Genomic DNA, 72,089 nt, shown 5'->3' on the forward strand with positions numbered 1-72,089 from the left:
CATACCATGTCATGTTTCAATCGATAATAAATGCAGTTCATTTAATCTTTGTTGAAATATTGTTGATCTTAAATAAGATTTTATTAATTTTAATTTTAAAAAATATTTTTATGCTGAAGTAACATTTACAGGAATCGTTGACATTATTCTATAAGCAATAAATGCATTTGAGAATGAGTTTAGTCTGATTATATAGTTAAGTATATCAGTTGATGTATCATTTTCAACATGTCTGATTTTTCTTAATATTTTCAATTCTAAAAATAATTCTAATCCATCAAAATCATAGTTGTCGTTATGTTTTAATGAACATTCGAGGTTAAGACAATATTCTTTTAAAAAAATCAATTTTCAAAGACCTTAATTTTCTTATACTAAATAGAAAATCAAGAATATCTTGATATATTTTAAATTGTTCAAATCTACTTCGAAATGATGTAATTGAATGATCTAATATGTATAAAAATAGTCATATTTAAATGATTCTTTATGAATTTTTAAAACTTCGTTGTCAATAATCTCATCAAATTGTCTCTTTCTACGAATAATACGTTTTTCATAAAACTTAGGTTTTATATCCATTTCGATACCAATTTCTTTAGACGAAATTATGGCATTTTCAAAACCATCTTGCCTAAATTTTTCGGAAAAAAAAGTCCTTTCAATTGCTCTATAACAACATCGATGCTCATATCCTTTGATTGAAAGTGTTTACTAATTGAGTTTACGGCGAATAATATTTTGTACAAAATAGGCATGCCTAGCAAAAATTCAAAATTTTCAAGCTCATAAGTTGTCAAATATTTAGCTTCATTTTTTATTTTAAATTCATCATTCACTTCACCTAATTTCAATAAAGCATGTATCTCTTATTGTGAAGTTTGAAATCTTATAGCTTTTACATTTTCAATACGACTTTTCCAACGTATTTGTGATAATGATTTCAAAGTAAGACTAGGTATATGATCTAGTATAATTTTCCATCTTTTAGTAGAAGAAGAAAATATTGTATAAATACGTTGCCCACTCCAAAAAATGACGTAGCTTTGGAACAACAATTTCCCATATCACAAAGTACCAAGTTTAGACTATGACAACCACATAATATATAAAATGATACAAGATTAACATCTAAAAATCTTTTTTTAACACCTTCATTTTTTCCTTTCATATTAGAACCATTATCATAACATCCTCCTCTTAAGTTAGTAATATCAAGACCAAGTATTTTTAGTTCATTCATAATAACATCAAAAAGACTTTTTCCAGTTGTATCATCTGCTATTAAAAATTCTAAAAAATACTCAACTACTTGTATTGGTGTAATACCCCGTATTTCCTTAAATACCCAAATTCCTATTAATTGAGATCAATTAAGTTCATATGTGCTCTAAAAGTTATCAATTGGGATAAATAGAGTAAATAGTGAGTTCAAATTGACTTAATATTAATTAGGACTGACCTTTTATTAATTGAGACATTTTGGTAACACTAATAATGGGTCAATTGCTCTGGTAGAACAAATATTATGGTTAGTACCACTTAAGATATTTGTTTCTACCACTTGTTAACCACACAAATGTTCATGGCCACTTGCTAGTAACCTTTGACTCACTCATCGCCACATGTTATTATCTCCTACCAACTATCCACATGTACCATTTCATTTGCTCTATGTATCAGACAGGTGAATAGAGAGAAAGAGAAGCTCAAGAGAAGAAGAGAAAACAAGGCTAGTGAAGAAGAAGAAGAAGAACATGGAGGAATCAAGAGCTTGGAACCAACACCATCATCTTCATCCTCATCTCATCTTCAACAACTTCTCCTCTTCTATTTCTTGAGGTGGGTTCCAGTTAGAAACCCTAGAATTTCTAGAAGATTAAGGTTGTAGAATCATAGATAAATCATGAAAATCCATGCTATATGATGAATATTTCTCTTGATGTTGTTGTTTTTATGAATATGTGCTTTGATGTGTTCTTATGATTGTTGTGATTACATGATTTGTTGTGGTTGTGGATAAGTGATTGGTTGTGGTTATGAACATGTAATCCTTGATATATATGTGTATATGAGAATGTAGTATGATGGGTTTGTTGGAAGAAGGAGTGGGTGTTGTGTTGGAAATGGATTAACAGAGGATATGGTGTTCTGTGAATTGGAAATGTGGAAATGTGTGTGGACCAATCGATTGGTCTCTGTCATCAATCGATTGCACAATTTTCAATTCTAAAAAAATTCTAATTCGAGAGTCTTGCATTTTTTCTTGACCACATAAAAAAATTGCAGGAAAAAAGAAAATACTTCAAATAAAGATTTCATGTTCGACATTCCTCTTAAAGAATGTCATTGACTACACAATATCAATAGTACTTTGTCTGCTTCAATATAATTTTGAATATCTTTGTTTACCATTTTCAAAGTGTAATAATATTATTTTTAATGCAACGTACAATAGAAATCTCATAAAAAATAAACTTTTAATGCGACGTACAATAGAAATCTCATAAAAAAAATAGACATTTATTTTTCTCTGTTGTGCACGTTAAAAAAAGCGGGCAGACCGTCTGAACGCTAGTGAAGAATAATGATTGTATATAAAATCTTGAATTTAATTGCAAACACTTCACATTATCGAAATGAAAAAAAAAATATACGGAAGAGAATGATTGTTTAGTTTGTGTGTCTCTTTCTTGAAGTTGGAAAATCTTAAACTAATTTTTTTTATTAAGTGGGAAAGTGTGAGACATAAGTTGGATGGGTGAATATTTATAGGGTTAGAAGTTGAAAAGAGAGAATTACAAGAGGGACACGTGTTATACAAATGAATGACTTTTGATTGTAAGAGAATGTGTATAGCTCCACTTATTAGATTAATTTACCCCCACTCACTACCCCATTTTAAGGACCATAATTTATCAAATTTGTTCTTTTATTTTCCATTTGTGAATGTTTTCACGTTCCATACTTCCCCATAGTTACCATTCCTGTTTATTTTATTTATTATTATTATTATTAGCATCATGCACTATTTTGCTTCTCACAAACATGATAGAATATAGCTTATAGAATAATAATAACAACAAGACCCAACATTCTTAAGTTCGTTATTAGTTTATAATGTTCATTCACACTTAAAGTACACTTAATGTAGTAATAATAACATCACACAAAATCTTACATTTTAGTTTTATTCAATATATTCATTCTAACTTAATTAATAAATAATAAAAATATCAAGACACATATTCTTAAATTTTTAAATTATTTAATTTATTCATTAAAACTTTAAGTTTATATTGTTTAATATATTCATTCGAATTAAATTAATAAAATAATAACAACAAAACACATTTTTTAAAATACTTTATTATTTAATTTATTTTCTATCTTTGTCGCACTAAATTAACCACTTTAACTAGTTAAATTAAGGTTTGTGGTTTTAATTAAATAATTGTTTAAATATAAGATATTACAATTTACAAAATTTATCATTTAAATAATTAAATTAAAATAGACTATTTTAACTAATTAATAAAAATAGAGGCTGTTATAATTTTGACTAAATCTCTCAATTTTTCTCAAATATATTTAGTCATAGTGCTACAAGAATATTTATGTATTTAAGTGAGAATCATTATTCTGGGTAAAGACTGAATTGTAATTTATCAAATCTTTATTATCTTTTGAGTAAATAATTTCTCTATAAAGATTGTCTAGATGTGACCTAAACGAGTAAAAGCTCTTGTCTGTTCGGAGGGTTGTATTAGGAAGCCTCTGTTTGGTTCGTGAGTTTCGCCAAGAAGAAAAACTTTATTTTGGTTCGTGAAGATCATCCATCAAAATCTCCACAATAATTCTTGAGCTCATCCCATTTAAAAGCTATATCGATTTGATATTAGCATGTGTAAAATCTCATTTGATTCATGGGTTCAACTTGTTGTAAAAGTTCAGTTAGTTCGAAATTTGCGAGTATAAAATTTAAACTCGACTCGTGGCCAGCCCATGTAAAACCCCGACTTGGTTCAGAGGATAGTCAACTCAAAACTCCATTTTGATTTGAAAGATATCCAATTCAAAAATCCATTTTGGTTTGGAGGATATTCAACTCAAAACTCCATCTTGATTCAAGATCAGTTTGTGGAAAATCTCTATTTGATTTAAGGATAACCACTCTAAACCTTGTTCATTGTTTGGTTGGAAGTTAACCTCAAAACTTCATTTCCTTATATAAGAAGGTTTGTGGACAAATTCTTCTAAAAATTCTCAAGTTTATGAATAGTTCTTGGGGACATAAGTATGTCAATTTAGGCTGAACATGTATAAATATTTAGTGTATCTCTATATCCTTCATCTTTTAATTTTATTGTATTTCTATTGGTTTTCCGTTGCTTGTTTACTCGTTTGGTTTTAAAATGTTTTCAAAATATAATTTTTCAAATGATTTTGTTTTCAATCAAAGAATCTCAAACCTCCACAATTCAACCCCTCCTTTTGTGTATGGAGTCACATGTCCAATAGATAACCCTTTCAAGAATAAGCTAGCATGTTGACCTATAATATTCTCCTCAATCCAGGCCAGAGCATAATGTTGGATGTTGAACTGGGTATTGGTAAATCCTAAAAATTTCCATATCATGGTAGTTGCAATAGAATCTTTAAGATAAGGAGTCAAAGTTTCTACTTGATCAGAACTTCGGTACCCTGATTATGGAGGGACATGTCTTTGTGATGTAAAAGGCTAAGTGTATGAAGAGACTCATGTACAATTTCAATTTCCAAATCTATGACTAAGAAGTAGCTTAATTGTCGATGTCTTTCTTATCTGTCATCCACTCATAGCATGCAGAAGCAATATATTTTACCTTCAATCCTATTTTTCAAATGTAGTTGTCTTGGTATGATATTTTCAGGCTAAAATGTTGAATCTTCACATGGTTAATTAACTCAGTAGGAAAATGGTATAAAGTTTATACAAGTTTCAATTTCCATCTTTCTAAGATATCATGGATTTTAAGACGAGTTTCTTGAATAGAAACATAATCTACTTTATGGCAAAGATGTTCATGTGTAATTCATGTTGGAGGAGTTTTTCACTCGGGAGCATTGAACATTGTGGAACTTCTTCTTTTTGGAGCAACACGTTTATGAGAGGCACACCACATATTCACCTAAAATCTTAAGGTGATAGGTGAGTGAGCTCCCTCACTTCTAAATATTCAAGTCTCTATATTTCCAACCAATATGGGACTATTACCCATACTACTCACACTTGATACATTCTCAACACTCCCCTTCAAGTGTGAGTCCATAATGCTCCCCCTCAAGTGAAAGTTATTCTTACTTCCACAAACTCTTGTACTGCACGAAACATTTCTCATTCACCATACCGGCATCATTGACACTCTTCAACATAATGTTTCTTATTCACCACACTGACGTCATTGACTTTTGATACAAGTAAGTCGGTCCTTTTTTCGAACCAGGCTCTGATACCATTTGTTGGGGGATTTTTTCACTATGGAGCATTGAATATTGTAGAACTTTTTTTTTCAGCAACACCTTTGTGAGAGACACACCACATATTCACTTAAAACCTTAAGGTGATAGGTGGGTGGATTCTCTCACTTATAAATACTCAAGTCTCCATATTTCCAACCAATGTAATACTATTACCCACGATACTCACACTTGATATATTCTCAACAATTTAGAGGGCATACTAGAAAAGATAATTACCATCCCCATCTAACGAGTATAGTGTGCCTTTTGAACTTCCTTAGCTTTAAAAATGAAATTTCATATAGTTGAGATGACTTTCATGTTAATAGTTAGCACATTTTTATGATTGCCAATGTATTTGTCTATCATCATGTGATCCAAGATTTTTCTAAATATCCCAAACAAGTTTGTCAAGCATAATTGTGTTAGTTTCTTAGGCCGACTAACTTTATTCCAGTTGACCAAATGAATATCTTTTTCATTATTATATTTTCATATAAACTTCTTTATAAATTTATAGTGAAAGCTTGACGAACAAATGCATTCTCTTAACTTTTACAACCTAAAAGATTGCTTAGAATTTTCCATTTATTTTGATTGTTTTTTTGTTTAAATGAGATTCATTTTTCTAATACAGTCTTTGCAATCAATATTGAATGCATAGCAGTATCTCCAACATAGAAAAATTAGTAACAAAAGTTTTATTGTATTATAATTCTTCTGATAAATCTATCTATCTATCTATCTATTTGTGTATGTGTATGTGTGTGTGTGTGTGTGTGTGTGAGAGAGAGAGAGAGAGAGAGAGAGAGAGAGAGAGAGATAGTTTTGGTGGATAATGTATCGATGGGCAAACATACACTTATATTCTGAAGATTGTTGATTTCAGCAAGACTTGGAATTTCAGCTTTCCACAAAAACTTATCAATGTCTGAATATTATAAGATTTGAGTCATGTCAAGTTACAAGCTTGACGCAGATAATAAAGGAAACTTCCCTTGAAGGTTGGGATTTAAAAAGATAAACACGAAGGTCAGACAGAAATCAATATTTAATATTAATATAACATATAAGATAATAAATATATGAAAATGCAACCATTTTTCTTTTAACTTCTTAATCTCAACTATGTTAAAATCATTGATTGTTAACTTTGTATCATTTCATACATTGGATACATTCAAGGGAAAACCTCATATATATATATATATATATATATATATATATATATATATATATATATATATATATATATATATATATATATATATATATATATATATATATATATATATATATATATATATATATGTACATTAGAATACAAAAGTTAATGTATATTGGAAAATCAATGAAGAAAACTATTTACTATAGTGTTTTACAAATAGTCAACGTCAATACCTTGATCTCACTTGACTCTTGCATTTTGTAATAGTACAATAACATTATCAAGATCCTTGTTACTGTTGTAGTAATTGTAGAGTTGTGATGTAAGAATACCCCAAATAGTACATTGAACCAAAGACTTACTGCAGTAAAAGAATTGAGCAAACATATAATAAGGTCAATATATAGACAAATTGTTTTCAATTGAGAATAATAAGGAAATACCTCATATCATTTATGGCAAAGACAACTTTGTACTTATGGTTCTTAACATTCATTTGGATCTGAATGATTTCAATAACTCCTCCAATAAGCAATGTCCATGCTAATGACATAAGCACTAAAACTATAATAATAATAGTCATGTTGAATTCCAAGGACATTGTTTTGACAAAACAAAATTAGATAAACATTTGGCTCATAGGTAAGGCATGCATGTCTTGTGACAGCAAATGCAGAATTTCAAAGTAACCATTATATTGGAGTTTATAGATGTTCTATATAAACCACACGTAGTATGTAGAGATGACACATTTTCCTTTTTTTTAACACATACATCAGTAGACTAACATATGTTTATATCAGATATTGGAGATATTGCAATAAATGACAATAAAGAAATGTAGTCATGAAAATTCCAATAGTATGTACAAATGACACATTTTCCTTTTTTAACACATACATCAGTAGACTAACATATGTTTATATCATATTTGGAGATATTGCAACAAATAATAATAAAGAAATGTAGTCATGAAAATTCTAGTATAACTTAATTTAGCTCAAAAATGATTCATTAAAGGACATAATGATGTTCATTGTAAAACACGAAAGATAGTTATAAAGTTACAAACCTAGAATTTTTTATCGTCGTTCATGGTAATAATATAACTAAATAACTAAGAAAAACTGATAAAGAATTTAGTAGGATAAGTGAGTTATTTTTCCTTTTTATCATCTTTTATTAACTTTGTGGATGATAATTGAACATTCTCCAGGCCTTCTATCATATCACTCAAAGACCGTTTTGATGGAGTCAGACCTGAATTCTCACCAGTAGGATCATAATCTGCAGATGCAAATATAAATTCTTGCATGAAAATTTATAAATAACATCCATTAGAGCATGTCACAATAACCCCCAATATGAACTTAATGTGTATTGGAAATGAAAATAGAAAATAAAGGGTAGAATTGTAAAGTAAATATGATAGATAGAGGAATAGTATTACAGAATAACTTGAAAGTTCATCCTGCAACGAAGGCTCAGAGATCTGAAGTTTCAATGTATGTTGCAAAGAGAAGAAAAAATAAAAATCGACTATAAGGATTGGTTTGGTTTCACAATTTGATGATTTATATGTTTCACCTAAGGATTTGTTATAAGATTACCTCTTCTGACTTGAAATTATCCCTTATTTTCTTATGCAATTATTTGTTATCTCTGAATCCAACAAGATACAATCTCTCATACTCTGGTTTAAAAATAGCTCTAATTGACAACTCTTTCTTCAATATTGCATCAAGTGGATAAGGAAATTCAAGGGGATTATCTTCACCAGCCATAAATCATAAAAAACTTTACTAACAATTCATATATAATTAATATGTTTTGAACTAAGAGATGTAACTACCTCAATCAACTCCCTCTTCAGCTCAAGGGAAAATTTTCCCATCAATTTGACACAATCGTTGTCCCAAAAGACAAACCTTGCCCTGAATTTTCCATCCATACCCAGAACTTCAAGTTTGTATCTATAACAAATTTGGTTTATGAAATCAGTTTTCAAACATGGAATAACACTTCATACTATGAACAGTAATAATCAATGAGTTTAAAAATACACCTTGGGATGGGTTTATCAGTTTCATGATTCGTAAAACACTTCAACTTTTCATATTTAAGTGCAGCACTTCTAGTAAACTCACTACATCCATCATAATAACACTCAGATTGACCAACCTCAAAATTTTCTAATATGGCAACAATGGCATTGGTTGTCTCCTAGTATGATGTAATAGAACATATTGTGAAAAAATGAAACTAGTGGATAATGTATCGATGGGCAAACATACACTTATATTCTGAAGATTGTTGATTTCAGCAAGACTTAGAATTTCAGCTTTCCACAAAAACTTATCAATGCTGAATATTATAAGATTTGAGTCATGTCAAGTTGCAAGCTTGACGCAGATAATAAAGGAAACTTCCCTTGAAGGTTGACATTTAAAAAGATAAACACGAAGGTCAAACAAAAATCAATATTTAATATTAATATAACATATAAGATAATAAATATATGAAAATGCAACCACTTTTCTTTTAACTTCTTAATCTCAACTATGTTAAAATCATTGATTGTTAACTTTGTATCATTTCATACGTTGGATACATTCAAGGGAAAACCTCATATGTATGTGTACATTAGAATACAAAAGTTAATGTATATTGGAAAATCAATGAAGAAAACTATTTACTGTAGTGTTTTACAAATAGTCAACATCAATACCTTGATCTCACTTGACTCTTGCATTTTGTAATAGTACAATAACATTATCAAGATCCTTGTTATTGTTGTAGTAATTGTAGAGTTGTGATGTAAGAATATCCCAACTAGTACATTGAACCAAAGACTTACTACCCCAAATTATTTAGCATATAATCAGAGTAAATAAGCACGCATATAAACAAAAGGGTGTCACATCGACGTTTTCAAAACTTAAAACTTTCGAAAACCAACAATACACCTAGTCATTTAAAATAACACATTTCACTCATCATGAATATTCAAGCAATATGCGTTCGCAGCGGAAAATAAAGAATACTCGTGTATTTCATAAGATGATCCATGTCCCATACCATGATCAAGTAAAATAAAACAATTAATGACATAAAGCATATCCAAATAAGATACGAGTTCAATACCACTAATCTACCCAGTGTTACATGACCAGAGCATTGACTCAGTACCTAATTGCAAACTAAATACGGAACTCTCCAGCTATTCTTGAGCGAGCTACCGTCCACCTACTCCAGCAATACTACTTTGTAGTATCTGCACGATACCCATGTAAAGGTAACATTCAAACAAAAAGGGTGAGAATTCCAAATCATTTTGAATATAGCATAATAAGGCATAATGAATTAAAACACAATTTAAGAATTCATCACACTTGGTATAATCACATCAATAATATTAATCAACAATCATCTCACATATTTCAAACGTACATCACACTCACATCAATACATGCATTCAATGATCACATAACTATAGACGACTCAATGCAAGACAATGTGACTCTATGCATGTGGTACCGCAATGTGAACTCAAAGTTTCACCGCTTTCCGATTCAATATCTAGAATCCAAGCCACGCTTCCGATCCGGACAAGACCAAAGCCCTACGTCTGTTTTCAATGAAGGATCACCGCTTAAAACTACGCCTAATCCCAATTAAGGATTAACGTCTGCTACGTCTGTTTCCAATGAAGGATCACCGCTTAATACTACGCCTGATTCTAATCAAGAATCAACGTCTGCTCATGTGAACCCACAGTTTCACCACTTCCACAAAGAAGTCAACCATGCTATGATGAATGCACACATACCAACACATATGCAATTAAGATCTATATCATCTTAACATACCACATACCACCATAACTCACAATTGGTACATATACACATTCATCACCACACACATCATCTATGATTACATATACACATCCATAACCAGAAATCATTCACAATCCAATAATGGTATACATACACATTCATACAATATTTTATTTTCAACATGATAAAATTCATGGCATTTATAAATCACATAATATTTTATAACATGGAACAATAATAATAATCCTTTACGTTATCTTTAGTCATGTTATTTCACAATCAAACATATCAACCATGTTTAACACCCATCAAAATAAAATTCATAGAATTTGTAAGACGCATAATACACTATAATATGATATCATAATAATAGCCTTTTTCATTATCTTACCAATGCATTCGTCCGCATTCAAAACGGAGCTATAATACCCAATTAATTCATTAATCTATCTTAATCAAGATTTAGATTAATATTTATTCATTGCATAAGTATTCAACAACAACCTCTCTAGCCTAGTGGTAAGGCATGTACAGTTAACGCAAGACAGAACGCAATTTTTCATAAATCGTAACAGTGTTAACCGGTTAACCGTTAACTTCTATTTCTTGGATTTCAACCTAAATCATGTTTCTACCCATTGACCCAATCATACTAACCCATAATAATAAGAATTTCCCCCCTTACCTTGTCAATTTGATGGGATACTAACCCATAATAATAAGAATTTCCCCCCTTACCTTGTCAATTTGATGGAAACCTTGACTTCTCTCGCTTCTATTTCTTGGATTTCAACCTAAATCATGTTTCTACCCATTGACCCAATCATACTAACCCATAATAATAAGAATTCCCCCCTTACCTTGTCAATTTGATGGAAACTTTGACTTCTCTCGCTTTTCCTCTCCTCTTTCTCTATTGCTTCTAGTGCTCAAGTGAATTCTAATTCTCACTTCCTTCACTCTTACTATTTATAATAGTATTCTAGTTGGGCTTAAATCATCTAATTTAATCACTGGCCCAATAATACCTAATATTTAAATACCTCTATTTAAATTTAAATAATTAACCACTCACTATGCAACCAAGTTAATTAATAATTCAATTATGTCTCATAACAGTGTTAACCGGTTAACGCCCTAGGTTAACCGGTTAACGCAAGACAGAACGCAATTTTTCATAAATCGTAACAGTGTTAACCGGTTAACCGTTAACCGGTTAACGCAAAACAGAAAGTTGTTCCTGCCCTATTTCTTGGATTTCAACCTAAATCATGTTTCTACCCATTGACCCAATCATACTAACCCATAATAATAAGAATTTCCCCCCTTACCTTGTCAATTTGATGGGATACTAACCCATAATAATAAGAATTTCCCCCCTTACCTTGTCAATTTGATGGAAACCTTGACTTCTCTCGCTTCTATTTCTTGGATTTCAACCTAAATCATGTTTCTACCCATTGACCCAATCATACTAACCCATAATAATAAGAATTTCCCCCCTTACCTTGTCAATTTGATGGAAACCTTGACTTCTCTCGCTTTTCCTCTCCTCTTTCTCTATTGCTTCCAGTGCTCAAGTGAATTCTAATTCTCACTTCCTTCACTCTTACTATTTATAATAGTATTCTAGTTGGGCTTAAATCATCTAATTTAATCACTGGCCCAATAATACCTAATATTTAAATACCTCTATTTAAATTTAAATAATTAACCACTCACTATGCAACCAAGTTAATTAATAATTCAATTATGTCTCATAACAGTGTTAACCGGTTAACGCCCTGGGTTAACCGGTTAACGCAAGACAGAACGTAATTTTTCATAAATCGTAACAGTGTTAACCGGTTAACGCCCTGGGTTAACCGGTTAACGCAAAACAGAAAGTTGTTCCTGCGCTAACAACGAAACAGAATGCAGATTTCTCCGTATTTTTCATCGTTGGAGGACTTCCGGACCTCCGATTTCGATTCCGTAAAAAGCTACACGTTCAGAAAATTATGACTCATCCAAATATATATTCATTCACAGTTTTAGCATAATTTAATCATCACAATTCAAGAGTATTTATCAAGACCTAATAATTCCAAACCATGTCAATTAAGGATTTCAACCTAAATCATGTTTCTACCCATTGACCCAATCATACTAACCCATAATGATAAGAATTTCCCCCCTTACCTTGTCAATTTGATGGAAACCTTGACTCCTCTCGCTTTTCCTCTCCTCTTTCTCTATTGCTTCCAGTGCTCAAGTGAATTCTAATTCTCACTTCCTTCACTCTTACTATTTATAATAGTATTCTAGTTGGGCTTAAATCATTTAATTTAATCACTGGCCCAATAATATCTAATATTTAAATACCTCTATTTAAATTTAAATAATTAACCACTCACTATGCAACCAAGTTAATTAATAATTCAATTATGTCTCATATCAACTAAATAATTAATTATCACACTAATCCATTATTATACTACCTCACAACCGCTTAATTACTTAACACTCCAAATAATTAAATATAATATAATAAAATAATATAATAATCACTGACCCAATAATACCTAATATTTAAATGCCTCTATTTAAATTTAAATAATTAACCACTCACTATGCAACCAAGTTAATTAATAATTCAATTATGTCTCATAACAGTGTTAACCGGTTAACGCCCTGGGTTAACCGGTTAACGCAAGACAGAACGCAATTTTTCATAAATCGTAACAGTGTTAACCGGTTAACGCCCTGGGTTAACCGGTTAACGTAAAACAGAAAGTTGTTCCTGCGTTAACAACGAAACAGAATGCAGATTTCTCCGCATTTTTCATCGTTGGAGGACTTCCGGACCTCCGATTTCGATTCCGTAAAAAGCTACACGTTCAGAAAATTATGACTCATCCAAATATATATTCATTCACAATTTTAGCATAATTTAATCATCACGATTCAAGAGTATTTTTCAAGACCTAATAATTCCAAACCATGCCAATTAAGGATTTCAACCTAAATCATGTTTCTACCCATTGACCCAATCATACTAACCCATAATGATAAGAATTTCCCCCCTTACCTTGTCAATTTGATGGAAACCTTGACTCCTCTCGCTTTTCCTCTCCTCTTTCTCTATTGCTTCCAGTGCTCAAGTGAATTCTAATTCTCACTTCCTTCACTCTTACTATTTATAATAGTATTCTAGTTGGGCTTAAATCATCTAATTTAATCACTGGCCCAATAATACCTAATATTTAAATACCTCTATTTAAATTTAAATAATTAACCACTCACTATGCAACCAAGTTAATTAATAATTCAATTGTGTCTCATATCAACTAAATAATTAATTATCACACTAATCCATTATTATACTACCTCACAACCGCTTAATTACTTAACACTCCAAATAATTAAATATAATATAATAATTAATTCCTAAAAATTGGGTTGTTACAACTCTCCCCCACTTAAAAGATTTTCGTCCTCGAAAATTCCTCAAACGAACAACTCCGGATACGATTCCCTCATCTTATCCTCGAGTTCCCAACCTGCCAATGGAAAATAAAACAAGCACCGACAGTGTTCTCACACATATGTCACATACTAGGGAACAAACATAACTAAACAACCTGGCCGGACGGACTAACCTGCTACTAATGTAACACATTAGTGACTATTGACCAACTGGTCGACCATGCTCTGATACCACTAATGTAACACCCCTTTTTCTACCCCAAATTATTTAGCATATAATCAGAGTAAATAAGCACGCATATAAACAAAAGGGTGTCACATCGACGTTTTCAAAACTTAATTCGTGTTCTTTGGCAATAAATATTTGTCATCGTTTGTCGAATTGACAGTAATTCGTGTGCTTCCAGCATACATTCTCCCGATTGTCCATCATAAGCAGAACTAGCTGGTTATTGGATTCTTTCCTGATCTGGGTCTGATCGACCCGGTATATATTTTTTTTTTATTTCTTCAATGAAAGGTCAAAAAAATGAAAAATTGAAAGTAGAGTCGTATGCTATATAACAAATCGCTTGCCTGTACGGCTTTAAATTGAAGTTCTTTTGGATGCAGTAAAAGAATTGAGCAAACATACAATAAGGTCAATATATAGACAAAACTGTTTTCGATTGAGAATAATAAGGAAATACCTCATATCAGTTATAGCAAAGACAACTTTGTACTTATGGTTCTCAGCATTCATTTGGATATGAATGATTTCAGTAACTCCTCCAATAATACCTAAAAAAATAAAATTACTAACGTAAGAAAGCTAAAATAATTACATATCAAAACAACAAAGTTATATTAAATTACCAACTAAAAAATCAGATTGAAACCTCCCCGCAATAATGGATGTCAAACTAATTAATTTCAAAAATTTTAGCGAATTGTCGGGAAAGTCTATAACTTTTGCAAAAGTTGTACCATAAAATAGCAACTTAAAACTATAAGTGGTTTCTTTGAAGGAAAAATCATTATTGGAAACCTTGAAATTATGCATGATGTAGGTATTTCCAACTATAAATGTAGGCTTGTGCTTCAAAATCAAATGTGATTGTATAATTACTTGGGTCATGTCGCACTAAAAAATCAAATATAAATAACACTCGTGAGATACAAACACGGTTTTCAGTTAATAATCAACTACATATATGTTGTTTGTAAAGTGAGATATCATCATACCTTTGCATCAACTAAAACCATTTTCAAATGCTCTTTGTTAGAGACACTTTTGACAAACCACAAATCTCTAATCCTAACAGCAATCTTCCACAAATCTTTGAAGTCATTGGTATCCCTAACATCTTCAATTGGACGTGCCATTTGCTTGATATAATAACCTGAAACAACAATAAAGATTGAACAACATTCAACAAAATTCAGTGAATTTTCCAAATAGTAAAGTACTTATGAAATTCTTAATGTGGTTTATGAACATAGATTTTTCAACAACAATGAAGGAAGGCATACTTCCATTGAAAAAAATTCAAATATGCATCATGTTTTCCAAACAATAATATGAACTCATATGATGTGATCTTCTAGATACCAACAGTTATATGAGCTATATAAAATATTTTCATTGAAGTTTATAAACATGGAAAAACTTTCAAGCACATATCACATTTTGCAAACCCAAAAGTTTATGAACATCAATGGCAGCTTCGAACTTTTTTGTATCCAAAAACAAAGATTCAACAACATTCAACAAATAGAACGTATATTTCACAATATAAATCTATATGAAATTCAGCCTTGAGCAAGTCAAAAAGGAAGGCAAACATAATCGTGTAATCCAAACAGTAAAATGTTTATGAACAACCATTGCAACTTTGAACATGGGTTTTCTAAAAACAAAGATTAAACGACATTCAACATAATGAAAACGCAAACATTGAACAACAACAAAGAGTAAAAATCAAAGATTGAACATAAATTGCGATCGGTTGAACAGAGATATAAAAAAACCGATGGAACAGTGAATAAAAATCATCTTGTTGGCGCTCTCCAACGACGGTGGAGAATTTTTTCCTGTGTTTTATAGAAATAGAGGGAAACTGCAACGGCGCTGACTCGGGTATGAAGGTGGCGAAATGGAGAATGGGAGTTTCAAATCTTTGGAACCAATTTTTTTTAATATTTCAACGATCAATGTGTGTCATTCAAAGCTAAAAACATGTTATTTGAGTACTTTATGCATGGAGCAGATTGAGAATTAAATATGATATTGAAAGTTTGGAATGAAGTTTTTTAGTTTTACATAGAAATTGAAAAATTAAGTTAAATGTGTTTAGATAAAAATAAACATATAATTAAAGAAAAATAAATTTGGATTAAGAATGGTTTAGTGGCCATTTCCAAAGAATATTGATAGATAGTAGAGGTAAAATTGCAAATTTCATTTTCTCTTTTAATTTTATATTTTAAATGTTCTTTGTTTATATATTTAAGAACATGTTTCCTTTTTCTTGGCCACGGAAAGAGTATCTTTTCATTTGGCAAGTCAAACTCGAGGTTATTACTATTTGATGGGTTGGGAAGCATGAAAAACTATTTATCCAATAGTTTTGGGGTCTGTTGTTGTGATTTTCCTGTTGCTATTGAATTGCAAGAGTAATAATAATGTAAATTATCACATAGCAATGCTTTCACCAAGCTTCATTGCTTAGATGAAACTCTTCAATCACACTGAATATGGCTGTGACATTGCATCCCCTTCGAATGTTCCTTCAAAATTCACTAATCAATACAAAAAGTACACAACTTTCATGCAGATTCACCTCTTCCCTCGCTTTTGTTCCAAACCCATATGTGATATTGCGTGATTACAAGTTTTCAGGGAAGTATAGCGGTAGAAACACAAAAATCCTGCATGCCCATTTTCTAAAAACTCATTTTTTACAATCTGGTATCTTCTTCATGAACTCTTTGATTGATTTATACTGTAAGTCTGCTGACATGGTCGCTGCTCACAAGCTGTTTGATACAATTCCTCTTCCAAATGTTGTTTCTTGGAATGTCGTGATATCTGGTTACAATCGTAGTTCCATGTTTGTGAAGTCGTTGGAGATGTTTTGTTGGATGCATTTGTTTGATTTTGAGCCTGATGAGTTTAGTTTTGGGAGTGTTCTTTCTGCCTGTGTTGCTTTGCAGGCTCCACTATTTGGTATGCAAGTTTTTTCACTTCTTATGAAAAAGGGTTTTCTCTCAAGTGGTTATGTTCAGACTCAAATGGTGGACATGTTTTGCGAGAATTCCGACTTTAAGGAGGCTTTGAGGTTTTTTAATGATGTTTCATGTGATAATGTGGCGAGTTGGAATGCTATTATTTCTTTGGCAGTTAAAAATGGAGAAAACCAGGTTGCTTTGAGTCTGTTTCGTGAAATGTGTTGTGCATCTTTAATGCCAAACAGTTATACATTTCCAAGCATCTTAATAGCATGTTGTGCGCTTAAAGAGATGCAGATAGGGAAAGGAGTTCATGGATTGGCGATCAAATGTGGTGCGATGGATGTCTTTGTGGAGACTGCTATCGTTGACTTGTACGCCAAATTTGGATGTATGAGCGAAGCTTATAGACAATTCTCTCAGATGCAAGTCCAAAATGTGGTGTCTTGGACTGCTTTAATTTCTGGGTTTGTGCAAGAGGATGACACTGCTTTTGCACTACAGCTTTTCAAAGATATGAGGAAAATCGGTCAGGAGGTAAATACCTATACCATTACTAGCTTACTTTCTGCATGTGCTAAACCTGAGATGATCGAGGAGGCAGGAGAACTTCATTCCTTGGTAATAAAATTAGGGTTTGTTTTGGATGATAAGGTTGCAGCTACTTTAGTCAACATGTATGCAAAAATAGGAGAAGTTGGATTATCCGAATTAGCCTTCAGCGAGACGAAAAATACGAAGGATCCAAGTGTATGGGCGTCAATGTTGTCTTCTTTTGCTCAGAACCAAAATTATGGAAGGGCAATTGAGTTATTCACTGTAATGTTCAGAGAAGGAGTGAAACCTGATGAGTATTGTATTTGTAGTTTGTTAAGTATTATGAGCTGCTTAAATCTAGGGTCTCAGGTGCATGGTTATATTTTAAAGTCTGGGTTAGTTACCGATGCTTCTGTAGGTTGTTCGCTTTTTACAATGTACTCAAAATGTGGTTGTTTAGTAGAATCCTATAGAGTTTTTCAACAGGTACATGTGAAAGATAATGTTTCGTGGGCGTCCATGATTTCTGGTTTTGCAGAGCATGGATATCCTGATCAAGCTCTTCGACTATTTAAAGAAATGCTATATCAAGAAATTGTGCCTGATCACATTACATTAATCTCAATTCTAACTGCATGTGCTGATCTTCGTTTCTTGCGGACAGGTAGAGAAATTCACGGTTATGCTTTTAGTTTAGGACTGGGAGAAAATACAGTTGTTGGTGGTGCACTTGTAAACATGTATTCTAAGTGTGGAAGCTTGAGTTTGGCAAGAAAGATGTTTGATATGCTTCCTTCTAAGGATGCATTTGCTTGCTCTTCATTGATCTCAGGATATGCCCAAAAGGGTTTAATCGAAGATTTGTTTTTGTTATTCCATGATATGCTTCAAAATGACGTACCAGTCGATGCCTACACAGTTTCATCCATTCTCGGGGCTGCTTCACTTTTGTGCCAATCGGAAATTGGAACTCAATTGCATGCCTGCATTGAAAAGTTGGGCTTACAAGCCAATGTCTCCGTTGGAAGTTCGCTAGTAACAATGTACTCAAAATGTGGAAGTATCGAAGACTGCAGGAAATCTTTTGACGATGTAGAGAAGCCTGACCTTATAGGTTGGACTTCGATCATAGTGAGCTATGCTCAACACGGTAAAGGTGCAGACGCCTTAGCTGCATATGAACTTATGAAAAGAGAAGGAGTTCAACCTGATGCAGTAACTTTCGTTGGGATTCTATCGGCTTGTAGCCATAGTGGGCTAGTTGAAGAAGCCTTATTCTATCTTAATTCAATGTTTGATGACTACAACATTGCGCCAAGTCATCGTCATTATGCTTGTATTGTTGATCTTCTTGGTCGATCAGGTAGACTAAGAGAAGCTGAAAGCTTCATCAACAATATGCCTGTTGAGGCGGATGCTTTAATATGGGGAACTTTGCTTGCTGCTTGTAAGGTTCATGGTGATTTTGAGCTCGGGAAGTTAGCTGCCAAAAAGGTAATTGAGTTGGAACCAAGTGATGTCGGTGCTTATGTGTCGTTTTCAAACATTTGTGCAGATGGAGGACAGTGGGAAGAAGTCACAAAGATTAGAAATTCATTTAACAAAACTGGGATGAAGAAAGAAGCTGGTTGGAGCCTTGTGTGAAAAGCAATGATGTCCTGATTGCTGACCTTGTAAAAAGCAATTCACGATATCGACAACCTTCCTCGATCAAAGCATACTTGTTGGTAATTTAGATCTTAATGTCTCGGATTGAGCTGAATCAAAACTTTCAACTGTTGCGAGAAATTGTCTCTGCCAAAATCCATGCTAGCAAGGGATGTTGCTTTGTTCAATTTGAGACTAGTTAGTTACATTTTGCCTTGGAAAGATGATTGTTCCATCCAATTTTGTTCTGCTTTGGTCTTACCATGCTTGTTGTATAAAATTTGTATGGTTAACTCAGTAAAATTATGTAGTTAACACAGTTTAGTTGATAGTTAATAAATAGTATAAAAATGTGTTTCAGGTTATTTATCATATTAAGATATACAATTAACTATGATTTTGAACATCATTAACCACAATTTTCAAGTATATATATTTGAATACAAATTGTGGTTAGTAAATACTATGGGAATAATGTATTTATCTATGAATGATAGAGTATCATAAGCGAGAGAAAGAATAATATTCTATTTCATGATAAGAATGAATACAGTGGCTTTTTATATAGAGAGCAGCTAGCACTAACCGAATACAGCTGGCACAGTATAGCTGGCACAGTATACACCACTAACTACTATATACTCTATTAGTCCCCCTTAGAAACTGAGGGTACAACAAGCAGACTATGTTTGTTGAACACTCTCAGTTTGTCCCTTAGAGGAAGAAACTTGGCTGCTGAAAGTGACTTGGTTAAAGCATCTACCCATTGATCCATAGCTGGCACATGTTTAACAATGAGGCTTTTGGACAATACCTTTTCCCTCACAAAAAATATATCAAGCTCCATATGTTTTGTCCTATTATGCAGAACAGGATTATGTGCAAGAGTGACTGTGTCGAGATTGTCACAGAGAAGTTTGGGAATGGAGATTTTGCAGTGAAGCTCAAGAAGAAGGGACTGCACCCATAGGATTTCTACAGCAAACTGGGCCATACTCCTGTATTCAGCTTCAGCACTAGACCTAGCCACCAATTGTTGCTTCTTAGACCACCATGAAATCAAATTAGGGCCTAGGAACACACAGGCTCCTGAAGTAGAGTGCCTGTCATCAGGGTCTGATGCCCAATCAGCATCACAGAACCCAAGCAAAGATAGAGGTTGATGAGCAGGAGCAGGCTGAATGAGTAATCTATGACGTAGAGTACCACTTAGGTATCTCAAGATCCTTTTAACTGCCTTCCAATGTTCTTCCAAAGGATGAGATAAAAACTGGCAAACCTTATTTACAGAAAATGAGATTTCAGGTCTGGTAATAGTGGCATACTGAAGTGCCCCCACAACGGACCTGAACTGAGTTGGATCTGGAATAGCAGCAGAGCCAACTTTTGACAGTTTACTTGTAGATACCATAGGAGTAGGCATACTATTTACATTGAGCATGTTAACCTTAGCAAACAAATCAGTTAAGTATTTAGCTTGAGAAAGAAAGAGTGAACCATTAGCCAAATGAGTAACTTCTATGCCAAGAAAATACTCCAATTTTCCCAACTGTTTCAGAGAAAAATCAGTATTTAATTTGCTGATCAGCTTGATAATGAAAGGGGCAGAATTACTAGTGATGATAATATCATCAACATAGACCAATACCATTATAGTTAAGTTTGCAGTATGAAGCAGGAATAGGCTAGGATCACATTTGCTGGCATGAAAACCATGTTGCAGTAAAGAGCTCTTAAGCTTGTCAAACCAGGCTCTAGGAGCCTGCTTTATCCCATAAATAGCCCTGTTCAGCTTGCATACAAGAGTCTTGTCAGGAGCTTCAAAATCAGGAGGTTGTTACATATATACCTCTTCCTCAAGGGTGCCATTCAGGAAGGCATTGTTCACATCAATTTGCTGGATAGGCCACTTGTGTGTCACTGCAAGAGATAAGACAGTTCTGACAGTAACCTGTTTAACCACAGGTGAAAAAGTTTCTGTAAAATCAGTACCAACCTGCTGATGGAAGCCTTTAGCCACCAACCTGGCCTTATACTTATTGATGGAACCATCAGGGTTCTCCTTAACCCTGAATACCCACTTGCAGCCAATTGGCTTCCTAGAAACAGATGGTGACACCAAGGTCCAAGTCTGATTCTTCAACAGGGCCTGATATTCATCTTTCATGGCCTGAAACCAATGGGGAGAGGCCAAAGCCTGACCAACAGTAGTAGGTTCCACATGAGTGAGTAAAAGGGTGGGGTGAAGTCTAGGTTTTATAATGCCACTTTTGGCTCTAGTTTGCATGGAATGAGTATTATGGGGATGAATAAAGGTTGGATGAGGGGCTGGTTCAGGGCTGGAATGAGCAACAGATTCAGGACTAGAAGAAGGAGAGATAGTACTAGCCTCTGCAATATCAGAGGTGAGAGGAGTGAGAGATGCAGGAGTGATAGGTGAGGTGATGGGATTAGGGGAGGCCAAAGATGTATTGCTGGGAGCAGGAGAGGTAATGCTGAAAGGTGGTCTGATAGGAGAATTGAGAGCATGCCCAGGAGTAGACATAGAACTGCTGCCAGAAGCAGTAGTGGTAGCAGGGATAGAAATAACTTGATGGAGAGGAGCTACAGAAAGAGGACCTGCTGGTATAGACCAGGCAGAAGTGGGAGGAGAAGAAGATGTGGTAGCAGCAGGAGAAGTTGAAGGAAATAGAGAAGAATAAGGGAATCGTGTCTCATGAAACAAAACATCCTTAGAGATGTAGATACGACCAGTGGCTGCAAGACACTTATAGCCCTTATGGTTGGTGGAGTAGCCAAGAAATATGCACTCTTGGGATCTATAGTCCAATTTATGAGTGTTATAGGGGCGAAGAAAAGGAAAACAGGCACAACCAAAGACTCTAAGATGAGAGTAATATGGAGTTTTGTGAAGAAGCTTGAAATAAGGAGATTGGTGGGCAAGAGATACACTAGGCCGCCTATTGATTCAATAAGCAGTTGTAACAAAGGCATGGTCCCAAAATTTGAGTGGTAAATGAGAGTGAGCTAATAGAGCCATGCCTGTTTCTACAATGTGACGATGTTTTCTTTCAACTAAATCGTTCTGGTGATGAGCATGAGGGCATGTAAACCTATGAGAAATACCAAGATCAGTGAGGAATTTGGTGAGAGGTCTAAACTCACCACCTCCATCACTCTGCACAACCTTAATTTTACAGTTAAACTGAAGCTCAACCATGGTTTTAAAGTGAACAAACTGAGTAAAGGTATCAGACTTGAGTCTCAAGGGAAAAACCCAAACAAACCTAGAAAAGGTATCTACACATGTAAAAAAATAGGGGTAACCCCCTGATGACTTTATGGGAGCTGGTCCCCATAAGTCACACACAACTAACTCAAAGGGTTGTGTATAAACAGTGGTGGATAGAGAGGTAGGCAGTCTATGGGATTTCCCTAGACAATATGCAGTACATAGTTCAGTTAGGGACCTGGAAGGGAGAGGAATGTGACAAGTTTTAAGCACTTCAGCAAGAGCTTGATAATGAGGATGACCAAGTCTTGTGTGCCATAAAGCATACTTGTTGTTAGACATAATATTAGGAGTAGGAGCAGAACTAGCACAAGTAGTAGAATAAACAAGAGGTGAAGTAACACAAGAAGAGTCAATTTTATTGATTGGAATAGCAGTAGTACAAGTAGGAATAGCAGCACTGTTGGTTGTATAATGCAGTAAAGTATTACAAGATGTACTAGGACTATAAGAATTTGATCCTAAAACGGCACTAGAGTTGAGACTAGAGGGAGGCTTGGGCACTTGAGAAGAGAGATTTTGGAACTTGTATAGACCATCAGCTCCTACAACTCCACGAAGAAGCACCTCAAAAGAAGCCTGAGATTTAACAAGGCAAAAATAAGGATGAAATTCAAAGAAAACTTGGTTATCTTGGGCAAATTTACTGACACTAATCAAATTCTTGGTGATATGAGGAACAAGAAGTAAATTGTGAAGGGTGAGAGGTGTGTGAGGAAAGGTAGGGGAGGTAAAATTCATGGAACCTATAAAGTTGATATACAAACCTTAGCCATTCCCCATGTAAACTTGCTCAGAACCAGTCACAGAGTGAGCATCAGACACATTAGAAGAATCAGGTGTAACATGATGTGACGCACCTGAATCAGGATACCACCACTGGTTATTGAAGTTAGGATCTGCACTTGCCATAAACGCTTGTGGGAGAGAAGGTGTGGATGCAGCTGGTCTTGGCGCAGCATAGCCAAAAGATGGAGCATACACTGGACGAGTGTTCATCAGGAATGGATTAAAGGGAGCACGAGGAGGTGGAAACTGCATAGACGGAGATTGCGAATACCTGTGATAGCAGATTGAAGCGTCATGGCCAGTTTTGTGACAGATCTGACATTGAGTGAAGTTCTGGCGTAGTCAGAATTCAGATGTTCTACTCCAAGTCATGACATCTGATCCAACATTGTAACTAATACAGCAAGACAGTTATATAAATTAAAACCCTGTACTCAAGCACGCTTTCACAGTAGTCACAACTTCTGCTACTGTATTACCTTAGATTGAAAGAACACTTAGTTTTGTCCTTCTTGTACAGAGACACAACAGAGATCAAACACCATACTTACTTCTGTTGTGTTTGGACAGTTATCAGCATGATATATCAATATTGAATTGCACATCACTTGTTACTGTATTTCAATTTGATGGCTTAGTACTGGTGTATCCTAACCTACAAGTCAAACAAGGTAACCTAATTTCCACACATTAGGGAGCTGACAAATGTGCTAGTTGTTAGTTTCATTAATTGTAGGTTAGTTGTTATTTTCCTGAATTTTAGCTCAGCTGTTGGATTCCTTAAATTAGCCTGAGAAAAATACTGAAACAGAAAAACTAATTATCCTACAATTTAGCCCAAGCAGTCAGGTGTGAATGTTACAACATTCAGGTTGACATCCAGAACATATTCCTCATGCTGATTCTGTTATGTTCTTGAAACCAGACTGTGCTAACTTTGCTATACTGTAAAAGACTAACCAGTCTCTACTCCAGTATCAGCCTACATGAACAACTGTCAAGACATCCAGTTTGACAGTTTCACTATGATCCTTTGGCCAGGTCTGTTATCCTCTTGAGGATCAGACTTACTTAAATACTGAACTGAGATCACCATGCCTAAAGTTCAGTATATGCAGTCATTGATGAATGTTAAAACATTCTGATTGACATTCACACAGAAGGATATGTACCAGGTCTGTTATCATCTGGATTAGCAGACTACAATACAACCTGAGTTATGGCAGACAGGATTATAACATGCAGAAGGAAAACAAACACAGAAAATTGTTTACCCAGTTCGGTCCAACATGACCTACATCTGGGGGCTACCAAGCCAGGAAGAAGATCCACTATCAGCAGTATTAATTCAGAGTTAAACTCCCCCGTTTACAACTCTTCACTTAATCCCTACCCAATGCAATCTTTACCTAGGAACTCCTAGATAGAAACCTCCAATTTCCATTCCTATCACTACAAATACAATGTAATGTTCAAACACCTTGAACTTGCTTCACAGCTTCATTCAAGAACATAATCACTCTTGCCTACAGGCTTTGAGTTACAAATACTCTCAGCTTTTACCACTGAGAAACACATGGTAACCTTCCCACAGATTGGGAGGTTTAACTCACACACACCCCTAAATTTTCATTCTATGAGGCTTACAAAAACTAGGTTACAATAAGCTATTTATAACCTAATCACCCAACTGGATTTGGGCCTTCAGAAGTCGCAGCAAACTTGTTCTTTGCTGTTACAAATACAGCAGAAAATTTCTGCTACAAACAAGGTCTTCAATCCTAAAATCTCTCCATATATATCTCCTTATTTTGAGCCTATATATCTTCTGATTGAGTCTTTAAGACCTCCACATGGGAGTTAGGATATTCACCAAATATCCTCACTAATCCCAGAATATATACTGAATTAATTCATTCAGTTTTCTACACATGTACGATGTCACAGGCATGATGTCGTGACATCGTACATGACATGTTGGTCCAGATGTTGAACTTCTTCAACCCAACATATTAAAACAACAGAGATGATTACATTATTTGTTTTACAAAATTAATGCCAATCCTAAGGTATTAACAATCTCCCCCTTTGGCAAATTTTAGCTAAAACAAATAAACATTGCACTGGACAAAACATCCCAATATGGGTATGCTCTTCATCTCTGTCATTGACTCCACCACCACAAACACCAAAGTTGGTGTACATGAGGAAGTAGAGGTACAAGAATCAGTTGTACCAGAACCCTTCCCCTCAACAGGAGAGCTTCCTGAAGAATATGTAATGCTGAGTACATAGACAATGTAACTCAGATCACAAGGCACAGCTGTCTTCTTAACTCAGATCACAAGACACAAGTGGTATACCCAGTTGGTGGATTTTGTGCCTGTGCCAGCTTCTGTTTGCTACCACAACCACAGTTAGCTTGCTTCTGGTACATTCTTAACCTCAGGACTATATTTCTCTCCCCCTTTTTAGCTAAACATTTGTAAAGGAACCCCTCACAAAACCATATCCAGTCGCAGTTTGCCCAAACCTTAACATACCCCATGATTCAGAGGGAATGGAGTGTTTCTCTTGTGATAAGAATAGGGTTATTACATCCTTTAAATAGTCCATCCCGTGCTTAGGAATTAACGTAGGAATAAATGCTTGGTCAAGATTCATTAATATTTGCTGAGAAACAGTCAGAGAATCACCAACAAAATCTCAGACTATCTTTGAATACCTTTTATAGCTCTTGACTGTTTCTTTTCCAAAACAGCAGTTCCAGTGCATGGAGACTATTCCATATATGCAGTCAGACACGTTGCACGCGATGTCTTAACATTCCACGCGGCTTTTCCCTGCATTCTGCCAGTATTCAACATTTCCTAAGACCACTTTCATACCTCTAGTAGAGACTTGACATCTGGCACTACTAAAGCCAAAATCACAAACACCAGTAGATGGCTACTCCCCCTGTACCACACAACTGTGACCATCAGGCTTCTTCTAATTTATCAGAATTAGACACCCCACATCCATAATTCCTAATGACTTTAAGATTCAGAAGGAACTACCAGCAATGTCCAGGGCAATGTCATGACATCCTGTCAGACATTCTTCTGCTCACTCAGCCTTGACTTACACCACGTCATCCTAACAAGGCGCCATACTCAGTTATCTGAGACCACAAAGACCACAAGCTTGATGATTACTTGCAGCACAAAGATAGAACTCCCCCTGTTATGAACAACCCACTCTCCTCTTGAACCTTGGAGATCACACATGGGCATATCCAACATCCCAAAGTTGGACCTTCACATACTTCCTGATTCAAAGAGAAGCCAGACTACTTGATGAATGGAAAACATAAGACGCATCTTCATGTCTTCAAGAGCACACCCTCTGTTCACCCCTCTTGGCTGAACACATCCACACTCTGTGTCAATCTCTCTTCTAACCAGAACAGAAAACCACTTCACAAAATGTTCTAACATTAGTTAGGATATCCTCACAACATAACAGGGCCCACCATCTGATAATTTTCAGATACACTGAGTCACCAGCTTAGTCCAAAAGAGCCAGACACAAATTGGGACACACACATCCTCATCCCATTACAAGAGATAATCTTCCATAGATAGCTTAGAACTTCTATCACAAGCTCCAAGAGATGAATAGAGAGACATCTCCTTTTGTCTTCAACTTACTACTTTTCTGCTCAAAAGTAATTTGTCTCAGACTTTCCTCAAGAATAATCAGCTGCCTTATGTTGATTACCTTGATCCTTCGAACTCACTTCTGAGATAGACCAAATGCCACTGGTTGGTTACCTCATTCATGAATCCTCATATGAAAAAGTCAAATGCCACCTTTTGACCTCTCCAAGTTTATCAGACTTCTCCCAAAGATATTCTGACCTTCCAAGTGAGATTTGAACTTCAAGCCTTTTGAAGTGTCCAATCTACAACCCTGTAGATCCTTCTATCTCAAGTTGATGTGCCACTTCACCAACTAAGAATCTGATGTTGAACCAAATGTCACAACATTGTGTTTTGACATCCAGCTGTTGAATTCAGCTCCTTCTTCTGCCACTTGAAAGAGCTTCCTCCCTTCACAGAACAAGAGTTCAATGTTCTCATAGACTTGATTGTGGAACCAAGTTTGAGTAAACAACCTCCATCCTGCAGGTTTGCAGTTAAGTCATCCAAGTTCACATCTTGATGAATCCCTGCTTCTTCTCCAAAGACATCAGACACTCTGGTGCATGAGTCTTCAGAAGGACCAGTTAGCAACTAACCCTTCAGCTATACCAAGGATTCTACTTCCTAAAGCAAGACTGTTTCCATGATGTTAAGAAAGCTGTCACTTGTTCTTAACTTCATAGTGTGCATTAGCCAATGCACTTCCTTACTTAGATCAGAGATGAACTGATTCAAGTAACCACCATCAAAACTATGATGTCTTCTTCTTCTTGTACACACCAAGGCTGAACATGTTTCTTGCCAGGAAACCTTTTCAGAGATCATATGCTTTTGCTGCCACCAAAGAGATAGATCATAAACCAATGTACTATCCTTCCTGTGTTTCTGCACAGGGTCTTGAAGAAGAGATGTTCCAACATCTTTAAGAATATCAGTTGTCATGAGATCCAAGGATAATCAATTAAATATTTGTACTTGGCACAAGTAGACATTGATCTTAAATCCTTTCCCAATTTTCCTTTCAGATACTTCCACCATAAGAATACTTTAACAATACTCTTCTAGTGTCAACATCTTCTGCTTGCAAGCACCACAATAGTCTTGAGACTCTTTCCAGATTAGATTCACCCTTAGGAATGAGAGAGATGAATCCTTCCTTGCAAATGTGTCACACAGCCACCAGAACCCATGTGACACAGGTCAACAGCCAACCAGACCCTAGGCTGACCAAATGTGAGGAGGTTAACCAAAACTCCCCCTCAAATTAACAATCATGGAAACTTCACACCAATATCCATGCATTGTACAGACATGTCTCAACATGACATACTCCATCCCTACCAGTGGCAACTAACTATATGAGTTATACCTAAGCATACTCCAATCACACCAATCAGACTTTAGCTGACCATAAGTACTAAAGGAACACCAGTCAAAAGCAGACATGCATTGCCAGAGCATACTACATCAACCAACCTATGAATCTTCATATTCTCACTCCTTGAAAGAACTGCCACTTCTGATCGTGGTGCTTGAATAACAAGATTCATGGTCCCAATCCTCTTAAATGAAGTAGCAGTCAGGTTACCCCATTGTTGACTTCTAACATCCGGAGGACTTGTCTTCCAACACACCATAGTACTCCAGAGAACAGCTATCCAGCCCTGATCAATCTACAGGAGTAGGACAAGCAGCAGGAATTGCGCAATGTCACACAGCTCCACTTCTAGAGACCAGACCTCTACATGTGACCTTCTTGAGCATACACACAGTTGACTCTACCCTTGTCAACTGAGCACACACAGATGTCTCCTCTTCCAGGTCAGGAGTAGGTTCCAAACAAGGTATCCCTTTGTTTGATACCTAAAAACATCTGCTCTTCAACCAGTAGCTGCATACTTGTTGAACAACATGTTCTAACATCACATAGAACATTAGTTCCACCTCCTTGGAACAAACTTTCCTTGAAATTCTTCAAGGTCTTCCTACACATTACCCAAAAGAGTAAAAGAATCAGTGATCAGTTGATTCTTACCATCCTGAAGTGAGAGCGTCATGATGAGTGGACTTGAGGAGACTCGAGTATCTTTGACATCTTCAATAGATTATGATGAAATCTTGAATACAGCAGTCTTTCATCCACATGAGGGGAAACTACATCAGAGTTTGAGTTTTCCCAGGTATTATGCAGCGGAAATCATAATACAACTCAACCTATGAACGCACACTTCACCAGATCAGCCTCCAAGACCATACCAAGTTTGAATGTGATTCAATACTGGCACAACTGTCCCACCCAAAGGCCAATTGCCAACCTCCAGATACAGGTACACATCATTCCTGTCATGAACAGTCCATCCACCTACTTCAAGGGACCATTCAGGGAAATTACAGAACCTTCCACAGGTTCCAACATAACTTCTTGCAAGATACCAGAAAGTATCACCCATGGATCTCATCCAGAAGCAGAACAAGATGCCTGCTCTGATACCATTTGAAATTCTGGCGTAGTCAGAATTCAGATGTTCTACTCCAAGTCATGACATCTGATCCAACATTGTAACTAATACAGCAAGACAGTTATATAAATTAAAACCCTGTACTCAAGCACGCTTTCACAGTAGTCACAACTTCTGCTACTGTATTACCTTAGATTGAAAGAACACTTAGTTTTGTCCTTCTTGTACAGAGACACAACAGAGATCAAACACCATACTTACTTCTGTTGTGTTTGGACAGTTATCAGCATGATATATCAATATTGAATTGCACATCACCTGTTACTGTATTTCAATTTGATGGCTTAGTACTGGTGTATCCTAACCTACAAGTCAAACAAGGTAACCTAATTTCCACACATTAGGGAGCTGACAAATGTGCTAGTTGTTAGTTTCATTAATTGTAGGTTAGTTGTTATTTTCCTGAATTTTAGCTCAGCTGTTGGATTCCTTAAATTAGCCTGAGAAAAATACTGAAACAGAAAAACTAATTATCCTACAATTTAGCCCAAGCAGTCAGGTGTGAATGTTACAACATTCAGGTTGACATCCAGAACATATTCCTCATGCTGATTCTGTTATGTTCTTGAAACCAGACTGTGCTAACTTTGCTATACTGTAAAAGACTAACCAGTCTCTACTCCAGTATCAGCCTACATGAACAACTGTCAAGACATCCAGTTTGACAGTTTCACTATGATCCTTTGGCCAGGTCTGTTATCCTCTTGAGGATCAGACTTACTTAAATACTGAACTGAGATCACCATGCCTAAAGTTCAGTATATGCAGTCAGTGATGAATGTTAAAACATTCTGATTGACATTCACACAGAAGGATATGTACCAGGTCTGTTATCATCTGGATTAGCAGACTACAATACAACCTGAGTTATGGCAGACAGGATTATAACATGCAGAAGGAAAACAAACACAGAAAATTGTTTACCCAGTTCGGTCCAACATGACCTACATCTGGGGGCTACCAAGCCAGGAAGAAGATCCACTATCAGCAGTATTAATTCAGAGTTAAACTCCCCCGTTTACAACTCTTCACTTAATCCCTACCCAATGCAATCTATACCTAGGAACTCCTAGATAGAAACCTCCAGTTTCCATTCCTATCACTACAAATACAATGTAATGTTCAAACACCTTGAACTTGCTTCACAGCTTCATTCAAGAACATAATCACTCTTGCCTACAGGCTTTGAGTTACAAATACTCTCAGCTTTTACCACTGAGAAACACATGGTAACCTTCCCACAGATTGGGAGGTTTACCTCACACACACCCCTAAATTTTCATTCTATGAGGCTTACAAAAACTAGGTTACAATAAGCTATTTATAACCTAATCACCCAACTGGATTTGGGCCTTCAGAAATCGCAGCAAACTTGTTCTTTGCTGTTACAAATACAGCAGAAAATTTCTGCTACAAACAAGGTCTTCAATCCTAAAATCTCTCCATATATATCTCCTTATTTTGAGCCTATATATCTTCTGATTGAGTCTTTAAGACCTCCACATGGGAGTTAGGATATTCACCAAATATCCTCACTAATCCCAGAATATATACTGAATTAATTCATTCAGTTTTCTACACATGTACGATGTCACAGGCATGATGTCGTGACATCGTACATGACATGTTGGTCCAGATGTTGAACTTCTTCAACCCAACATATTAAAACAACAGAGATGATTACATTATTTGTTTTACAAAATTAATGTCAATCCTAAGGTATAAACATTGAGGCTTACCAAAACGGCCACCACCACGGCCAAAACGACCGCCACCACATCCAGATCGGCCTCCTCCGGTGTTGTAATTGTTGTTCTCATCATGAGCGGTCACGTGACTAGTGCCAGTCGGAAAAGACTCTGTAGTAGGCGCCGAAGGTTCCACCGGAGAAGACGAGGTTGACGATGGAGCTTGCGTCAAATTAACAGACACCGGTTCCGCGAGAATCGCTTTCCGATGCTTCTTCAAGCGAGATTCATGAGCAAGGAGACAGGATTCGAGTTCATCCAAAGAGCTGAGATCTTCCTTACTATTGACAACGGCGACGACAGAATCGTACTCCTCAGGGAGTGCATCAAGAACGATTTCAATTAGGTTTCGAAGAGAAACAGGATCCCCAATTGAAATCAAGGACTCATTGATTTCACACACGCACATCATGAACGATTCAATTGCGAGATTACCTTTGGAAAGACGACGCAACTCCGAGCGAAGCTGGCGTGCTTTCGTCATGAGCAACGTGGAGAAGTAACGGTGAACTTCCGTCCATACCTGTCATGCATGCGTACAATCAACAAGTTTCGGAAGCAACGAATCGAAGATCGTGGAAAGGAGCCAGGTGCAGATGAGAGCATCTTGTTGCTCCCACTCAAGATACGCATCATTCACCTCACTGAGATTAGGATCGGAAGACGACGGCGATCGTTGAGGAATCACCGGTACTGTGACGAAGCGTTGAAGCTTGTTGCCACGAACAACACCATCAATTTGTTGTTTCCATTGCTTGAAATTTTTAATATCAAGCTTTACAGAAATCAGATTTGAAAGCTTGATGTGAGAGGAAGAAAAGGCGTCGTCGTTGCGAAACGGTGACGCCATGGGTGAAGGTCACTGGATCGGAAAAAAAGGAGCTTTAGATACCATGATAGAGTATCATAAGAGAGAGAAAGAATAATATTCTATTTCATGATAAGAATGAATACAGTGGCTCTTTATATATAGAGCAGCTAGCACTAACCGAATACAGTTGGCACAGTATACACCACTAACTACTATATACTCTATTAATGAAAATGACTTTGTTAAGGGATCGTTAATCAACACACCTTCATCATTAATCCTTCTTTTTCACTAGTATTGTCATGCTTTGTGTAACTATAAGACGGGCAAAGTCATGTGACTTTCCCCTCTCTCTCACCTACAACTCTCTCTCTCATTTTGATTTATTTTTTTCACAAAATATGTTAGAAAAAGACTAAAGTTACATAAAGTCATTGGAGCCAAAGTTACTAAATCCTTCTCCCCCTAAGTAATGGTAGGTGGGCATGTTAATCGGATGGATCGGGAACGATTTTTACCATTTTCAAACTCAAATCTGAATCTCAAAATAATCAGAGAATTCAAATTTAAATTCATCTCAAACGAGTTTGAGTTGGGTTCGGGTATCCCCGCTCTATCAATATTCTATAAAATTATTATTTTAAATAATAAATATAAATCAAAATTTCAACACATTAACCACATATTTAATATTTTAAATTATTAAAACTAAAATATATAAAAAAAAAAACATAATAAAATTAACGGAGCGGGTTCGAGGAAGGATTCGAGGTAGAATTTAATGTCTTACCCGACCCATCCCCATATTTTATAATCGGTAAAAATCTAAACCCGAACTCAAATATAGTCAAAATAAATTTTCTCTGTCAAATTTAGAATAAATTCAAAGGGATACTCAAGAATATGGATTATATTGTCATGTCTATGATAGAAAATTAATTTACAACACTTTTGACACTCGATAAGTTTAATATTTATTATTAAATATTTTAATATAATCAAAATCACATTATTTTTAAAAGGATATATCTTAAAATTAATTTTTATCTATGATAGATAAATACGGATGGAAGTATTTATACAAGTGTGAGATGAAGTATAAGTAAAGATATGTTAATAAAAAATAAAATAAAAATTATAAAATATGAGTAGAGAATTAGCAATAGAACACCACTATAAAAAATTAAAAAAAAAATCAAAAATAATATTAAAATACAATAAAAAAATATTAAAACACATAAATATATTTGAAAAAATTACAAATTTCATTCAAAATTAAATAATGAAAAAAAATAAAATACCACGAGTATGATACAAATACCTGATGCATGTGTGTACCCGATATCGATAGTATCATTTTAAATCTTATTTCAAAGATTTTTATGAATAACTACTAAAAATACTTATTAAAAAATTTGATAGTTAATAAATGTAGTAGAAAAATAACAAAACATTTAAAATAACATTTTATAAAATGTTTAAAGTAATTTTTTATTTAAAGCTATTTCAAAAACAAATTGTAATTTAATTTTAAACAAAAATAATGTATTACAACGGATTAGTTAAAAAAAAAGATGCAACAAATTCAATTGATTGAGTGGCAAAGTGGCTACTCTGAAAATCGGACAAAATCGAAATGTTAGTCGCAACCGCAGAATTTCTGGTTTAAAAGGAGTCAGAAAAATAAGGATAAAATGCCTCAGTAGCTCAAGAAGCTTCTATTGTTTTCTGTTTGTTTCAGGGCCTCGACAAACTCACTCCTTGTGTTGAATGGAGACCTTATTTTTTGGCCAAAGGATCTTATCATATTTTCCGCCAAAGAAAACTTTCGAATGGTACTTTTGGATCTTATGTGACAAACTTGTTTGAAAATAAAAATTATTTTGGGTTAATTTACTCTAGAAGAACAAATGAAGAAAATTAATCTATCAACTTTGCGAAATTGATTGATAATTGAATCCAGAGAGGAAAACACAAGTTTAGACTTTCTAATATCACAATATTGAGCATACAAATATCAACATATAATTACAAAAATCTTACCCCTATAGTAAAGCTTCACACATAAAAAAATTGAATGTGCACACGCACACATACACAAGAATTGATGTATGCACAAAATATTGGCAACAATAACACACATTCAACAAATGAGTAGTTGAGAATTTTCTTATCCAAGTAAAAGCAATGGTTAAGAAATATCCAACCAATCATTCATTGAGTTTGAGGGTAATGTTAAATTATAATGAGCATGGAACATTCCTCTAAATGAAAATATTATGTTACAACAGATGAAACTAACTTTTGCTTGAACAAAAATCTTCATTCTTACTATCTTGGCTAATGTCTGATGCCAACAACTGTTCTTGAATACAAGCTGCGAGCTGAGAAACTTTCTCATCATCTAACTTAAGGGGACGCCTTAGCAAACTCTATATAAACAAAAGATTTTATCATCAATTAATACTCACATTGCATCTAGAGCATAATATAAAAAGCGGAAACAAATAAGAAAAACTGTCAATTATGGTCAGGCATTTTTCAACTAACAATTATACGCATACCAGATCAAACATGAGATACAAAAAATTACCTCAGAATCCCACAAACAATCGTATGCTTTACGGGGAATTATGTGGATATGAGTCTGAAAATGAACATTTTTATGGTAAAATAAATCAAGTTTCACAATTTGTGAAGTAAATGTTTGATTCCACAAAGTTACTTATAACAGGAGAGAAAATACAAAATCTTACATGAAAAATTACTTGGCCAGCATCAGCTCCATTATTAACCAACAGGTTGAATGCATCTGCAGAATTCCAAACATCATATAAACATCATTGCTTAAGATATAATGTCATGCAAAAGAATTAAAGGAAAAATATGACAATGCGCAGCATAATTATATTTTTTTCTGTAAACAAATAATAGTAACAAAATTTTGATATGCTATTTTGAAATGGTTAAGCCAATGGTTTAAACAATCAAACCAAACGAGATGGTTGGACCATAACTTGCTACCATAAGTGGTTCAATTAGTTGAGCAGTTTGATCGCAGTTTCGTCTCAGTTCAAGCAGTTTAGAGCAATTGAACCATGACCCAGAGGTTTTGCTGGTCCGATGTTTGGTTCGGTTTTTAAAGCATTAGGTTAAAATATGAATAATCTATAGAAACCACATTATGGAACAAGAATCTAGTATTTTTTTTTTGTTGAAGTAGCCTAGTGGCTGAAATTCACCCTTTAAAGATGAACATATAGGATGTCACGCATTTGAGCCGCTCTCCTACCTCGGATGTCCCTGTACAGCTAGTATCTGAGTTGGCTAACGGGACAAGAATCTAGTATTTTAGTTACTACCTTTGTCCCTATATTTAATCATTTTAGGTTTGGGCCCACACATTAAAAAATAATAATTAAGATAACCTTTTTACCCTTAACTCATTTACTAAGATTCATTGAATGCGGGTTTTTTTTTTGTAAGGGTACAAAATGAAAGATATTATTAATTGTATCTTGGTTTCTTAAAATAACCAAAGTGTTGAGTAAGGATCCTCTTCATTTCTAAAAAGAAATGGAGGTGTCAATTACTATAGTTGTATTGTGTAAATGTGTAGTTATAATCACCATTTTTTAAAATATGTGCATTCATATCACACATTTATATCAAAACACATTTATATCAAAACTATAGTAATGGACACCTCCATTTCTTTTGAGAAATGAAAAAGATCATTACCCCTAAGGTTTTGGGTTAAATAAAAAGCTTATAAGACAAGATTTGGAACGAAAGAAGTATTAGTATAAACAAAAGTTATTACTTTTCCCCCATTGTTGTCAGAAAAGGCATTATGAGGAGGTATCTGTAGGATATCTACTAGCAGAGTGCTCAAAATGAGTGCTTGAAGTCTAAGCCATACTAGTATATAAGAACAAAACAAAGCAAAACTCAGATAATGTATGAGTATGGAACTACATACTGCAGCCAGTAGCCTTCATGATTGCATTACTAATGAAGGGAACTTTGGAACACATTGCAGCTACCACCTGTTATCATAAGCCAATCAGCCTAGGAAAATAAACAAGACCATTGTCTCGCATTTATTAGCACTTTCAAGTTTAAATATGTTAAAAACATAGCACACAATTTTGCATATCTTTCTGTTTTACACTAAATTTAGCAGAGTTTTCAAGTTTGGAGACATGTCTGCACTAGCGCGCATTAAGTAATGTAAAATAAACCCATGTTAATTTAAATTGATGTACTTTAGACAAAATTACTTACTGATTGAGGAGTAGTATCTATTGAAGGGTAATGAGATTTCGGGATAATGAGCGAGTGCCTGGTAAACAAAATATAGATGTGAGAAGTAAATAGATAAACAATGTCATGCAGAATAGTTGAAAAAGCAAAATAAAATCGGTTTGTGAACTTGTAGCGAGATTACTTAATCAGCCAATATGCCAATGACAAACTCCAACATTCAACCAAATCTCTCAAAATGGAATGCAATAATGGATATTTCGGAGTTCTTCTCAAACAGAACTTTACATCACTATCCTTTCTCTTCTGTTCCAAATTAACTTGAATAGTTTCGAAGTGTATGGCCAAATGTACATGCAGCCAAACTTGTGAAATAACTAAAAAAAACATTGGAATATGGGATTGCACATAAGACATATAATACCTTACCCATTACTCAACGGGTTTGTATCCAATATGCATAGGCACGTGTCATCTTCATAAAGCTGTTGGAGTAACAAGGTATTAAAATGAGCGGTGAAGAGAAAACTTGGTTGGATTGAATATCAATAATTAGTAGTAATTAACAAGTACAACAGCATCAGCCAAGTATATAACTAGTAACGGTCAATAACAATAAAAGCATGCCATTCAAAATTCCACCAAAGGCCTTTGCAATTATTACTTAGCATTTATAAGACTTAGACATCAGGCCTCATTATTACTTTTTCTAACAATAAAATGACTAACCAATGTCATTAATTCACGCTTTTAACAACTTCTCACTTATACAACATATCAACCCAACAAGTTTTAGGGTAATTAGTTTAGTTTGCTCACTATTGTACAACAATCAAGCTTTATCTCAAAGGTAAAGTCTGCTACATGAATCAACTTTTGTCATAATATTGTTAATCTCGAGATCTTTCTGAATAATTTTTTTTATAGTTTTTCTAGATCTTCCTCTATCTCTAGTTGCTTGACTCCTCTCCATCTGATATACCCTCTTTACCAAAGAATCTACATATTTTCTCTCTACAAGCTCAAACCATCACCATTTTTTCTACTATAGGAGTTACCCAACATTCTCACTATTCTAAAATGAACAATCCATTTTAGAAAGTAAAACAAGAGACTTTAGTCATTGATGAGTAGTGTCTGTACAATACAACACGGACAACCAAGTCTCATCCCACTAAATGGGATCAGCTACATAGATCAAACCAAGACATAGTGTTTGTACAATATGTTATAAATAAGATCAGGCTCCTCTAACATAAGCACCTAACTAGCTTTAAAGTATGAAGTGAGTACTATAAACAATTGATTCACTCCATGTAGCACCGAGACCTCTGAACAAAATCTGAAAAAAAAGTGTGATCAATATATCTTACTTCTTTATACTCTAAACTAAGAATTTGACTTTTAAAGGAGAGAAATCCACTTAGAGGATAGATTTATATCATTGACTGAATCAAATTAGCCCCAAATTAACGTCAAAACCTTCGTATTATTATCATCTATTTATGACAATTTCCAAATAGGTTTAATCTGAACCACAATTACACAAACAACCAAAGAAAGGAAGAAAAAAAAACCTTGACAGCATGAGATTGACCACGAATGATATTGCAGAAGACACAATCATGTATCCAATTCTGATTCTTGATATCACCTAATCGCGTTTCGGAATCGGAACCAGATGAACAAACCGAACCGGATAGGTGGAAAGGGCGTTGATCCGAAGCCAAACGGGTCGGGTTGAGATGGGAGGACAAAACGGTAAATCTCCTTGTTGCTTCAATGAACATGATTGCGGAGATTTGAAAATCGGGAAGCACGGTTAGTTGAAATTGGAAGAAGCGATTCGTGGCGCGTCGATACTCGCCATGGATTTTTTTATTTTTTTTGGTTTGAAAGTTGTCACGAGGGAAGTAGCAAAATTCAACGGTTACGGTTTGATTAGTTTATGGAGAGGATGATGGTGAATTTTTTATTTTTTTTAAATGCGATTGCATGACATCGATTCTTATCCACATTATGAGTGTTTAGCTATAGATGGTTATCGCCAAGGCTACTTTTTTTATAAGTAAAAAATTGGAGGAAGAGAAATGTTTTTTATAAATAAAGTCAGGTTATGATTATTTTATGACCATCTAGAAGAGATAGAAATATATTTATTTATTAATCAATTTAGTGTGAAATAATAAAATTTGTTTTGTTATTTTCGATATTAATAATTAAAAATTAATAATTAATATAATTTTATAATTTATTTCTTGTGATTTATTTTTAAAATTTTGAATTATTTTATTAATATAGTAGCATTTGAATAAGTACTTATTTAATAGCATTTGAATAAGTATTTATTTAGTGGCTATTTCTATCTTAAAGGTTTAAAATTGTAGTGCCTTCTATTTTTTAAATATGTTAAACGTAAGTTGTGTTTATTAATATATGAATTCTTTGATTGTTTTTGTGTATGATCTTAGTATTTTTATCGAATTTTATTTCAATCTGTTTTAGTTAAGCTAAAAAATACAAAGTTTTGTTGGTAATAACTAATGGTAGAAATAAAATGTGGGTAACTTAATTTAAGTTGAAATTGGTTAGTAAAAATAGGAAGACAAAGTTAAACAACTAAACTTTAACTTAAATTCATTGTAATTATTAAAACAATTATTACAATTTTTGCACATTCTTTTCTTCATGGGTAGAGCTATTAAAATTAGTTAGCTCATATAAGTCGGTTCGAAACTCCAATATAATATAAAGTTTTCAGATTTATAAAGTTTTTTTTACTTCGATTCTAGAAAGTCTGTTATATATTGGAGTTATATTGTATGAATCACATGTGTAACACTCCAGAATTTAATTTATTTATTTAATCAAATTATTTATATTTGCATTTAATAATTAATATATGATGTGTTTTTAACTAAATATATATTGAATAGTATGTGTATATGTGGTGGGGTGTAGTGACCGGGTGTAGTGAGAGTTTTGGTAGAGTACGAGAAGGATTATAGTTATTGAATAATTAAAAATAATTATTATTATATTTATTTTGATTAATTAATTAAAATAAATTTAAAAAATAAGATTTTGGGTGGAAAGTATAAAATTAGAGAATATGAGGGGATTGGTGAAAGTTGTAATATAAGTTGGGTTTTATTGCAATATTTAAGAGATTAAATAATTTGGTTAGGGATAAATAATTGTTAGTAGAGTTTGGGAGAAAAATAATACGTGAAAACAGATTTTGGTGAAAAAAGACAAGGTAATGCTAAGGTTTGAAGAGGGAAGAAAAACCTTGAGTAATTCTGAATTTTTATAAGCAAACTAAGGTAAAGGGGAGAAATCGCTTTTTTTTATGGGTGTCTAGAATGAAAGGCCAGAGAAGAGAGGTCCTTACTCTCTTTGTGTGATTTGATTATGAATTGTTGTTGTATGTAATTTTGGAATTTGATGATTAAAGGTGCATTCATCTAATTTTCGTAGATGGAATGTGCATATGTGGTTTTGTTTATGTGTGTTTATGTTTGTGTGACATTGTTGGAGTTGTTGAAAGCATGGTCATAAATATGAATTGATAAAATTGAATGAATTAAATGGTGTGGCTATGTGATTTAACATGTCTTAATGATTTTATAACATGTGATATGATTTTATGGATGTTTGAGGATGTTTGGGACTGAGTTGGGGAAGGTTTGGAGGTTATGTAGTGCAAAAATTGTGTTTTCGGTGATGCATGTCCGGGAGACCTCGCCCACCGAGCTTGCCCGGTGCGCTTGGCCATGTGAACTTCGCTCGGTGAGCTGTTGTGCTCGTTTGGCGAAGATGACAGCATAAGGTTGTTGTTCGCGACTCGAATTGTCGTAACTTCAGTTTTGGGACTCGGATTGAGACGTGGTTTGAAGCGTTGGAAAGCTAATGCACGAAGCTACATTATCGTAGTTCCTTATGAGATGAATTTCCACATTTGAATTATGTATTAATATATGTTATGAAGTGTGTGTATAACTACGTGACTTATTGTACATGCTTGATGATGAATTGATATTGAGATGATTTAAAATGATTGAGTGTTGTATGTGAATATATATTTGACATGGTGTTAATGTTTAATTATTGTTTGGAGGTATTTTTGTATTATTTATTATTTATTGTGGAATTAATCAATTGTTGTGTATTGAGAATGATGTTGTGCATAATTGTGGTAAACACTTGGTGATCATTTTGGTGATATTGCATGTTGTTGAAAATCATACATCATGGTGTACAGAATTCAGTCCAACTTTGGTGTGCTCTGGTCCGATTATATAGATTCAGGAGCGAGTAGATGGCTTCATATGGGAATCGGTGAAGCGTTACGAAAGTTGTTAGTAGCGAATTTGTGTGCTTTGGTCTGATGGTGTGGATTCAGGAACGAGTAGTTGGTTCCATATGGAAATCAGTGAAGCATTACTAAAGGTGTTAGTAGCGAATTTGTGTGCTCTGGTGCAAAAGTGTGGATTCAGGAGCGAGAATATGTGTTGTTCATAATGGTATAACATGCATAAGTGTCACGTGTGTGTGTGTGTATATATATATATATATATATATATATATATATATATATATATATATATATATATATATATATATATATATATATATAATCACGTTGTTGTGAATGGGTGTCAGACTATGGTGATGTTCATTACGTATGGAATGTGTGTTATGTTGTATGTTTCTCTACCTTCGCATTTTTTACGCTGTTCGTATTGAATGTTGTTTCTCACCCTTTTATTTCATGTTGTCCACCATGGACATCTTGTAGATAACCATGAGCGAGTATTGTTGTTGTGTATGGAAGGTGGCTTGTTGGAGCTACTCTTTATTTTTTTCTATTCATCGTACTTTAGTGATTTTGGTGCTCTGATCGTGTAACATCGGAAACGGGAGTTTGTTAAGTTTTCATGTTAACGTTGACTTTGGTGCTTGAGAAGTTTATTAACTATTTATGAAGTTTTATTAAAGTGTTTATGATATGATTTCTGCTGCATGTTGATAATTGTTGAATTGTGTTTTGGATTGTCGTTGGTGACACCTTAAATTGTCAAATAATATTTATATAAATTTCAGAGTATATAGTGTTACAACAGACATCTCGTTTGGCCCTCATAACTAAAAATTTAAAAGTTATATTAATTTATATGTTGTTTCACTAAAAAAATTACACATTGCTCAAACTTCACAATATTTTATCTTTTATATTATATTCAAAATATATATATTATATATTAATATAATTATATTAAGATTTAATTATTTCTCATTCTATTTTTTTTATTTTCTCTTATTCTATTATTTTTGTGTTATATTGGATATTTTTGTATTATTTTGAACAATTTAAAACAGATATTATATTTAAAAATATGTTAAATTACTTTTAAAAAATAATATAGTACTTAAAATATATTATATTCAAAATAATATACTTTATATAATAAATATTATGGATTTTTTATATAATAAATAATAAAAATAATACATATCTACACCGACTCAGAATCCCTTTCATTTCGATTTAGTTTTTTTCTAGAAGTTGATAGCATTGTCTCATTGTAATGTCTCGTGCACCGATAACCACTCCCTCGCCCTCGGGTGTTACATGCAACCACTCTCCACTCTCTTCGGCCTCGGGTGTTATATATCCACTAGATTCCACTTGATTCATCCCTGAATCACATCGTACTGGGAGAGGTCTGCTCTGATACCAGTTGTAACACCCTAGACTGCTTTCAAGATTATCGACGAACCCCGCAAATCAATACGGGTTTTTTCAGTATGCTTTGTCCTCACTCACACGCTTTTTGAGAAACTTCTCAGAAGGCCATTCATCCTACTACTACCCCAAGTCAATCACGATTAACTATGGAGTTCTTATTTGTTAGGCTACCGGAAAAAATATGCATCTTGTTGGTATATCTAATACCAATTAATCCTTATAAGCATTTCTTCAACCATGCACACCCATATCTCCACAACCTCAAGATCTCTCTCATTTTGATGTGAATTCGGTTTTTTCCCTAGAAACTGCTAGGAGTGTATCATTGTCATGTATTGTGCATCGACAACCACTTTCTTGCTCTCGAGTGTTACACTGATATGAGTGTCTCATTGACATGTCTTGTGCACCGACAATCACTCTCTCTCTCTCTCTCTCTCTCTCTCTCTCTCTCTCTCTCTCTCTCTCTCTCTCTCTCTCTCTCTCTCTCTTTCTCTCTCTCTCTCTCTCTCTCTCTCTCTCTCTCTCTAGTGTTACATGTAACCACTCTCCACCCTCTTCGGCATCGGGTGTTGCATGCCCACCAGCTTCCGCTTGGTTCGTCCCCGAACCACATCGTACTGGGATAGGTTTGCTTTGATACCATTTGTAACGCCTCATACTGCTTTCAAGATTACCGACTGACCTCACAAATCAACACATGTCTTTTCAGCCTCACTTACATGCTTTCTGAGAAACTTCCCAAACGCTCACCCATCCAAATACTACTCCAAGTCAAACCTCATTAACTATGGAGTTTTTATTTTGTAGGCTATCGAAAAGAAGATGCATTTTATTGGTATAGATAGTACCAATCAATCCTTATAAGAATTTCTTCAACCATGCAGTCTCATACCTGCACATCCTCAGGATCTCTCTCATTCCGATGTGAGTTCGGTTTTTCCATAGAAGCTGCAAGGAGTGTCTCATTGACATGCCTCGTGCACCGACAACCATTATTTCTCCCTCGGGTGTTACATATAACCATTCCCCTCCCTTTTTGGTCTCAGGTGTTACATGTCCATCATCTTTCGCTTGGTTCGTCCATGAACCACATCTTACTGGGAGAGATCCGCTTTGATACCATTTTTAACTCCCCAGACTATTTTCAGGATTACCGACGGACCTCACAAACCAACACGAGTCTTTTCAGCATGCTTTATCCTCACTCACACGCTTTCCGGGAAATTTTCCCAGAAGGTCGCACATCCAAATAATACTTCAAGTCAAGCACGCTTCACTATGGAAGTCTTATTTGTTATGCTACCGAAAAGAATATGCATCTTGTTGGTATTGTTAGTACCAATTAATTCTTATAAGCCTTCCTTCAACCATGCAGACTTATATCTGCACAGCCTTAGGATCCCTCTCATTCCGATGTGAATTAGGTTTTTCCCCTAGAAGCTGTTAGAAGTGTTTCATTGTCATGCATCATGCACCGGCAACCATTACATCGCCCTCGTGTGTTACATGTAACCACTCTCCGCCCTCTTCGGCCTCGGGTGTTATAGACGCCATATTTGAGCTGAGGCAATATGGTTTATAAAACCATGCAATTTCTCTTGCTTTAATGCATTTGAAAGAAATTATTAAGGAATGACAAAGAAAATAGTAGTTGACTGTTGCATCACATTAGCATGTTATTTTCTTGCCACACTACATATTGATGACTAGTTGGCGGAGTTCGTAGTATTTATAATCACATAAGGTTTTATGTCAATGAAGGATATAATAATCGGTGTGATTCAATACTGCTTGAGTTTTGTTGGATGGAGTCATATTCAGACAATGTACCTGGAATCCTGCATTTCCTTAAAATGCGGCCGCATTTTAAAAAATTTGTCATCAACACGAGAGTCATTCTCAAAATGTGTCTTAAAAATAAAAGTCACACAATTGATTTTGCCTAAGTGGGAGAATGTTATATTTATCTAACATCTCGTGGGCTACAATCAATTGTTATTTAAGTTGTGAAAATTGGGTTAATGGTGATTCTATTGAAGGTGCATAAATAAGTCATTTTATTAGTTAAGTGATCTTTTTCAATTAAAGGTTGAGTATCTGAAATCTGATTGGTGTGGGCAAAAATGTGTATTTTAACCCTTGGCTCATAATGGGTAGGGACTAGGGTTATATGTATATTATATGGCTAGGTCTCCTTTGTAATCACAATAATCAGAAACATAATTGACGGCTCCACAACTTACCCCATTGAGAGTTGTGAGCTGGAATATGAGATATAGGGGAAGATTCGATCATTTATTTTTTCAGGATCCTGAATCATAACTTCAACAAGTGTTGATGTTCTAATTTCATATAATCTATCAATAAATATTTCTGCTTACATTATCATTGTCATAAATTGAACATTTTCAATGTGAATGTCATCCAAGGAAGGAAAATGAAACAAAAATCTTAAAATCTAAACAAGAAATGTTTTATTGGAATATACTAAGGACAAACAACCGATTAAGAAAGAATTATCATTTCTTTATTCAAGTGAAGTAATCATATGGGTAGAAATATGTTTAATATATTTTTTAGTCTTGTATCTTAATCTCGAAATTCATTTTGGTCACATATCTTTTTAAAATGTTTATATTGGTCTCTTAACTCTTTAAAACATATCATGTTAGTCATTTTTGTCTAATTAGCGACAAATTTAACGATCAATTTTTGAGTTTTTTCCATCGTTAATTAGACAAAAATGACTAATATATTAAGTTTTGAAGAGTTAATGGATAATATGGACTAAAATCAACCTCAAAATTAAAATACGAACCAAAAAGAATATTAAGTCGTAGAAATAAGAAACTATTCTATAATTTGAATGAAAACTTAAGATAAACAATGAAATTCGAAACATTTAAAACATGATTGTGAAGAGAAAAGACACTGTGTGATTTGATTTCAATTATATGGAATCTCATATATCATTACTAGAATTTCATTCACATATCATTACTAGAATTTCATTCACATATCATTACTAGAATTTCATATGTACATGAATTAAAAACAACTTATTAAGTATTGGTCAGCTATAAGAAAAAAGATTAACAGTCACTTTTCAACATGAAAGATTCAATATCTATCATAAGGGAAAAGGTTTTTTATTATGAAAGATTCAATATCTATCATAAGGGAAAAGGTTTTTTATTATGAAAATAACAATCTCTTCAGCTTGTTTAAGCACAATCACTTAAAACTCAACTCAGTAATGGAACTCAAAACTCTCACCAAAATTTATGAAGATTGTTTTGTGTGAAACCAACTAAGGGATATTTCCCTAAAGTGAGCCCTTAGACCGCATCTAAAATTATATATTTGGTGAATGTTGACATATGTCAATCTGTTCTATCAACTCACACAACAACAAAAGTGCATATGGATACTTTTATTGATGATTATAGTCGAAAAACATGAGTATATTTTTTAATAGAAAAGTTTGAAGCTTTTCACAATTTTGAAAACATTAAAAATCAGAGAGAAAGTAATAGGTATATTCATAAAATATTTGTGTACCGATAATGGTAGAGAATTTAGGGGCCCGTTTGTTTTGGCTTTTTTTTAAAATGATTTTTATAGTGTTATATATTTTAGTGTAAAAAAAAATTTACAAAGAAACTTTTCATAAAAGCTTCAAATGAAAATTTTGTTTGAATAGTTATTCTTAAAATGTTAATTTAGGTATTTTATCATTTTATCAAAACTTTTTTTGGATATCAAAATTTCAAAAAATCACTTAATTTTGAAGCTATTTCAAATAGTTTTTTCTAAAAATCATTTTTGAGATATAATTTTTTTTTTCAAATTGTGATTTTGACTATGTTTTGATCTTCAATAATGTATATTTATGTTATACAATGAACAATTCAATCTATTAATTTATAAAAATTAAATTTAGAAAAACTTGTAATATTTTGAAAAACATTTTTGTAAAATCCATTTTCAAAAATATACAGAAAAAATCCATTTTTTTAAAGCTAAAACAAACTGGTCCTAAATCACAAGGGTTTAGCGATTTTTGTTAGAAGAATGGTATAAATAGGTACATTATGAAGATGCTCTCTTGCTTAATGAGAAACAAATTCGGATGAATTTGATGGATAAAGTCATCAATTAGATTGTTCATGTGTCAAATCGTTGACCAACAATTGATGTAAAAGAAAAGACTTGTAAAGATGTTTGGAGTGATTTTAAGCTATCACTAGAGTACTTTAGAGTTTTTGGATGTGCGCCACATGTCCACTTACCGAAAAAACTAGATATCACAAGTATCAAAGACATGTAGGTTGTATGATTTTTGTTAAGATTAGCTACTTTATTCATTGGATTATATTAGTTGATTAATATAGTTGATAAGGCTATTGTTAGTTAAGTGGTTATTTGGTTAGTTAGTTTCATTTGATTGGCTATTATGTGATAGGAGTGTACTATATAAGAGTTGTACTATCACACTTGAATAATCAATGAAGCTATAATTCTCTCTTCTTGAAGTTTTCTTTCTCATTTCCATTTTATTATCCTTTCTTCAATGATGAAATAACTTCATCACAATATGGTATCATTCGCCAATTCGATTCTCCTTCCGCTGTTATCCAATTGAATCCTTCTACTCCATCTGTTTTTCTTTCTGCATTCACTTCTTTCTGCATCCATGGCTCCTCCTCGAGCTCCACCACTTGATCCCGCTTTGGATCAAACTTCACCTTATTTTGTTCACCCTAGCGATGGCCCCGGTTCTGTTACAGTTCTTCTGAAACTCACTGGTTCCAACTATCATTCATGGGCTCGAAGCATGAAGAGGGCTCTTGGTGGCAAAATGAAGATTGAGTTCATTGATGGATCTCTTCCTGTTCCTGCTGATTCTTTCGATCCATCTTTGCGTGCTTGGAATCGCTGCAACATGCTAGTACATTCTTGGATCATGAATTCTGTTTCAGATTCAATTTCTCAGTCTATCGTCTTCATGGAGAATGCGCTTGATGTATGGAACGATTTGAAAGAAAGGTTTTCTCAGGTAACCTCATTCGAATTTCTGAGTTGCGGCAAGAAATATACAATCTCAAGCAAGAAACCAAATCGGTAACTGATTTTTTTATGATCTTAAAATTCTTTGGGAAGAATTAGATTTGTATTTGCCTTTACCAACTTGTACATGTCGCATAAAGTGTTCTTGTGAAGCTATGCGCGGTGCAAGATCTAATCATCGGCTGCTGCAAATTATCAGACTCTTGACTGGTTTGAATGACCAATTTGTTGTAGTTAAGTCTCAAATCTTGTTAATGGATCATTTGCCTAATATGAATAAGATATTCTCCATGGTTATCCAACATGAGCGACAAATTCAGCTCCCTATTCCCAATGATGAGTCTGAAACACTGATTAATGCTGCTGATTCCAAGAAGTTTGGGCAAGAAACAATACATTCAAGCATGGTGCTCGTGTTTGCACATTCTGTGGCAAGACTAATCACAATGTGGAAAACTGCTTCAAGAAACATGGGGTACCACCTCATATGCAGAAGCAGTTTTAGAATTAAGCTAACAATGTGGCATCAGATGGAAATGATGATGGATCTTCCTCTAGTGGTGATGACATCAAAAGTGACAATTCACCTATGACTCAAGGTCAATTCAGTGCTTTAATGGATCTAATTCAGAAATCAAGCATTGGCCAATCTTCAGGACATGCTTCTTCCAACCAAGTTGTTGTTGGTCATCCATTAATAGGTAACACATATCATTGCATGCATAGTAGTAGTAGTGGTTCTTGGATCATTGATTCAGGAGCTACTTATCACATATGTAGTTCTGTCCAATGGTTTCATTCATATAGGAAAATTATTCCCATCAATGTTAGATTGCCAAATGGACAATGTTTTGTTGCTAAACATTCTGGCACAATTTATTTTTCCCCTGACTTCATTGTGCATAATGTTTTTTGATTCCTGAATTTTCTTTAAACCTATTATCTGTTTCAAAATTGTGTGAATCCTCTAATTGCAATGTCAATTTCCTCAATTCACAATGTGTTATACAGGACAAAATCACCATGAAGATGACTGGTTCTGCTGAGCAGAAAGATGGATTGTACTACTTAACACTAAGAGATAATGATCCACCTACTACACACACACACCTGCTTTAACCTCTGCCCTAGCAGCCAATGTCACTTTACCAGATAGAGCCTTATGGCATTTTAGATTAGGACACTTATCTCAAAACAGACTATTGTACTTACATTCTCAATTTCTCTTTTATCAAAGTAAATCATAAAGATGTTTGTGATGTATGTTGTTATGCTAGACAAAGAAAGCTTTCTTATACTGTTAATAATAATAGAACTGCTCACCCTTATGACTTGATCCATTTTGACATTTGGGGACCTCTTGCAGTTCAATCTTTACATGGTCATTCATATTTTTTAATTGTTGTTCATGACTGTAGCAGATACACATGGATAACATTAATGAAAGCCAAATCTGAAGTTAGACAGCATGTTATAAACTTTGTTAGTCTCATAGAAAATCAACATAAGCTTTGTGTCAAAATTATCAGAACTGATAATGGTCCTGAATTTAGCATCCCTGAATTTTATGCATCTAAGGGAATCATTCATCAAACAAGTTGTGTTGAATCTCCACAACAAAATGGTAGAGTGGAGAGGAAACATCAACATTTATTAAATGTTGGAAGAGCTTTTCTTTTTCAGTCAAAACTTCCAAAGAAATTCTGGTCATATGTCATTTTGCATGCAACATTCATTATAAGTAAACTTCCTACACAAGTTTTAAACAATCTTTCTCCTCATTTCATACTGCACAATGCACATCCAGATATGCATAGTCTCAAAGTGTTTGGATCTCTAGCTTTTGCATCCATATTACATATGCATAGAACAAAACTTGAGCCAAGAGGTCGAAAATGTGTATTCTTAGGATACAAGAATGGTATGAAGGGTGTGGTGCTCTATGATATTAACAGTCATACAATTCTTGTTTCTAGAAACGTCATACATCATGAGCACATTTTTCCCTATTCAAATGCAAATTCTACTAATTGGAACTATCACCCTTACAAAGATCCCATTGACTCACCACAACATGATCCTATCATACCTGTTCCATCACAAAGTATTGAATCCACTGTTGAGGAACATGACCATCATCCTAACACAACCATTGACACACTACACCATTCTAACATTGACCTTGAATCTTTAGAAAATGCTGATGAGAACCATGACATTCAATTTATCCCTGATACATCAGATATTGAAAATGACAACATTCGATCTAGGCCTGTTAGAGCCAAACATACACCTCGTTATCTCTCAGATTATGTGTGCAATACATCTGATGCATCAGCAGTCAAGTCATCATCAGGTACAACCAAAATTATCTATCCTATTTCAAATTATGATTCATTGCATTTTCTGTCTACATCTCATCGTGCCTTTGCATCCAATATCACTCTTACACATGAGCCAAAGAACTACAAAGAAGCATGTTTGTCTGAACATTGGATTAAGGTCGTGAAGTATGAATTAGATGCATTATACAAGAATAGGACTTGGAACATAGTTGATTTGCCACCACATGTCAAACCAATTGGTAACAGATGGGTGTTCAAAGTAAAGCATAGAGCGGATGGCACAATAGAGAGGTATAAAGCTAGACTTGTTGCCAAGGGCTACAACCAAATTGAAGGGCTTGATTTCTTTGATACTTTTTCACCTGTAGCAAAGCTTACAACTGTCAGAACTCTTCTTGCAACTGCAGCCATCAACAATTGGTTCTTACATCAACTTGATGTTAACAATGCATTTTTACATGGGGAATTGCAGGAAGATGTGTATATGACCATACCTGAAGGTGTTACATGTCACAGGCCTAATCAAGTATGCAAACTCCAAAAGAGTTTATATGGTCTGAAACAAGCCAGTCGCAAATAGTATGAAAAGCTAACAACTCTTTTACTTCAACAAGGGTACACTCAATCTACTTCTGATTATTCCCTTTTCACTTTGAAAACTGATGCTCAATTTACAGCTATTTTAGTCTATGTTGATGACATAATCCTAGTTGGAACCTCTATGTCTGAATTTGGTCGTATCAAACTCATTCTAGATGAAAATTTTAGCATCAAAGACCTGGGAATACTCAAGTATTTTCTTGGCCTCGAGGTTGCTCATTCAAAGGCGGGGATTTCACTATCACAACGAAAATATTGTTTTGATCTCTTGCAGGAATCTGGTATGCTTGGATCCAAACCAGCTCGCACACCATCAGTTAAGCTACATGCTGATAGTCACAAAGCTTTTGAAGACATTGGAGCTTATAGACGATTAATAGGTCGTATGTTGTACCTTAACACCACACGCCCAGACATTACCTATGCCACTCAGCAACTCAACCAGTTTCTTCACAATCCAACAATGACACACTACCATGCTGCTTGTAGAGTCATACGCTACTTGAAGAATAGCCCTGGTAGAGGAATTCTGTTTCACAAGAATGATGAATTACAACTTCTTGGCTTCTCATATTCTGATTGGGCAGGGTGCCTTGATTCAAGGAGGTCCATTTCAGGATATTGCTTCTTCCTTGGTACTTCTCTCATATCATGGCGTGCAAAGAAACAAGATCCAGATCATCATCGAAGGCTGAGTATCAGGCGCTATCATTTGCCATATGTGAATTGCTTTGGTTGATAGTCCTTGTGAAGGAGCTTAACATCACATGTACCAAACTTCTTGTCCTTTATTGTGACAGCCAAAGTGCAATGCATATTGTGTCCAATCCGGTATTTCATGAACAAACCAAACATCTTGAGATCGATTGCCATTTGGTCCGTGAAAAACTACAACAAGGCTTACTTCGGCTCCTACCAATTTCCACTCATGAGCAACTTGTTGATTTTCTAACTAAAGCATTACCAACTTCAACTTTCAACAAGTTTATTTCCAAGCTTGGCATGATCAACATTCACCATGCTTAGCTTGAGAGGGGCTGTTAAGATTAGCTACTTTAATCATTGGATTAGATTAGTTGATTAATATAGTTGATAAGGATATTGTTAGTTAGGTGGTTATTTGGTTAGTTAGTTTCATATGATTGGCGAGTGTACTATATAAGAGTTCACACTTGAATAATCAATGAAGCTATAATTCTCTCTTCTCGAAGTTTTCCTTCTCATTTGCATTTTATTATCCTTTCTTCAATGATGAAATAACTTCATCACAATAATTTTGTTTCTCATAAGATAAGATTAGAGATGTTTTTGAAAAAGATATAAGTTGGATCTTGGTGAGTAGAGATGTATTTGAAAAAGATATAAGTTGGGACTAGGATAAAAGGCACGAGGAAACCATTAAATTCAATTTAGAGTGAAAATATGAATAAGGTGAAGTCTCCATTTCTACAAACGATGAGACAGGCATTATTGAAGAAATAGAAGGAGAATGCTCTAACTTAAATGATTCAATAAAAAAAAGCACCCAGGTTTAAATAAAAGATAACACAACAATCTATTTAGGTGTAAGGAAAAATTACACTTGAGAGTTGACAAATTTATTTGGATGGTAGGAATGGTTTTTAAAACAAATCCCAAGTAAACAATGCCATTGATTTTGTAACTACAACGTTGTTCCACAAACACATCTTAATTGAGTACACCATGTAAGAATGAAGATTTTACATCAAATTCATAAATGGTGCGTCCCTTTTGAGCATCAAGCACTGGCAGTAATTGAATTGTATATATCATGCTATCAATGTGAAGATCCAATTAAATCGATGTTTTTATTTTATGAATTAAAACAAGCACCACAAGCATGATACAAACACACTGTGTCTTATTTTCTTAAAAGAAGACTTTGAAAGACGCTCACAAAAGATGATCTAATATTTCCTGTCAATGATGAGTCCATATTTGTTGGAACAAAAAATTCATGATGGTTGATTTTGCTATGATTGATTAGAGAAAGATGATGTAATTTCTGAGTATTGAAGTAACAGAAAAAGGTGTTTTAATTAGTAGAAAAACAGATATGTTAAAGAAATGTTCGAGTAAGTAATAGGTATGGACTAAAAAAATGATCCAATTGTTCCTGAGCCAATTAATGAAACTAAAAAAATGATGATGAATCTGCCAAAATAACACGCACTACAGTATTTCATCAGATGGCGAGACAGTTGAAAGATAGCAAAAGATTATCCATAAGAAATTGTGTCAAAAAACTGGAATCAAAATATAACTTAAGTAGCCAAATACAAAAATATCTAGGATTAAAACAGATTAACTCATCAAACAGCCATTCCGAAGAATTTCTTCCATATTCAAACAAAAAACAACGAAAACAAAAATAATTCAACATACTGCAAAAAGAAATCACTCGTCCTCTTGACTGCGAAGTCTAGCAAGCTTGTTGGTGACAACAATGTCCAATTGTGCTGCACGCTCAACGATGTCCTTTCTCTTCCTTGTTGACACATTGTGTGCAATCTCAGCACAGTATGTCCTGAAGTTTTTCAATGTAAAAAAACAATCTCAAAACTCAGAATAAATCAAATAAAATAAAAGTAAACAAGAAATTAATAACCAAAAATGAAACAGAACTGGTTATTGTTATATACCTGTTGTGCATCATCAAGAGTTCTAAATCCTTAACATTGTGGACAAGGAATTTCTTGAATCCATTAGGCAGATAGTGACGAGTCTTCTTGTCTGAACCGTAACCAATGTTGGGCATCAATGTCACTCCTTTGAACTTTCTCCTAACACGGGAATCAATACCCTTGGGTCTACGCCAGCTTTGCTACATAACACGATACAAACAAGATCAAAACTAATAGACCACAGAATTCTTCAATTTAAACAATAGATTCAAACAGCATAAACAGAACAGCAAATAAAATGAAAACCCTGAATCCTAAACCATTTGAAACTATGAAAACGCTAAACCCTAAAACCATTTGACACAACATAGCACAAAACCACAAACTCAATGAAAATATCTATCATGAGAAATTAACATTTTTTTGACATACCTTGACACATATTCTCCTGTCGCTTTGAGGTCTGATGAACCTCTTGACACGCTTCTTGATAATCTTCTTGGTTAGCAAAGGAACGGCCATCTTCTCTCCTATCTAAAATACACGTATAAAAAAAGGAATTAGGTCAATTCAGAGTTGAATTGTGGACTAAAAACTAGATTTACTTCACAGTAGAGAGAATCGCATGGAGAAAGTTACAGTAGAAGATGATGGCGGTAGTGGTGATGCGTACCTGTTTGAAGAGCTGCTCCTGGGATGTAACAAGGAAGGAGGCGAGTTAGGGTTTTGCAGTTCATATTTATATAGATATGATATTGGGCTTAGTCCTACCTGGCCCAGTGTGCTAAAAGATTCTAACTGGGTTTTTGGTTTTTTTCTTACAAAAATTGGGTTGGTGAAAATATATATTTATTGAATTTAATATACAAAATGAATTGATGTGTTCAAATGGATTTTGAAATGATGAAAAAGTATCCACTTGAAAAATGAGAAATTGATTAAATATGAATAAATAAGAATAATGTTAATCAATGTTTTTAGAATACTTTATTTTGAGAAAATAATTAATAAAATTCAAATATATTAAAAGATTTAATTATTAATTAATTGATTATAAAGCGATACAAAAGTTGTTATCCTTTTTATGGTATTGTCACAAACGTTTAAGGACCATTTTTGCACTAACTCGAACGTTTAAGTCGACCTGGATTGTTCCCAAGGAGTGGTCAATCTTGCCTTTATAATTGGAAAGTACCATGTTATGAGATCTTAGGTCGATGTCAAATTTCTCTATCTCTCTCAACGGGGAATGTGACATAAGGTTGATAGTTGCGCCACTATCGGCCAAGAATGTGTTGACATCGAAATTGTCAACTTTTGCTTTTATGAAGAGGGGTTTCAAGTGACTCTTCATCCCTAGATCAGGTTTCTCAAAAACGGCATTCTTTTCTTCGACACATTCGTTATTCATTATGTAATAACACGCTGACTTATGATCAGCCATTTCCTCTGTAGAAAACTCTTCTTATGCATCTGTCATTCCAGTCACCATGTCATATTCCACCGGCAACACCGATGCCAAATTACAAAGAACATCAAAGTCGCCCTTTGAATCTGAGAAGTTGTCTTCTATCATCTATAAATCCTCATTTTATCCTCTTTATTATTGGATAAAGGTGAGTTTAATATCTCCCTCTCTGGCCTTTTTGCAAGTTTAACCTTAAGTTCGACATATGAAGGTGAGTTCGCATTCTCCTTCACTAACATTCTCGCCATTTCGACCATAGATTCGACCGGTGAAGGTGGGGGGAGACTCTTTATTTGGTTGGCCTTTTGGCCACTTTGTTGCTAGAAGTTGGGTTATAGTTATTACCAAAATCTTGCAACTCTCTCAACACTTTCTTTTGGCACTGACATTTGCGCCAATGTGTTCAAGTCATTGGATTTTTTCCCTTATAATTGGGATAGTATGGATGGTTCTTAGTGGCTTGAGGGTTGTCCATGCGTTTCTAAGTTGTGTTAATGTCATCGTCTCTCAATTGTTTTGGTTGATGTCTGTTTTATTTTAGGGGTGCATCCACTTCCCCACTAGTGCCTTTGACTGAGGCGCATAGGTCTTGGGTCGACCTTCTTTGGGCCTTGTGGCCATATTTCGTGTCCTGTAGGGACCCTCTTTTTTTTGAAAGCATAGTTTGGCCTAGACATGGGCCATTTGACTCCCTTAGAAGGTCGGGGCATAGTTTTTTCAAGGTTTTCAATAGCCTTTTTATTGTACAATGCGCTGCACATGGGGCATAACATCACTTCTAAGCCTTTTAGTTTGCATTTATTGAGGAAGTCGACCAACTCTTTCTCAGTGGTTGGGTAAACCTCTTTGACCTTCTCAACGTAGTTCGACTCGGAGATTTCCATCTCCATGTTGGGGCTCTCAGTAGTCTTGACCATTAAGCACTCAAGTGGCTCGACATAGTTTGCATCCTTGATTTGCAGGGTGTCATAATCCACCTGCATTGGGGCTTTAGCTTTCTTATCAAACTTTAGTTTTCCCTCTTTCAACACTTCTTGCACCAAATCCCTAAAAAGGACACAATGACAAGTTTTATAACATATAAAGTTGTGAAACTTACAAAATCTTATTTTCTTACGTTGCTCTAAGGCTAACATTTTTTAGTCCCTTAGGGACTATGATTTGGCCATCAGCAACTAAAAGGTTGAAAATCTCGTTGCACTTTGTCATACCCCAAAATTCGCCCTACCTTTCACAATGATCATCTAGGTCACTAATCCTAAACATTTGCATATCATCTTCATCCATACATTTCATTTGAATAAGCATGGTTCATCACAAGGAGGTACGTGACTTGAACTCATGTGTTTTTGGTGCATGAGTGGCTCGATTTTTCATTTATTCATTTTATTCAACCATGGTTCAATCTGATTTACAAGTTGTGTCAGTTGGATTCATCAGTTCATTACATGTTATCATTACAGACAGCATTATATCAATTTATTTTTTCAAGTTGATTTTAGCTTCAATTTGATTTTTAGTTCAAATTATGTTTTGAAGTTTAAATTGATTCTTTTGAGGTTAGATTTTGATTTGTGGAATTTAAATTTGATTTTATAAATCATTTCATCTTTTTTCAAATTAATCCTAGGCGTTGCGTTATTTTTAAAAGCTCAATTTAATTTTTAACGCAAGGTTGATTTTCAATTAAAATCGATATTTCGGTTTCGATCCAATTTTAGATTCTTAATTTTTTTTAAGACCATTCTCATTCTTTTTCTTTTTTAAGCCCATGTGCAATCCATTTTCAATTTCAATATCCAATGGCCCAGTGTTAAGCCCAAGTCCATTTAAAAGTCCAAAATCCATAATTCAATTCATATCCATTTCAATTAACCATTTTTACATTCAAATTCAAGTATCCATTTTCAATCCAAATTCATATCCAATTTTTAATCTCATAAAACCATTATCCATATCCAATTTTTTAGTCCATACATCTTATCCACTTAACCCATTTTGATCCACGTATACTTTAACTACACAATGCCCATGTGATTTTCTAGATAAGACAAAAAAAGAAAAACAGACGCAGGTTCAAATACAAAATGCAGCAAGCCAACTGAATCTCAAAATGGAAAACACATCCAACACATAACAAATCCATATTCAAAAACTCATTCATAACATAACTATAAAAAGTGAATCCTCACTCACAAAAGCTCTTGCTTCCATCTCCTTTGGCAACCTACAAATTCTAATTCCAGACTCTCTCTCAACCGTTTCAATCTTCCATTTCTCCTTCTTCCCCAAATAGAACAGAACCAACTCAACCAGAATAACCTTCAGCGACCTCATCTTCAACATCTCCGATTGGATTCGTCTTGGAGCTTTGAGCTTTCCTCCATTTTCAAACTGGAGCTTTGGAAGTCTTCCACCTACAAGCAGAAGTAACACAACAATGTCACGACACTGACTCAAGAACGAGCAAATCACGAAGAGAAACTAGAAACAAATCGTAGCCACGAAAGCGAATCAAAACAGAAGCAAGGAGGATTGAAGAATCGTCGGATTGTGCGTTGAATACCTGAGCGGTGGATCTTCCTTCGTCGTCGATGGTAAGAGTTGAATTGTGATATCTTCAATTTGCTAGGTGGAGTTTATTTTCTCGTTTCTGATAGATTATGAGGTGGAGGGTGGTGTGAGGTCGTGTCGCCGTGTGGCATCGCCGCCGCCGGTGACAGGCGCGGCTAGGACTCTACGTCCTCTTTCCCATTCTCTTCTGGTGAGGTCTGCTCGTGAATTAGGGAAGAGGAATGAAACGTTCATCTCATGTCCATGTGGTTTGGGCCTTAGGCTCAATTAAGCCCAACAATGACTCCATTGTGTCCACCACCTGAGAACTAAAAACCAAATGAGGAGTGAAGAAGAAAGGGAAAAAACCAGCAGAATATGATGTTTATAGGGACCCTTCGTATCATGAGTATGTTGATAAGGCATCTCAATCTTCACAAAGGAAATCTCAACCATCACAGACTTCAAAGAAGTTAAAATTATCAAAGAAGCAACCACAATTCACTCTTCAATTTCCTAATCATATTAGGTCATACATTGAAGATATAGTTAATGTTGAATCAGATGGTAATTGTGGATTTAGAGTCATTGCATCATTGCATGGATATGGTGAGGATGGTTGGCCAATGGTTCGCAGAGAGTTGGGGTTGAAAATAATAGACAAGGATAGGTCAACTTTGTATGACAAGTTATTTTCTAATCGGTTGTCAGAAGTGAAAGAATCTTTGATGATAGAATCCTTTGGTTCACAGCCACCTGAAAAATGGTTGACTCTACCAGATATGGGTTACTTGATAGCGAATCACTATAATGTTGTACTTGTCTATTTAGGCAATCCATGCATGACTTTCTTTCCGATGACAAGTTCACATTCACCAAATGTCTCTATTTATTGCATTGGTTTTGTTAACCAAAATCATTGGGTTCAGGTACGTATTTTGTATGATAAGTTATTTTATATGATTTAATATTTTACTTATTTCACTTAATATTTTATATGATTTAATATTTTAATTATTTCACTTTATCAGGTTAACATGAAAGAGGGGTTTCCGTTGCCACCGGTCACATTAGATTGGAGGAAATTTCGTTCTCATACAGCAACTACTTGGATGTTAGGATTTGCAGGACGTCTACAACATTGACAATTACTTTCACCTGTATTAGCATGAATATGTACTCAAAACATGAATATGTAATCAAAAAATGAATTTTATATTATGTCTATTATATTCAGTTCTAAAACTTAATACATAAATCAATGTGAACGAGAAATATGCAAAGCTTCAAATAAATCAGCAAACTGTGGATCTTCCTCTTCGGTATTAACTTGTCTCAGATAGCGATGAATCAATGTAGATACACGAGCCCAATCAGGATCAGATGGTCCGACATCATATACAGGAACTGGTACCTCTTTTGGATCGTCACGATGGGGAGGGACCAACCGTGGATGCGAAACACAATAATACCACTCCAGATAACCATCTTCTACATTAGATGGAGTGGTGGCCAGGGTAGTTGGACGGATCACAACGATAACACTTTGATGGTAACCAATCCAATCAACATAAATATTTGTCGCCATCATACAATCAAGAGGTGGGGATGGAACATACTGCCTGTACCCGAACTGACGTAAACATATGTCAGGCAAGTATGGAACAACTGTGTCACCCCACTTCAAACAGCCCCTGTAGAGACATATCTCATCAAAAAAATGCCATGCTCTATGATCCTCAAAATAGGTCGTAAATCATCAACCTTCAGGACTCCTTGCCTATACGACCATCTCATCGCTCGGGGAAGACCACAATTATCAGCTGGTTTCCAATTCTCCCCTCTTTTTCCAACAGTAGGAAAGTATTCGTGAATCCGGCACTGTTACAAAATACAAACATAATAAATAAAATAAATTAAGTTAACATATTTTATAAAATGAATCCAACACTTAATAAACAAAATTAAATTATATACCTGTAGGATGGTAGGATTTCTACCGAGCTGTTTGCAACTGTACATGGACGCATCTCCAAGATATATGTATAGGATAACTAGTGCAGCTACTCCCCAACTATATCCTGAACATCTATCTAAGTCCGTAAACAGAAGGAGGTATCGTGCCTCTACAAGTGTAAAGGTCTTATCGGCAAAAATGGTGGAACCCACCAACATCAACAGATATGCTCTGGTCGCATATGCCCAGCTGGAAGCAACTCTATGCTATACGAATAAATCGTATAACCACTCCAACTTATAATACGAACCCCTGCAGCTACGAACATGTGACTGTGCCTCACCCTGTGATACTCCTAAGTAGTCAACAACAAGTTCAACAACTACCTCTTCCGTGACATCCTGAGGACTCCAGAAGATACCCCTGATGGGCAAGTGAAGCAGACATGAGACATCATCCAAAGTAATGCCCATTCACCAAACGGCATGTGAAATGAAGATGTCTCTAGATGCCATCTTTCCACAAATGCATAGACAATATTTGTGTCTATCTTGTTCAGACTAGTTCTCTGAAGTGAAGATAAACCAGATCTAGATACCCAACTCTCTATCTGTGGTGGAAGATCCAATGGAACCCTAGATGTCAGCTTCAGTCCATGTCCAGCAACCTTCAACTCTTTCTTTGGACATCTTTCCTAAAAACAATTAAAACACATATTAGAAAACACAATATAAAATATTCAACTATTATTCATTTTCAAATATATCCCGTTTATTTACCTCACCAAACCATAAATATCGAGCAACATGATGCTCGTACTTCACCAAAAGAGACGTATCGTACGACCCTCCTGGATATCCAGCCGGCTCAGCTGCAGATGAAGATGTGCCCCGGCCTAAAGTGTGGTCTGGAATCCTACCATCTGCACCTCGTCTTCAAACCACTACAAAAAAAATTATAGAAAAATTATTAAAAATTATAAATAAAAAAAACACACCGGAACACTTCAAAGAAGAGTTCCGGTGTAGAAAAGTAAAAGGTTGACTACCGGAACACTTTTTAAAAGAGTTCCGGTTTAGTTCATCCAAATCGGAAGTCTTTAAGAAAGAGTTATGGTATACAACCAACCAAACCGGAAGACTTTCTACAAGACTTCTGGTTCAATGCCCTCAAAAGACAACAAACCGGAAGACTTTAGACAAGTGTTTCGGTATACAATATGTGAACCGGAAGACTTACTCTTAGTGTTCTGGTTTACAATGCCAAAAAATGCAAAATTTTGTGTTCCGGAAGTCTTCAGACGAAAATGGTAAAAAATTTCATTTCTGAAAAATATACCCTATTTATATGAAGATATTTTGGTCAAAAAAATTTATATGTAGGGGTGTGGGTACAATTGTAGGGGTACGAGGTAAAGTTTTCCTTTTTTATTGATATTCTTGGGCCAGGCTTTATCTGTTTTGGACTATCATTAGAATTAATTAGATTAATATTGTGTTTAGAATTTAGTTGTGATAATTGTGTTTAGAATATAATTGTGATTAGACTTGATATTAATTTTTTGATTTAGAATTAATATCTTGTTATTTGTTTTGGATTTAATTCTCTTATAATTTCTCTTTTGATTTTGATTATTTCTAACAATTAACTTATAACTTTTTACAATTCCGCATCTAACTCTAACTTTTAATTTCCGCTTTTAACATTTAATTTTTGTCATTTACTTTATTTATTTTTATTTTGCTTTATACTACATATTGTATATCCATATCATCATTCACTTCATCTTGAAAAGGACTTAAAAATGAAAAAGACTTAAAAAAGACTAAAGATAATAACTCCTAAGCATGGATGGACATTGGACCGTGGACTTAGAGATTGTTGTTAGGACCCTTTGCAAAAGACTTTGGATAAACTTTTAACCCGAACTTGGAAGGAGCATTCAAGACTTAAGAAGACTGGTAATCTTTTACTCGCTTTCTAGTTTAGGACACTATGCACACATAAGACTTTCTCTTGGGCTACCTTTCAATGAGACCTTTTATTTTCGCACTCCCTTGTACTTTACATGTACCCCCTCACCTTTTTGATGTACGCTTTTACTTGCTTTCCTTATCTCTTTCATTGCTTGTTAGTCATTCCTTAGGCATTAGGAACACTCATTATTTCATAATAAATAATCAAACCCTTGATCCAACGTCAAGCAGCCTTTTTTCAAATCAAACTCAAAAACACAATAAATGGAGATTAGGATTGTATGTCACGAGCCTTAAGTGGTAAAGAAGGGATGAGAATGGAGTTTTCCTACACTCGTTCTGAGTATCTTGAACACAAGACGTTTGGCTTGGTAGTTCGAGATACTCACCTTTATCCATAGTCTTTAGTGCAATCCGAAATCAATAACACTTTTCTCAAAACCTAAAAATAATTTAACGCATTTAAACCTTTTGTTTTAGCCTTAGGACGCCACAACCGAAAACCCTTCTTCAAGGTAATAAAATCAACAAAGCAAACAAACTTTTATACCCACGAACTACGGGGCTCTGATTTCTCACTTCAACAAGTGGGCATACGTAGGCACGAGGACCCAATCCTTGGCGAGCACACTAATTTAAAATCTACCTCCACTCCGCAAACCTTTGGCAAGCAAACATTCGATAAAGAACATCCACGTAAGCACAAACATCCCAGATGGTTCCCATGGAGTACCATAGATGTGAGAGGTGCTAATATATTCCCCTTGCATAACCGACTTCCGAACCTGTTCGTGGTTGCAGTGACCATTCGTTGGGGTTTTCTCGATATTTTCCCTTTCCTTTGGAATAAATAAAAACTGATGTTGACTCTGTATTTTTCGCGTAGCGACACACTTAGTTACATATAAGGTGCACGTTTTAGAGACAAACTTGTCATTTTTTAGTTCGACCGAATTCTTTCCGTCAGAGGGTTTCAATAGTTTACAAATGTGGGAAGGTTTTGGCTTAAGTTCAACCATGTTCACGTGTTCTCTTCGACCTCCTCATACCCTATATTGCAATCTTGGTCTCTTTAATTTTCCTTTTGTCGCACCTCGAAAAATGAGAACACGACCTAACGAAGCGCAAACGCACACTCGCATAATGGACTGAACAGAGTCGCCAACGAACTTTATTTATTTCTAAAAAGGAAAAGGGAAACATCGATAAAACCCAAGAAAAAACGACAATGATTATGGTCGTCGCAACCAAATCAGGATTCGGGAGTCGGTTACGCAAGGGGAAGGTATTAGCACCCCTCACGTATGTTGTACTCAACGGGAACCATTAGGTTAGTTATGCGCGTTAGTGTTAGCTTGAAATGTCAGGCTTCTCGAGTTATTATGAGGGAAAGAATAATATGATAAAAAGAAAGGGGAGATATTTTTGGATTTTTGCAACGAATGGAACTAAACCTAAGTTTTTAATTAATGGGTCTAACAAGATTTCATAATCCTGCTCCTACGTATCTCAACAGAGAACTCAAGGCGCACATAGTTCCTGGTAGAAAAATGTTTATTTGTTGGTCGATTTTAGCGAAAGCCAAATTGTATTAATCGACGAAGAACATTGTTTTACCCAAAAACAGGTGAAGAGCGGACGTTTGCATCACATCAAATGGATTTACAAATCAATATTCGGAAAAAGATCACTTATCTCAACTTAACAATTATGGATGAAGCATTTCTTTGCATCATCTTAAGACAAGGTGTCTTTCGTTTATGAAAAGATTTTTCTGATCAATTACACGACGGCAAAAAAAGAGTTTGATTGGTTGAATATATTTTTAGGCTTGAAAGACGAGTATTTATGACTTGCAGACTCTTATAACTTGGGTCTAATACTCGGGACTACGTCTGGATATTTCATCCAGGTAATCTTTTTCTTTCAATTTTATTAAGAAAAGAAGTTTGAATATTTACAAGTATTTTGAAGAGAAGACGAATATTTAGGGCTTACAAGCTCTTACAACTTGGTCCTAATGTTCGGGATTATGATTCGATATTTCACTCAGGTAATCTTTTTCTTCCAACTTATTTATGAAAATGATTTGAATATTGGAGTGTTTTGAAGAGAAGACAAATACTTATGGCTTGCAAGCTCTTACAACTTGGGTCTAATATTCGGGATTACGACTGGATATTTCATCTAGGTGATCTTTTTCTTCAGATTTTAATTATGAAAATAGTTTGAATTGATTTAAGGGTAATTGGAATACAGACAAGTAAATACAAGCATGTAAAAAGAAAAGAGCTCATTGTTAGAAGGCCCAAGAGTAAGCCATGAGACTGAAAGGCAGCCGAAATCGAGAGCAACTGAATTTAGCTCGTAGCTAACCTAGAGTGAATTCATGTAGGAATCACTTTATGAATCGAGCAAAAATCTATGCATTCGAATGGTTTTCGAAAGTTAAATTGGATTTACTTCCGAAATTGTAATACAAAAACATCGATGCAACAAATAGTCGAATGGTCTAATGATAAAAAATGATAATTAACTTAACCACAGAAGAATAATAATTTAACAAACAATTAATTTCTAATTTGGATAAATTTAAATAGAAAAAAGTAATAAATAAAAGAAAATTAAACACAAAAAGAGGGTGTATGCTAAATGAGGGGTGTCACTAAGTATTGAGGATGGGCCTAAGGCCCGCTATTAACCCTAATTATTACAAAGTTAAAGTACAATATAAGTAAAAGAAAAATAAACAAAAAAATGTTGCATGGGGTGTGGGGGTAGCACTCCAAAGATCTGAAGGAGATATCTTAAAGAAAAAAATTCAAATGCTCGCCTATCCAAAATCGACACCTGACAATGTTATTAAACAATAATAAAAACAAACAAACATCTGCATCCTCTTGGTGCTTTATGTGAAACAAACTCTTGGTGCTTTATGTGAAACAAACAGATACGGGAAGAACAAAGCCCTTGTTCTGTCCTCACTTTATCTCACATAAAAAAATGTTTAATCTTCATCTTTCTCTTCATCTCCTTCATTTAAAAAGCTTAGCAACAAACACCAATGAAACAAATGAAAACAAAATAAAACAAAAACTTTGCCATGAACGTAAAAAAGGGTGAATACGAATTCATATGTGTTTCAACTTTCTTAAATAGAGATGCAGCAAACATAAAACATGGAAGGTTCAAAATCGAGTGGAGTAAGATTGATATTGCATGTTCGATTTATGGAGAGATCTGGCGAAGTTATAGTGGTAGTTGCTTTTGTATGGTTTACATGGTGGATAAGTTTTGGATGTGTGAGGTTGAGAAAAAATGACAAAGTGTGAGTGTGATACGACGGATGCAAAGGCATTGCCGACGACGATGTGTGGAGGCGGAAGAGAGGATTATGAAGTCATGGTGATGTCTTAAATGAGTGTTATGGCGCTGCAAATATGTGGTTAGTGGAGTGTGACAGATATACGTTTTGATGCGAGGAAAGTTGTCGTTTATGAGTGTGCATATAGAATATGATGGAGTTGCTGTTTTATATATGTTAAAGGGAGGATGATTTGTGTGTTGGTTGTGTTGCTGTGTGAGGAGAGTGGAAATGGTGTACTCGTGTTATTGTTGCTACGCGGAGACGGGGATTTGTTGGAACATAGCCTGTAGCTTTCAAAAACTCGACTCAAACTTACTGCTTTCAAAAACCAATATCATGCAACAATGATTTTAGCCATGAAGAAAAAACGAAACAAAATTATTGTCGTTTTTCTTTGAGATGTTCACATCCAAACCGCAAGATGGATAGAAAAAGAATGGTCTGTGTGAGGTGGCTTATGGTGTGAATTTGGTGAGGAAAATGAGGTGAATGTGGAGGTCAGTTCACATGGAGGGAGTGGGTTCATTGGTTTTGAATATAGAGGAAGAAGGTTTTTGAGATTTGTTAAAGGTTAGAGTTATAAGGTTGATGGTATGAGCATAGTTATGAAGGTTTAGTTGAATGTGGTAGCTTGAAGTTTTATGTGTTAAAAAACAAAAACAAAAAATGGATATGGTATGGATTAGTGGTTCAGTAAGTGACTTTTCCACTTCTAATTTTTCTTACGATGGATCATATGAGGGAGAGTATTTGAGGTTATGAAGTGTGGAATATAGTTTTCATTATGAGTAGCAGGCAATGGGGTTTATGGGTGATTATGGAGTTTGTGTGGTTCGTGAATGCATGGATGGAGTATGAAGAAGATAGTGTAGTTTAGGGAAAAGCAAATCAATTTTCTTTTCTACTGGTTATTGAAAACGAGAGTTAGAGCCAATGTGGGGATGAGGGCGCCACTCTAAGTGTTATTGGTCTAGGTCCTAATGTAATGGCCAATGAATTTATTTATAGTGTGAACTTAGGGTTGATATGCTTACAATTTCATAAATGCCCTTTATGATTTTTTATGTGTAGAACATGAGTCAAAACAAATAAAACAACTATAGTTAAAAAAAAACTAAAATAAATTCGAACCGAAAGCATAAATGATTCTATTTATTTTTTATGAACATATTGATAAAAAGATAAAAAAAAACTCAAAATGAATAAAAATCAGACGCAAAAGTGCTCAAAAAATTAAAATGATTGTACCATAATGATCAGTGCAAAATAAACCTCTCGGAAATATACAACGTTTGAGCCAATTTTGAAATAAAACTTGAATGGTTAAAAGGCTCAGTCTCTTTAAAATGCGACTGAAAAAATAGTCAAAAAATTAAAATAAGTATGCCAGGTTAAACTAAGTGAAACATAGATTAATAAAACCGATGTCCGCAAGCTTGATATTGAATTTTTTTCGCTCGCTGATTTGACGTGCAATTGAAAAATGATTCAACTTATTTGCTTGTAGGTCTAAAAATCTATTTCGACTGACATTCTAGGTATTATGTGGTATGGAATGCATGTTATGCTATGCAGAGGTGCAACAACTATGATGAATGTATTGAATCAAGATTCAGGGTCAAAATCAGGGTGTGACAATTGCCCCTATTTAAGTATCTTTAACAAGATAATATGAAGTAGGGCACTCTTCATATGATCATAGTGGAAGATAGTTAAATACTAAGAAGACCCGAATTTTGATCATAAAAGTCAAATAATATGATATGAATGTATGAGTGACTCTTTTTGTTTTTGATTTACTGGAGATATGATCAGATATAAAACAAACCCTAGCAGGATGCTTTATGATGGATGCAGAATGAAACAAAGATTTACGGAGAATAATGGAGACATATGGTAAAGATGGCCCACATAAAACATAAAATGAGGGTAGAAATTAACTAGGGGTAACAATCTTGCTGGAGGAAAGACAACTGGGGAATATGCAAAGAAATTTTAACAACAAGTTCACACATGACCCGACAACACCGAAATATACAAAGAAGATTTGAACAACAGGTTCAGACATGACTTGATGATGACTTCAATATAAAGGAAAGTTTATTCAACAGGTTCATGCATGACGTGACAACACTGGAAAAATCAAATTATTTCATCAATAGGTTCATACATGACCCCACCATTGGAATATTTAAAGAGTTTCAATAACAGGTTCAAACATGAACTGACAATGTTAGGAGATATCAAAAAGGTTCTATCAATAAGTTCAAACATGACCTGACAACACTGGAAAACATACAAAGAAAGTTTCATCAACAAACTCATACATGACCTGCCAACATTGGAAAATTCAAATTGTTTCAACATGTTCAGACATGACCTGACAATGCTAGAAAATCAAGGAAAGTTTAATCAATAGTGTGATACGGTGAACTGACTTTGGTGTTTTTGCTTTGAAAAGCAATGTCGCGGATAGCAAGAGTCGCCACCGACTTTTCTTTTATCCAATAAGGAAAGGCGGAAAAGAACAGGAAAGACCTTGATTAGATTTTGAGTTCGGGAGGTACATTATACAAAGGGAAGGTGTTAGCACCCTTTGTATCCATGGTTATCCATCGACTCTTAATTGCTTAACTCACTTATGTTTTCCTTGTTCGAGAAAGTGTTTGAGAAAGGTGGTGTGTTTAGAAAATATTTTTGAAAGGAGAGTTTAACTTTATAATGATTCTTGTACGAATGTATACAAAGTGTTTATCTCGTTTGATTTTGAAAGATGCTTAGAAAAATATAACTCGGTGATGATTCTGGTGCGAATGTATACCAAGTGGTGATTTTCTAAAAGATGTTTTGAAAAATGGGAGGTGTGAAAAGTATTTTAAGCTGCGAGCAAGCATTTAAGAGTTATACTTAACCAAGGTCTTTATAGGTATTTCCTATCCTTAGGAGGGTAAAACTATCCTTACTATTGAGAAGTAAGTAGTCTTATCCTTTGGATGTAAAGGGACATCGTAGGGTCGTCGATTGGTCATTGAAGGCAACATTTGTAAGGATACCTTAGCATTCGAAGGGACGATCATCATTTAACCGTAGGCTACCACGAAGGGTCATCGAGGGACAAAGTCATGTATTCGAAGGCAACATTCGAGGGACTATGATGATTTAACCGAAGGGTCTTTGCTAAGGGTATCCTTACATTCGCGGGACATGGCCATAATATCGTAAGGCAACAAAGAGAGGGCCCATATCATGTGTTCGAAGACAATGTAATCAGCCAAGTAATTAAAATGAATCTTCACAAGGGTATCCCACAAATAAAGTGGAATACCTAGCAAACTGTCTCTTCAGGAGTATGTGAACCCTCACAAAATTCAACAAACGGGTTAGAATACCAAGCTAGGGTGCAACCAAGAGTTGCACCAAACAAAAGAATCACAACAATAATAGTGTCAGGCAAACAGCGTATAGATGCAATAGAAAACATGTCAATCAAGTACAGAGCGGATTAGAATGCAAACGAAGAAACAAATACTGTCATGTTCGTTACTGCCTCGCCTAGCGAAGGCTTGGCGAACCCTCGCTACATGCTCGCTCAGCGAAGCGCTAGCGAACGACTGCAGGTTCTGGGTTCTTCTTTGATAACAGTGCGATTTCAGGAACCCCAAACCCTGTGGCATCCATTACAGAAATTACATGGTTAAACATTCAAGATATCGTGTTACACATTCATGCATACTTAAACCCATATGCAAAACCTAATGATATATTTAGAAATTCAATCACAATACCTCATGTATTTGAAGATGTCAAATTAGGAGCATAAAATAGTGGGGGTGTGGCAAACCTGTTTGCAATTGCAATTGCACCGTTGGACTTGCAGATCACTCTTATGGTTTGTACCAGATTGAGTTGGGCGGAGGTAACCTTTGTACAGATGAGTTTCCTTCGGGGTATCCGGGGGTTACTTGGAATTCTCTTCGTTAGCGTCCAGGATTTTTCCGGTTGCCTCTGTTAGGGTTTGCTTGTTCCCTCTCTGTCCTCCGTCTCCCTTCTCCCTTCTCCGTGTGAAGTTCTGGTATTTATAATAATTGTGTCTTGGTGGGCTCAAAATTAAGCCCAAAATTTTCTGGTATTTCGTGAGCTTTGCTAGGCGAGTGAGCTAGCGAAGGATTCGCTAGGCGAGCAGCCAGCGAAGGATTCAAGTAGCTAATTCATCAAAACTCGCTGGAGTGAGGAATGACGCGTGGGCTTCGCCTAGCGAAGGGTTTGCTCGCCTAGCGAGCATGCCAGTCTAGGTCATCTTCTGGATTTGGTAACCTGTGCGCTGGACCCTTGTTCCTTTAACATTAATGTCTTGAAAATGGATTAGAATGTCTCGAAAAATGTCCTGAAAACTTAACGGGCAAATTTTGGGGTATGACAGCTGCCCCTGTTCAATATCCATAAACCAAGAGAGTTAGAATAGTATGTATACCATTCGTGATCTGGAGGTGGAAGATTATTGAACACTTAGAATGCCCCAAAAATTTGCGCTTGTTAATTAAAAGTTAGTCTTGATGGAGATGGGCTTAGAGATGCCATCCAGAAAGTATGATGATGGGGGCTTCAGAGTGCGTCGTACATTAGACCATATCTGAAGACATGGGTGTCATACTGGGTCTTACGCTAGACCGTATAATGAGTCATCCATTAGGTGATATTAGGGTGAGCTGAACCTGATGAGATAAGGATCAGAATGGGTCATACGCTAGATCGTCTCTGGGTGGCAGAATGAGCCATCCGTTAGGCTGTATGCTAGATCGTATCTGAGTTGCAGAATGAGCCGTCCGTTAGGCTGTACGCTAGATCGTATCTGAGTTGCAGAATGAGCCGCCCGTTAGGCTGTATCTGGAGAAATAAATATCAGAATGGATCGTACGCTAGATCGTATCTGAGTTGCAGAGTGAGCCATCCATTAGGCTGGCGACTTCACTAGGGATAAAAGATCAGAATGGGTCATATGCTAGATCGTCTCTGAGCAGAAGAAGCCGTCCGTTAGGCTGTATCTGATAATAAGGGATAGTCATACGTTAGACTACACTTCAAAATGTACCGTACTCTATGTAGTATCTGAGGAATAAAGATCAGAATGGATCGTACGCTAGATCGTATCTGAGTAGCAGAATGAGCCGTCCGTTAGGCTGTATCTGATGATGAAAGGGGTAGTCATACGTTAGACTACACTTCAGAATGTACCGTACGCTAGGTAGTATCTGAGGAATAAAGATCAGAATGGATCGTACGCTAGATCGTATCTGAGTAGCAGAATGAGTCGTCCATTAGGCTGTATCTGATGATAAAAGGGGTAGTCATACGCTAGACTACACTTCAGAATGTACCGTATGCTAGGTAGTATCAGAGGGGATGAACATCCAAATGGGTCGTACGCTAGACCGTATTGGAACAGTTGAAGGAACCATACGTTAGGCTGAATCAGAATGAGCTATACGTTAGGCTATATCTGATAATGTTTGTATATGTTGTATTCGCGATAGATGTCTGGGATGGGCTTAAAGATGCCATCATTAGGAAGATGTCAGAATGCTTATCAGAATGAACATGCATCTGAATCTCAAATGTAACCGATGAGGGTGTCCGTCTGAATGAACCTTTATTTTGACTGTATCGGGAGGATAATTAACCTGAAAAAAGTTAGCCTCATGCCATGTCATGATGCATGAGATGTTTTATGCTTTTTGAAGATAAATATGAACACTGCATGCACGTATATGATGTGAAATGATGCATGAATGAATTATGCGTCCGAAAAACTTTGCCAGGGGAACATAAATCCCCATATTCTGGTTGGAGATATTTGTATTGATGACCCTTTCTTAGCTGGGGATATTTGATTTCTTGTCCGATGGTAGAAATATTCAACAGGACCTGGCTGGGGGATAAAAGAGATGACCAGTCTGTCTAGTAATGCCAATTTCTTCTGGGAAATAACTGGTTTTGCTGGGGAATAGGATTAGCAACCGGATTCATCGGGAAGCATGGTTAGACTTTATCCTCGACCCTAAAGTCTTTTAGTAACTGCTATTTCTATTTTATGCATGTATTTTCGGTAAACATCAATCATGTTCAAATGCATATATTAATTCGAATTAAATCAATGGACGTTTATGCAAACAAAACAGAGAAAGTAAAACAAAAGCATCTTTTTGGAAATAAAATTGTATCGATTTTGAAAGAGGGCCTATAAATAGGCAATTTGAGTACAAGGAGACAGAGATCCTAGTAAGAGGAAATTGTCAAGAAAACAAAGAAAAAGCTATGAAGAAAAAGTCCTATTGATTTTAATTCCACTACTGTCATTATGTCTTCAAGCCCCTCATCTCCTGCTGTCGGATAGAAGTGATTGGCTTGTTCAGTCCCTTTGACTTGGGTGAAGCTGACCGAGAACGGGACATAGTCATACGCTTTAATCCCTAATTTTTGCCTGGACCGCCTTTTCAGGTTTTCAGTCCACCAGGATACCCTTTTTTGCCTAAGCCGCCTTTTCAGGTTTTCGACTTGCCGGGTGTACATTTTTATATGTTTATCCCTAGTTTTTGCCCGAACCCTTTTGGTTCGCCGGGACGCCCTTACTTTTGCCTAGATACGTCGACCTAGCGGGTCTCTTTTATGCGTAGTATTTTTTAACTATGTCTGCATTCACGGGATGTGGGAAGTCTTCGCCATCCATTGTAGCAAGCATCATGGCTCCACCAGAGAATACCTTCTTAACTACAAATGGCCCTTCGTATGTGGGAGTCCATTTGCCTCTAGAATCACCTTGTGGTAGAATGATACGCTTTATTACCAAGTCGCCAATTTGATATACCTGTCTCTTGACTTTTTTATTAAACTCTTGGGTCATGCGCTTCTGATATATCTGCCCATGACAAACAGCCGCAAGTCTCTTTTCATCAATCAAATTTATCTGATCGAGTCGAGTCTGAATCCATTCATCTTCATCTAAGTCTGCATCTTTCATAATTCTTAAAGAGGGAATCTGAATTTCCACTGGTAAAATGGCTTCCATTCCGTAGACTAAAGAGAAAGGAGTTGCCCCTGTCGAAGTGCGCACTGAAGTGCGATAACCATGAAGAGCAAAGGGTAACATCTCATGCCAGTCTTTGTATGTTACTGTCATCTTTTGTATGATCTTCTTAATATTCTTATTAGCAGCTTTTACGACACCATTCATCTTTGGCCGGTACGGAGAAGAGTTATGGTGTTTTATTTTGAACTGCGCGCAGAGTTCAGTAATCATCTTGTTGTTCAAATTAGTACCATTATCAGTGATAACTCTTTCAGAGATGCCATACCGACAAATGAGACTATTCTTGATGAACCGTGCCACCACATTCTTGGTGACAGAAGCAAATGAGGCTGCCTCTACCCACTTCGTAAAATAATCAATAGCAACAAGAATGAAACGATGTCCATTAGAAGCAGTAGGTTTAATCTCTCCAATCATATCAATGCCCCACATTGCAAAGGGCCAAGGTGATGTCAATACGTTCAATGGAGCAGGAGGTACATGTACTTTGTCCGCATAGATCTGGCACTTGTGACAAGTTCTGGAGTGATGGTGGCAATCAGCTTCCATGGTAGACCAATAATACCCTGATCTCAGAATCTTCTTGGCCATCGTATGTCCACTAGAATGAGTCCCAAAAATACCGTCATGTATGTCTTCCATAATCCTTTCTGCTTCCCTTTTATCCACACAGCGCAGCAAAGTCGAATCATGATTACGTTTGTATAATACTCCATTACTCAAAAAGAATTTAGCGGAGAACTTCCTCAGAAATTTTCTGTCATTGATGGATGCCCCTTCAGGGTATTCC

At 35.2% G+C, this 72,089-nt stretch overlaps 4 protein-coding genes across 5 annotated transcripts; 1 reads left to right on the plus strand and 3 right to left on the minus strand.

Annotated features, from left to right (window-relative positions):
- Positions 1–6,910: 6,910 nt before the first annotated feature.
- Positions 6,911–15,484, minus strand: LOC127131354 (uncharacterized). Its single transcript, XM_051060279.1, has 12 exons — positions 15,424–15,484; positions 15,199–15,356; positions 14,830–15,097; positions 14,664–14,754; positions 9,410–9,502; positions 8,965–9,034; positions 8,736–8,893; positions 8,523–8,643; positions 8,129–8,162; positions 7,931–7,957; positions 7,114–7,213; positions 6,911–7,031 (listed from the first exon to the last, which is right to left on the minus strand). The coding sequence occupies exons 1-12, from the start codon at positions 15,482–15,484 to the stop codon at positions 6,911–6,913; spliced, it is 1,302 nt and encodes a 433-aa protein (XP_050916236.1).
- Positions 15,485–16,479: 995 nt separating this feature from the next.
- Positions 16,480–19,733, plus strand: LOC127127815 (pentatricopeptide repeat-containing protein At1g74600, chloroplastic). Its single transcript, XM_051057098.1, has one exon. The coding sequence runs from the start codon at positions 16,711–16,713 to the stop codon at positions 19,363–19,365; it is 2,655 nt and encodes an 884-aa protein (XP_050913055.1). The 5' UTR covers positions 16,480–16,710; the 3' UTR covers positions 19,366–19,733.
- A 14,446-nt stretch (positions 19,734–34,179) lies between these two features.
- Positions 34,180–38,514, minus strand: LOC127127816 (adenylylsulfatase HINT3). The gene is made up of 7 exons (XM_051057099.1): positions 38,057–38,514; positions 36,909–36,964; positions 36,501–36,558; positions 36,196–36,262; positions 34,970–35,025; positions 34,807–34,860; positions 34,180–34,645 (listed from the first exon to the last, which is right to left on the minus strand). Exons 1-7 carry the CDS (start codon positions 38,267–38,269, stop codon positions 34,511–34,513), a joined length of 639 nt encoding a protein of 212 aa, XP_050913056.1. The 5' UTR covers positions 38,270–38,514; the 3' UTR covers positions 34,180–34,510.
- A 13,989-nt stretch (positions 38,515–52,503) lies between these two features.
- Positions 52,504–53,712, minus strand: LOC127127817 (60S ribosomal protein L32-1). 2 transcript variants are annotated; one of them, XM_051057100.1, is made up of 4 exons: positions 53,568–53,712; positions 53,327–53,428; positions 52,913–53,094; positions 52,504–52,797 (listed from the first exon to the last, which is right to left on the minus strand). In XM_051057100.1, exons 2-4 carry the CDS (start codon positions 53,414–53,416, stop codon positions 52,668–52,670), a joined length of 402 nt encoding a protein of 133 aa, XP_050913057.1. In that variant the 5' UTR covers positions 53,417–53,428; positions 53,568–53,712; the 3' UTR covers positions 52,504–52,667. The 2 variants fall into 2 exon arrangements, with proteins under 2 accessions (XP_050913057.1, XP_050913058.1); XM_051057101.1 differs by having other exon boundaries at positions 53,534–53,577.
- Positions 53,713–72,089: the final 18,377 nt, after the last annotated feature.

The sequence above is a fragment of the Lathyrus oleraceus genome, chromosome 3 (genome assembly GCF_024323335.1).
Source record: "Lathyrus oleraceus cultivar Zhongwan6 chromosome 3, CAAS_Psat_ZW6_1.0, whole genome shotgun sequence".
Taxonomy (NCBI): Eukaryota; Viridiplantae; Streptophyta; class Magnoliopsida; order Fabales; family Fabaceae; genus Lathyrus; species Lathyrus oleraceus.

Coding starts and splice junctions, on each gene's coding strand:
- LOC127131354 (XM_051060279.1), bottom strand. CDS start 15,484: ATGCCTTCCTTCATTGTTGTTGAAAAATCTATGTTCATAAACCACATT. Junction 15,357..15,423: donor CCACATTAAGAATTTCATAA/GTACTTTACTAT, acceptor TTGTTGTTTCAG/GTTATTATATCAAGCAAATG. Junction 14,755..14,829: donor TCAATCTGATTTTTTAGTTG/GTAATTTAATAT, acceptor TTATTTTTTTAG/GTATTATTGGAGGAGTTACT.
- LOC127127815 (XM_051057098.1), top strand. CDS start 16,711: ATGGCTGTGACATTGCATCCCCTTCGAATGTTCCTTCAAAATTCACTA.
- LOC127127816 (XM_051057099.1), bottom strand. CDS start 38,269: ATGTTCATTGAAGCAACAAGGAGATTTACCGTTTTGTCCTCCCATCTC. Junction 36,559..36,908: donor ACAAACCCGTTGAGTAATGG/GTAAGGTATTAT, acceptor TTTGTTTACCAG/GCACTCGCTCATTATCCCGA. Junction 35,026..36,195: donor CATGAAGGCTACTGGCTGCA/GTATGTAGTTCC, acceptor GGAATTCTGCAG/ATGCATTCAACCTGTTGGTT.
- LOC127127817 (XM_051057100.1), bottom strand. CDS start 53,416: ATGGCCGTTCCTTTGCTAACCAAGAAGATTATCAAGAAGCGTGTCAAG. Junction 53,095..53,326: donor ACAGGAGAATATGTGTCAAG/GTATGTCAAAAA, acceptor CGTGTTATGTAG/CAAAGCTGGCGTAGACCCAA. Junction 52,798..52,912: donor CTCTTGATGATGCACAACAG/GTATATAACAAT, acceptor GAAAAACTTCAG/GACATACTGTGCTGAGATTG.